Source organism: Medicago sativa, chromosome 8 (genome assembly GCF_051527215.1).
Source record: "Medicago sativa cultivar Bolivia chromosome 8, Bolivia_mono, whole genome shotgun sequence".
NCBI classification, from domain to species: Eukaryota; Viridiplantae; Streptophyta; class Magnoliopsida; order Fabales; family Fabaceae; genus Medicago; species Medicago sativa.
The window spans coordinates 35,760,855-35,821,802 of NC_140756.1; the positions used below are offsets into that span (position 1 = coordinate 35,760,855).

General features: G+C 34.5%; 5 protein-coding genes, 1 long non-coding RNA gene and 1 pseudogene across 7 annotated transcripts; 2 read left to right on the top strand and 5 right to left on the bottom strand.

Annotated features, from left to right (window-relative positions):
• Nucleotides 1-20,503: 20,503 nt before the first annotated feature.
• LOC146898802 (importin subunit alpha-1a-like) lies at nt 20,504-23,349 on the bottom strand. The gene is made up of 9 exons (XM_085732100.1): nt 23,063-23,349; nt 22,800-22,899; nt 22,633-22,724; nt 22,389-22,520; nt 22,117-22,302; nt 21,865-22,028; nt 21,695-21,773; nt 21,072-21,200; nt 20,504-20,635 (listed from the first exon to the last, which is right to left on the bottom strand). The coding sequence occupies exons 2-9, from the start codon at nt 22,876-22,878 to the stop codon at nt 20,504-20,506; spliced, it is 993 nt and encodes a 330-aa protein (XP_085588226.1). The 5' UTR covers nt 22,879-22,899; nt 23,063-23,349.
• Nucleotides 23,350-25,880: 2,531 nt separating this feature from the next.
• LOC146898803 (uncharacterized) lies at nt 25,881-26,840 on the top strand. Its single transcript, XM_085736619.1, has one exon. It carries the CDS (start codon nt 25,881-25,883, stop codon nt 26,838-26,840), a length of 960 nt encoding a protein of 319 aa, XP_085592745.1.
• A 4,147-nt stretch (nt 26,841-30,987) lies between these two features.
• LOC146898804 (uncharacterized) lies at nt 30,988-31,848 on the bottom strand. Its single transcript, XR_015023535.1, has 2 exons — nt 31,387-31,848; nt 30,988-31,105 (listed from the first exon to the last, which is right to left on the bottom strand). It is a non-coding gene; the product is annotated as an uncharacterized LOC146898804 (long non-coding RNA).
• A 741-nt stretch (nt 31,849-32,589) lies between these two features.
• On the bottom strand, nt 32,590-37,684 carry LOC146898805 (proteinaceous RNase P 2-like). The gene is made up of 7 exons (XM_085732672.1): nt 37,523-37,684; nt 36,189-37,197; nt 35,738-35,839; nt 35,411-35,586; nt 34,055-34,175; nt 33,584-33,652; nt 32,590-33,216 (listed from the first exon to the last, which is right to left on the bottom strand). Exons 2-7 carry the CDS (start codon nt 37,125-37,127, stop codon nt 32,953-32,955), a joined length of 1,671 nt encoding a protein of 556 aa, XP_085588798.1. The 5' UTR covers nt 37,128-37,197; nt 37,523-37,684; the 3' UTR covers nt 32,590-32,952.
• Nucleotides 37,685-40,840: 3,156 nt separating this feature from the next.
• Nucleotides 40,841-42,462, bottom strand: LOC146898806 (uncharacterized). The gene is made up of 2 exons (XM_085733803.1): nt 42,046-42,462; nt 40,841-41,623 (listed from the first exon to the last, which is right to left on the bottom strand). Exons 1-2 carry the CDS (start codon nt 42,354-42,356, stop codon nt 41,137-41,139), a joined length of 798 nt encoding a protein of 265 aa, XP_085589929.1. The 5' UTR covers nt 42,357-42,462; the 3' UTR covers nt 40,841-41,136.
• Nucleotides 42,463-43,919: 1,457 nt separating this feature from the next.
• Nucleotides 43,920-48,301, bottom strand: LOC146898807 (metal tolerance protein 10-like). 2 transcript variants are annotated; one of them, XM_085732486.1, is made up of 6 exons: nt 48,080-48,301; nt 46,367-46,479; nt 45,782-46,027; nt 45,494-45,574; nt 45,146-45,376; nt 43,920-44,499 (listed from the first exon to the last, which is right to left on the bottom strand). In XM_085732486.1, exons 1-6 carry the CDS (start codon nt 48,264-48,266, stop codon nt 44,155-44,157), a joined length of 1,203 nt encoding a protein of 400 aa, XP_085588612.1. In that variant the 5' UTR covers nt 48,267-48,301; the 3' UTR covers nt 43,920-44,154. The 2 variants fall into 2 exon arrangements, with proteins under 2 accessions (XP_085588612.1, XP_085588613.1); XM_085732487.1 differs by having other exon boundaries at nt 46,897-48,301.
• A 6,357-nt stretch (nt 48,302-54,658) lies between these two features.
• Nucleotides 54,659-55,465, top strand: LOC146898808 (uncharacterized; annotated as a pseudogene).
• The last annotated feature ends 5,483 nt before the right edge of the window (nt 55,466-60,948 follow it).

Consider the following 60,948-nt stretch of genomic DNA (forward strand, 5'->3'; position numbering starts at 1 on the left):
TATATTCCCTTGTCGTTCAAGGTCAAGAAGGAGCAGGAATTTCTTCATTTGAAACAAGGTCAAATGTCGGTGACGGAGTTCACGAAGAAGTTTGAGGAATTATCTTATTACTCTACTCACCATGAGTATGCGGGAAATGATATGTGGAAAGTTAACCAATATAAGTATGCTTTGAGGGGTGAGTTATATGCGGTGGTCAGTCAGCAAAGGCTGACAAACTTTGATGAGATGGTGCATAACAGTTTGGAGGCTGAGAGAGGTTTTGATAAAGCTGTCAGAGAGGGTACCACGTCATTTGATAGAAGAAGAGGCAATTTTGTTGATAGGCATCATGATAAGTTGAAGCCAAGAGGGTCTCCTCAGAAGGGGTCTCCTCAGAAGGGAAGACAGATGGGTTCATCCAACTCTTTTGTTACTTGCAGTAAATGTGGAAGGACTCATGCTGGGCCATGCAAAATGGGAGATGATTCATGTTATGCTTGTGGCCAGAGAGGGCACTTTATGGTGGATTGTCCAACTAGAAGGAACAAGGGCAAAGGTGTAAGTACCGCAATGAACAGAGGAAGGGTGTACTCATTGGATGGCAAGAAGGCACAAGCTAATGAAGATTTAATTGGTGGTACGTGTTTTCTTGGCCGAAATCCTATTAATGTTTTATTTGATTGTGGAGCATCCAGTTCTTTCATTTCTTTCCAATGTGTTGAAGCTCTTCAGTTATCTGTTTCGTTATTAAATCCCCCTATGATGGTAACTACGGCCACCGACGGAGGAATTGTAGCGAATTATGTTTGCGAGAATTGTCCTATCACCGTATCTAGTAAGACTTATTATATAGACTTGGTGTGTCTTCCAATGAAGCAACTTGATGTGATATTAGGTATGGACTGGTTGTCGGCGAATCATGTATATATAGGGTGTGCAGAGAAGAGTATTTATATGCCAACTACTAACTCGGTGGAAGGAGTGGCTCTATCAGAATTATTAAAGCACACGTATCAGATGGCTCAGTTTATTTGTGCTCAAGATAAGGGTTTTTATGTCATGCTCACCGTGACTTCAGAAACAGATATACGTCCAAATGATATTCCGATTGTCAGTGAGTACCTGGATGTCTTTCCGGCCGATATCACAAATTTACCACCAGAAAGGGAAATTGAGTTTTCAATTGATCTGATTCCGGGAGCGGAGCCGGTGTCGGTAGCGCCTTATAGAATGTCTCCTTTGGAGCTTAAGGAACTAAAGTCTCAGCTTGAAGAGCTTATACAGAAGCATTTTATCAGACCTAGTGTATCTCCTTGGGGTGCACCGGTGTTGTTAGTCAAGAAGAAAGATGGTAGCATGAGACTGTGTATTGATTACCGCCAGTTGAACAAGGTAACCATCAAGAACAAGTATCCATTGCCAAGGATTGATGATCTACTTGATCAGCTTAAGGGAGCGTCCGTGTTCTCAAAGATTGACCTTAGATCTGGATATCATCAGATACGCATCAAATCTTCGGATGTGTCTAAAACGGCTTTCAGAACCCGTTACGGACACTATGAATTTTTAGTTATGCCTTTTGGTGTATCCAATGCTCCAGCAGTTTTTATGGATTATATGAACCGGATCTTCCAACCGTATTTGGATCAATTTGTCATTATTTTCATTGATGACATATTGATTTATTCTAAGAATCCACAGGAGCATGCTCAACATCTGAGAACAGTGTTGGATGTTCTCCGAGAGAAACAACTTTATGCAAAGTTTAGCAAGTGTGAGTTTTGGTTGTCAGAAGTTAAGTTCCTGGGTCACGTTATTTCTCAAGGAGGAGTAGCAGTTGATCAGTCGAAAGTAGAAGCTGTTCAAAATTGGACTAGACCAAAGAATGTTTCGGAGGTTCGAAGTTTTTTGGGATTAGCTGGTTATTATCGGCGATTCATCATGAAGTTTTCCCAAATCGCTTTGCCATTAACCCGACTCACAAGGAAGGATGTACCTTTTGTGTGGGATGAAGAATGTGAGAAGAGTTTTAGGACTCTGAAGAAGAAGTTGACACAGGCACCAATTTTAACCATACCTGACCCGGAGAAGAAATATGTTGTGTTTTGTGACGCATCGTCTAAGGGACTTGGTGGTGTACTTATGCAGGAAAATAATGTGATAGCTTATGCATCTAGACAACTCAAAACGCATGAATGAAATTACCCTACTCATGACTTAGAGTTGGCAGCCATAATTTTCGTTTTGAAGATATGGAGGCATCATTTGTATGGAGCACACTTTGAATTGTTTAGTGACCACAAGAGCCTAAAGTACTTGTTTGATCAAAGAGATTTGAATATGAGGCAACGACGTTGGATGGAATATTTAAAAGATTTTGACTTTGATTTGAAATATCATCCAAGAAAGGCCAATGTGGTGGAAGATGCTTTGAGTCGTAAGGCCTTAGCTCAAGCTGAAGTCTTAATGCACACTTGTAACATGTATGAGAAGGTTTGAGACCTTAATCTTGGAGTCACAGAAGATGATGATGGTATTTGGTTGCACAGATTGGAAGTTTCATGTGATTTACGGTCAAGAATTATGCAGGCTCAGATTGTTGACACAGAACTTCAGAGAAGGAGTGTTCACTCAGAATTCTCTATCGCTTCGGATGGAGCAATATTGTTTGAAGGAAGGTTATGTGATCCAAATGATCAAGAGCTTAGAAGATTGATTTTAGATGAAGCGCATAAGAGTAGTTTTTCAATTCATCCTGGTGCTACCAAGATGTATCAAGATTTAAAGAGGGAGTACTGGTGGCCAGGCATGAAAGCGGATATTGCTGAATTTGTAGCAAGGTGTATTGTTTGTCAACAAGTCAAAATAGAACATCAGAGACCAGCCGGTATGCTACAATCATTAGAGATTCCTCAGTGGAAATGGGAACACATTACTATGGACTTTGTAGGAGGTTTACCTCGTACTCAGAGAGGTCAAGACTCAATATGGGTGATTGTAGATAGGTTAACTAAGTCGGCTCATTTCTTACCAGTTAAATCTACCTACAAAGCATCTCAGTATGCTGAATTGTTCATCTCAGAAATCGTCAAGCTACACGGGGTTCCGGTGAGTATTGTGTCGGATAGAGATCCTATCTTCACTTCGCACTTTTGGAAGGCTTTTCAAAGGGCCTTAGGAACTCGTTTGATGTTGAGCACGTCGCATCATCCGCAAACGGATGGACAGTCAGAGAGGACTATCCAAACTTTAGAAGACATGTTACGTGCTTGTGTTGTAGAAGAAGGAGGGAGTTGGAATCATCACTTGCCTCTGATAGAATTTTCCTACAACAATAGTTACCATTCGAGTATCGGAATGGCACCATATGAAGCGTTGTATGGTAGGAAATGCAGAACCCCTCTATGTTGGGCGGAGGTTGGAGATAAGAGCATAATTGGACCAGAGATTATTCAAGAAACGACTTTGAAGATCAAGTCAATACAAGAGAAGATGAAAATAGCTCAGAGTCGTCAGAAAAGTTATGCGGACAATAGGCGAAGACCTTTAGAGTTTGAAGAAGGTGATCATGTGTTCCTGAAGGTTACACCTAAACTGGGTTTGAGAGGTGTTTTCAGAACCAAGAAGCTGTGTCCTAGATATGTAGGACCGTTTATGATACTCAAGCGTATCGGACCGGTGGCTTACCAATTGGCCTTACCTCCAGCCATGTCGGGATTGCATGATGTATTTCATGTATCGCAATTAAAGAAATACATTCCGGATCCTTTCCAACCTGTTGAGTTAGATCCTATAGAATTGAGATCGGATTTGACTTTTCAGCCAGAACCAGAAAGAATAATAGATCGTGATGTCAAATCTCTCAGGAACAAAGAGATTCCTATAGTGAAAGTGATATGAAAGGGTTCGCCAGATGGTGAGGCTACGTGGGAGCTTGAATCGGAGATGTTAGGTCAATATCCACACTTGTTTTCAGGTATATTCTAAATTTCGAGGACGAAATTTTTTTAAGGGGGGTAGAATGTAACATCCCGCTTAATAGGTGTAACGCCCTCCTTTTTATTTAATTATTTTTATTAAATTAGAGTTTATTTATGTGATTTATTTAAATATGTTATATGTTGGTATTTACTAGTATAATATATATATTATTTGGTGTAGAAATATATTTGTTAAATTGGTGTAGAAATATATTTAATTTAGAAATAAAATTAGATTCGAAAATAAAATAAATATACGAGGCGTTAGTATTTTTTTTGTGTGTGGCATTATTCTATTATTTATTAGAATATGAGAATTATTAGTGTAAGTAGAATTGGAGGTTATAATAGAAAGAAGAATAAGTTATTGAGCCTAAATAGATTTAGGAAGAGTGATTAGTATTATAAATAAGGAAGCTTGGGTTAGAAAGAGTTTTTACGTTAAACCGCTTTTTGGAAAAGAGGAGAAGAAGAGAGAAGAGAAGAAAGAGGAGAACTCAGAGAGAGAACCCTAGGAACGAAGAACGCTGCTTTTGATTTCAGAAAATAAATCTAAGGTAAGGGTGAGACTATCTTTCACTAATATTAAGTCTGTAGATCATTAGATTGCATCTAACGTATTTTAGGATAAGTTTTGTAAGATTATGAGAATTAGGGTTGAGTGAGAATTGATGATTAGGTGATGAAAAACCGTTGAATTGAAGTAAGGGGGAGACTCTACTCATCATAAGGGTTGTATAATCATGTGGGTAGTGAAGACTTGTTAATTTTCGTTGTTTTCTTATTCCTTTGATGAATGTATGATTAAATTTGTGTTCTTTTACGTTGCCGTAATTATATGTTTGATTCATTGGGATAATATGTTATTTGTGCTTAAAACTGTTTGTATTTATTTGATGTTCTGTTTCTAAAATTTGTTTGAACCTATAGTTATTGCTTTGGTATGAGTGTAAATTCGTATTTTATAAATCCACTGCAAATTGGATGAAATCTAATAACTCTATCGTTAAGTACTCGGCCTAATAATTTGAATAGAAATTTTGAATCATGTTTTGTTCGGTTCACCATTCAACCATTGATGGGGCAATTTCCTTATGTTTTCATTCATCTTTATGTTTGCTTGCTAACTCCATTTTCTATACGCATGTGTGTATATATATAAGATATATATATGAATTGAAAAATAAGGATAATCTTTGTGCCTTTGTCGATTTCATTAATTGAAAATTGCAACTCCATCATTATGTTTGCTTGCTCTCTCTATCGGTATTGCTTAAGACTAAATATAAGATTGTGCTCTTAAAATTATAGAAGTGATCCACATGTTTTTCTTAATTAAGTTAATTTAAAGATTGTATGTGCCGTGTTCAATTCCAGCTCTTTCCTTATTTTTACCATTGCCGTGCTATTTTAGTTCACATTGCCTTCATGGTTCTTTTGATTAATATATGATGATGAATGTTTAATGATATTTAATGATGTATTATTTTAAAGAAGAGTTATATAAAGATGTGTTATTTGAAGTTGTGTGATTTAAAGATGTGTTATATAAGAGTTGTTATATGCTGCACTTGTTGCTGTTGTTGACCATTAATGTCATAAAATTGTAAGAGTGTCGGTCTAAGTTGTGAAGTCGTAAGAAGTTGTCCAAATTATTGGAATCATATAAGTTGTTTAAGAAGTTCAAGTTATAAGATTTTGAGTCCATTGCATTTAGAGTTGCGATGTTGCATAGTCAGCGATGGGGGCTTAATGCCTGACAGGTCCTTTATGACCTTAGCGATGGGGGCTTAATGCCTGACAGGTCCTTTATGACCTTAGCGATGGGGGCTTAATGCCCGACAGGTCCAAATATGACCTTAGCGAAGGGGGCTTAATGCCCTGGTGGTACCACATGCGTAATGAAGTTGTCTAAGTTGTTGTTGAAGTTGTCTAAGTTGTTGTTAAAGTTGTCTAAGTTGTTGTTGAAGTTGTCTAAGTTGTTGTTGAAGTTGTCTAAGTTGTTGCATTTAGAGTTGTGTCGTTGCATAGTCAGTGATGGCGGCTTAATGCCTGACAGGTCCCTTATGACCTTAGCGATGGGGGCTTAATGCCCGACAGGTCCAAATATGACCTTAGCGATGGGGGCTTAATGCCCGACAGGTCCAAATATGACCTTAGCGAAGGGGGCTTAATGCCCTGGTGGTACCACATGCATATTGAAGATGTCTAAGATAATTTGAGAAGTAGCAGTTGCATCGAAGTTGTTAAGATGTTAAGATGTCAAGTTGTCAAGTTGTTAAGATGTCAAGTTGATAAGTTATTAATGAAGTGCTATGATGAATGAAGACGAATGATTATATTTGATGTTAGATGTTGATGCTTATAAATAATGTTTGATGAAATGTGGTGACGTTTGTGATTAATATTGATGCTATGTGATGATTGTTGGTGACTATTATATGATGTATATGTTGTTAAATGTAGTTTATGAGTTACCTGCTTAATATTATTGTTTGAGAAATCTCACCCCTTCTGCTTGAAAATGTTGCTCTTCGTATGGGTAACTTGCAGGTAATCAAGATTAGGCGTGGTCGTGAGTGGACTCCTCACAGTGCGTCTTTAGGTGCTCTGATACGTAACGGAATGGGAGTTTTGACATTGTTTCTATTCCTTACGTATTGTTTTAAGAGATTTATAATGAAGTTGTTGGATTTGAACTAATTATTATGTTTTAGTCTATTTATGAGACTTTTATGATGAGGCCTTCGTGCCAAAGACTATTTATGATGTTGAAATATTTCCGCTGCGAGATTTAAAAGATTATGTTCTTATATTTTTGAAGGATAAATTATTATTTATTCCATTTACGATTTTTAAGAAATGTGACATTCCGTTTTATGATGAAAAACTCTGATTTTATTTAAGAAATTTTTACGTTGGGAAAACGGGGTGTTACAATTGGTATCAGAGCCTGGTTGGTCTGTCCGGCCAAGTAGATGAGTAGTTGTGTCGTGTCGTCATGTTTTCTAGTTAGTAGTTATGTTTTTTTTATGTGATCATGTTTAACTGACTAACTTGATGTGGTTTTTGTGTTTTGTTTGAAGAAGTAATGACTAAATTTATTTTCTCTTGTGCCTTGAATTTCGAGGACGAAATTCTTTTAAGTTGGGGAGAGTTGTAACGCCCTCCTTTTTATTTAATTATTTTTATTAAATTAGAGTTTATTTATGTGATTTATTTAAATATGTTATATGTTGGTATTTACTAGTATAATATATATATTATTTGGTGTAGAAATATATTTGTTAAATTGGTGTAGAAATATATTTAATTTAGAAATAAAATTAGATTCGAAAATAAAATAAATATACGAGGCGTTAGTATTTTTTTTGTGTGTGGCATTATTCTATTATTTATTAGAATATGAGAATTATTAGTGTAAGTAGAATTGGAGGTTATAATAGAAAGAAGAATAAGTTATTGAGCCTAAATAGATTTAGGAAGAGTGATTAGTATTATAAATAAGGAAGCTTGGGTTAGAAAGAGTTTTTACGTTAAACCGCTTTTTGGAAAAGAGGAGAAGAAGAGAGAAGAGAAGAAAGAGGAGAACTCAGAGAGAGAACCCTAGGAACGAAGAACGCTGCTTTTGATTTCAGAAAATAAATCTAAGGTAAGGGTGAGACTATCTTTCACTAATATTAAGTCTGTAGATCATTAGATTGCATCTAACGTATTTTAGGATAAGTTTTGTAAGATTATGAGAATTAGGGTTGAGTGAGAATTGATGATTAGGTGATGAAAAACCGTTGAATTGAAGTAAGGGGGAGACTCTACTCATCATAAGGGTTGTATAATCATGTGGGTAGTGAAGACTTGTTAATTTTCGTTGTTTTCTTATTCCTTTGATGAATGTATGATTAAATTTGTGTTCTTTTACGTTGCCGTAATTATATGTTTGATTCATTGGGATAATATGTTATTTGTGCTTAAAACTGTTTGTATTTATTTGAGGTTCTGTTTCTAAAATTTGTTTGAACCTATAGTTATTGCTTTGGTATGAGTGTAAATTCGTATTTTATAAATCCACTGCAAATTGGATGAAATCTAATAACTCTATCGTTAAGTACTCGGCCTAATAATTTGAATAGAAATTTTGAATCATGTTTTGTTCGGTTCACCATTCAACCATTGATGGGGCAATTTCCTTATGTTTTCATTCATCTTTATGTTTGCTTGCTAACTCCATTTTCTATACGCATGTGTGTATATATATAAGATATATATATGAATTGAAAAATAAGGATAATCTTTGTGCCTTTGTCGATTTCATTAATTGAAAATTGCAACTCCATCATTATGTTTGCTTGCTCTCTCTGTCGGTATTGCTTAAGACTAAATATAAGATTGTGCTCTTAAAATTATAGAAGTGATCCACATGTTTTTCTTAATTAAGTTAATTTAAAGATTGTATGTGCCGTGTTCAATTCCAGCTCTTTCCTTATTTTTACCATTTCCGTGCTATTTTAGTTCACATTGCCTTCATGGTTCTTTTGATTAATATATGATGATGAATGTTTAATGATATTTAATGATGTATTATTTTAAAGAAGAGTTATATAAAGATGTGTTATTTGAAGTTGTGTGATTTAAAGATGTGTTATATAAGAGTTGTTATATGCTGCACTTGTTGCTGTTGTTGACCATTAATGTCATAAAATTGTAAGAGTGTCGGTCTAAGTTGTGAAGTCGTAAGAAGTTGTCCAAATTATTGGAATCATATAAGTTGTTTAAGAAGTTCAAGTTATAAGATTTTGAGTCCATTGCATTTAGAGTTGCGATGTTGCATAGTCAGCGATGGGGGCTTAATGCCTGACAGGTCCTTTATGACCTTAGCGATGGGGGCTTAATGCCTGAAAGGTCCTTTATGACCTTAGCGATGGGGGCTTAATGCCCGACAGGTCCAAATATGACCTTAGCGAAGGGGGCTTAATGCCCTGGTGGTACCGCATGCGTAATGAAGTTGTCTAAGTTGTTGTTGAAGTTGTCTAAGTTGTTGTTAAAGTTGTCTAAGTTGTTGTTGAAGTTGTCTAAGTTGTTGTTGAAGTTGTCTAAGTTGTTGCATTTAGAGTTGTGTCGTTGCATAGTCAGTGATGGCGGCTTAATGCCTGACAGGTCCCTTATGACCTTAGCGATGGGGGCTTAATGCCCGACAGGTCCAAATATGACTTTAGCGATGGGGGCTTAATGCCCGACAGGTCCAAATATGACCTTAGCGAAGGGGGCTTAATGCCCTGGTGGTACCACATGCATATTGAAGATGTCTAAGATGATTTGAGAAGTAGCAGTTGCATCGAAGTTGTTAAGATGTTAAGATGTCAAGTTGTCAAGTTGTTAAGATGTCAAGTTGATAAGTTATTAATGAAGTGCTATGATGAATGAAGACGAATGATTATATTTGATGTTAGATGTTGATGCTTATAAATAATGTTTGATGAAATGTGGTGACGTTTGTGATTAATATTGATGCTATGTGATGATTGTTGGTGACTATTATATGATGTATATGTTGTTAAATGTAGTTTATGAGTTACCTGCTTAATATTATTGTTTGAGAAATCTCACCCCTTCTGCTTGAAAATGTTGCTCTTCGTATGGGTAACTTGCAGGTAATCAAGATTAGGCGTGGTCGTGAGTGGACTCCTCACAGTGCGTCTTTAGGTGCTCTGATACGTAACGGAATGGGAGTTTTGACATTGTTTCTATTCCTTACGTATTGTTTTAAGAGATTTATAATGAAGTTGTTGGATTTGAACTAATTATTATGTTTTAGTCTATTTATGAGACTTTTATGATGAGGCCTTCGTGCCAAAGACTATTTATGATGTTGAAATATTTCCGCTGCGAGATTTAAAAGATTATGTTCTTATATTTTTGAAGGATAAATTATTATTTATTCCATTTACGATTTTTAAGAAATGTGACATTCCGTTTTATGATGAAAAACTCTGATTTTATTTAAGAAATTTTTACGTTGGGAAAACGGGGTGTTACAATTGGTATCAGAGCCTGGTTGGTCCGTCCGGCCAAGTAGATGAGTAGTTGTGTCGTGTCGTCATGTTTTCTAGTTAGTAGTTATGTTTTTTTTATGTGATCATGTTTAACTGACTAACTTGATGTGGTTTTTGTGTTTTGTTTGAAGAAGTAATGACTAAATTTATTTTCTCTTGTGCCTTGAATTTCGAGGACGAAATTCTTTTAAGTTGGGGAGAGTTGTAACGCCCTCCTTTTTATTTAATTATTTTTATTAAATTAGAGTTTATTTATGTGATTTATTTAAATATGTTATATGTTGGTATTTACTAGTATAATATATATATTATTTGGTGTAGAAATATATTTGTTAAATTGGTGTAGAAATATATTTAATTTAGAAATAAAATTAGATTCGAAAATAAAATAAATATACGAGGCGTTAGTATTTTTTTTGTGTGTGGCATTATTCTATTATTTATTAGAATATGAGAATTATTAGTGTAAGTAGAATTGGAGGTTATAATAGAAAGAAGAATAAGTTATTGAGCCTAAATAGATTTAGGAAGAGTGATTAGTATTATAAATAAGGAAGCTTGGGTTAGAAAGAGTTTTTACGTTAAACCGCTTTTTGGAAAAGAGGAGAAGAAGAGAGAAGAGAAGAAAGAGGAGAACTCAGAGAGAGAACCCTAGGAACGAAGAACGCTGCTTTTGATTTCAGAAAATAAATCTAAGGTAAGGGTGAGACTATCTTTCACTAATATTAAGTCTGTAGATCATTAGATTGCATCTAACGTATTTTAGGATAAGTTTTGTAAGATTATGAGAATTAGGGTTGAGTGAGAATTGATGATTAGGTGATGAAAAACCGTTGAATTGAAGTAAGGGGGAGACTCTACTCATCATAAGGGTTGTATAATCATGTGGGTAGTGAAGACTTGTTAATTTTCGTTGTTTTCTTATTCCTTTGATGAATGTATGATTAAATTTGTGTTCTTTTACGTTGCCGTAATTATATGTTTGATTCATTGGGATAATATGTTATTTGTGCTTAAAACTGTTTGTATTTATTTGAGGTTCTGTTTCTAAAATTTGTTTGAACCTATAGTTATTGCTTTGGTATGAGTGTAAATTCGTATTTTATAAATCCACTGCAAATTGGATGAAATCTAATAACTCTATCGTTAAGTACTCGGCCTAATAATTTGAATAGAAATTTTGAATCATGTTTTGTTCGGTTCACCATTCAACCATTGATGGGGCAATTTCCTTATGTTTTCATTCATCTTTATGTTTGCTTGCTAACTCCATTTTCTATACGCATGTGTGTATATATATAAGATATATATATGAATTGAAAAATAAGGATAATCTTTGTGCCTTTGTCGATTTCATTAATTGAAAATTGCAACTCCATCATTATGTTTGCTTGCTCTCTCTGTCGGTATTGCTTAAGACTAAATATAAGATTGTGCTCTTAAAATTATAGAAGTGATCCACATGTTTTTCTTAATTAAGTTAATTTAAAGATTGTATGTGCCGTGTTCAATTCCAGCTCTTTCCTTATTTTTACCATTTCCGTGCTATTTTAGTTCACATTGCCTTCATGGTTCTTTTGATTAATATATGATGATGAATGTTTAATGATATTTAATGATGTATTATTTTAAAGAAGAGTTATATAAAGATGTGTTATTTGAAGTTGTGTGATTTAAAGATGTGTTATATAAGAGTTGTTATATGCTGCACTTGTTGCTGTTGTTGACCATTAATGTCATAAAATTGTAAGAGTGTCGGTCTAAGTTGTGAAGTCGTAAGAAGTTGTCCAAATTATTGGAATCATATAAGTTGTTTAAGAAGTTCAAGTTATAAGATTTTGAGTCCATTGCATTTAGAGTTGCGATGTTGCATAGTCAGCGATGGGGGCTTAATGCCTGACAGGTCCTTTATGACCTTAGCGATGGGGGCTTAATGCCTGACAGGTCCTTTATGACCTTAGCGATGGGGGCTTAATGCCCGACAGGTCCAAATATGACCTTAGCGAAGGGGGCTTAATGCCCTGGTGGTACCACATGCGTAATGAAGTTGTCTAAGTTGTTGTTGAAGTTGTCTAAGTTGTTGTTGAAGTTGTCTAAGTTGTTGTTGAAGTTGTCTAAGTTGTTGCATTTAGAGTTGTGTCGTTGCATAGTCAGTGATGGCGGCTTAATGCCTGACAGGTCCCTTGTGACCTTAGCGATGGGGGCTTAATGCCCGACAGGTCCAAATATGACCTTAGCGATGGGGGCTTAATGCCCGACAGGTCCAAATATGACCTTAGCGAAGGGGGCTTAATGCCCTGGTGGTACCACATGCATATTGAAGATGTCTAAGATGATTTGAGAAGTAGCAGTTGCATCGAAGTTGTTAAGATGTTAAGATGTCAAGTTGTCAAGTTGTTAAGATGTCAAGTTGATAAGTTATTAATGAAGTGCTATGATGAATGAAGACGAATGATTATATTTGATGTTAGATGTTGATGCTTATAAATAATGTTTGATGAAATGTGGTGACGTTTGTGATTAATATTGATGCTATGTGATGATTGTTGGTGACTATTATATGATGTATATGTTGTTAAATGTAGTTTATGAGTTACCTGCTTAATATTATTGTTTGAGAAATCTCACCCCTTCTGCTTGAAAATGTTGCTCTTCGTATGGGTAACTTGCAGGTAATCAAGATTAGGCGTGGTCGTGAGTGGACTCCTCACAGTGCGTCTTTAGGTGCTCTGATACGTAACGGAATGGGAGTTTTGACATTGTTTCTATTCCTTACGTATTGTTTTAAGAGATTTATAATGAAGTTGTTGGATTTGAACTAATTATTATGTTTTAGTCTATTTATGAGACTTTTATGATGAGGCCTTCGTGCCAAAGACTATTTATGATGTTGAAATATTTCCGCTGCGAGATTTAAAAGATTATGTTCTTATATTTTTGAAGGATAAATTATTATTTATTCCATTTACGATTTTTAAGAAATGTGACATTCCGTTTTATGATGAAAAACTCTGATTTTATTTAAGAAATTTTTACGTTGGGAAAACGGGGTGTTACAATTGGTATCAGAGCCTGGTTGGTCCGTCCGGCCAAGTAGATGAGTAGTTGTGTCGTGTCGTCATGTTTTCTAGTTAGTAGTTATGTTTTTTTTATGTGATCATGTTTAACTGACTAACTTGATGTGGTTTTTGTGTTTTGTTTGAAGAAGTAATGACTAAATTTATTTTCTCTTGTGCCTTGAATTTCGAGGACGAAATTCTTTTAAGTTGGGGAGAGTTGTAACGCCCTCCTTTTTATTTAATTATTTTTATTAAATTAGAGTTTATTTATGTGATTTATTTAAATATGTTATATGTTGGTATTTACTAGTATAATATATATATTATTTGGTGTAGAAATATATTTAATTTAGAAATAAAATTAGATTCGAAAATAAAATAAATATACGAGGCGTTAGTATTTTTTTTGTGTGTGGCATTATTCTATTATTTATTAGAATATGAGAATTATTAGTGTAAGTAGAATTGGAGGTTATAATAGAAAGAAGAATAAGTTATTGAGCCTAAATAGATTTAGGAAGAGTGATTAGTATTATAAATAAGGAAGCTTGGGTTAGAAAGAGTTTTTACGTTAAACCGCTTTTTGGAAAAGAGGAGAAGAAGAGAGAAGAGAAGAAAGAGGAGAACTCAGAGAGAGAACCCTAGGAACGAAGAACGCTGCTTTTGATTTCAGAAAATAAATCTAAGGTAAGGGTGAGACTATCTTTCACTAATATTAAGTCTGTAGATCATTAGATTGCATCTAACGTATTTTAGGATAAGTTTTGTAAGATTATGAGAATTAGGGTTGAGTGAGAATTGATGATTAGGTGATGAAAAACCGTTGAATTGAAGTAAGGGGGAGACTCTACTCATCATAAGGGTTGTATAATCATGTGGGTAGTGAAGACTCGTTAATTTTCGTTGTTTTCTTATTCCTTTGATGAATGTATGATTAAATTTGTGTTCTTTTACGTTGCCGTAATTATATGTTTGATTCATTGGGATAATATGTTATTTGTGCTTAAAACTGTTTGTATTTATTTGAGGTTCTGTTTCTAAAATTTGTTTGAACCTATAGTTATTGCTTTGGTATGAGTGTAAATTCGTATTTTATAAATCCACTGCAAATTGGATGAAATCTAATAACTCTATCGTTAAGTACTCGGCCTAATAATTTGAATAGAAATTTTGAATCATGTTTTGTTCGGTTCACCATTCAACCATTGATGGGGCAATTTCCTTATGTTTTCATTCATCTTTATGTTTGCTTGCTAACTCCATTTTCTATACGCATGTGTGTATATATATAAGATATATATATGAATTGAAAAATAAGGATAATCTTTGTGCCTTTGTCGATTTCATTAATTGAAAATTGCAACTCCATCATTATGTTTGCTTGCTCTCTCTGTCGGTATTGCTTAAGACTAAATATAAGATTGTGCTCTTAAAATTATAGAAGTGATCCACATGTTTTTCTTAATTAAGTTAATTTAAAGATTGTATGTGCCGTGTTCAATTCCAGCTCTTTCCTTATTTTTACCATTGCCGTGCTATTTTAGTTCACATTGCCTTCATGGTTCTTTTGATTAATATATGATGATGAATGTTTAATGATATTTAATGATGTATTATTTTAAAGAAGAGTTATATAAAGATGTGTTATTTGAAGTTGTGTGATTTAAAGATGTGTTATATAAGAGTTGTTATATGCTGCACTTGTTGCTGTTGTTGACCATTAATGTCATAAAATTGTAAGAGTGTCGGTCTAAGTTGTGAAGTCGTAAGAAGTTGTCCAAATTATTGGAATCATATAAGTTGTTTAAGAAGTTCAAGTTATAAGATTTTGAGTCCATTGCATTTAGAGTTGCGATGTTGCATAGTCAGCGATGGGGGCTTAATGCCTGACAGGTCCTTTATGACCTTAGCGATGGGGGCTTAATGCCTGACAGGTCCTTTATGACCTTAGCGATGGGGGCTTAATGCCCGACAGGTCCAAATATGACCTTAGCGAAGGGGGCTTAATGCCCTGGTGGTACCACATGCGTAATGAAGTTGTCTAAGTTGTTGTTGAAGTTGTCTAAGTTGTTGTTAAAGTTGTCTAAGTTGTTGTTGAAGTTGTCTAAGTTGTTGTTGAAGTTGTCTAAGTTGTTGCATTTAGAGTTGTGTCGTTGCATAGTCAGTGATGGCGGCTTAATGCCTGACAGGTCCCTTATGACCTTAGCGATGGGGGCTTAATGCCCGACAGGTCCAAATATGACCTTAGCGATGGGGGCTTAATGCCCGACAGGTCCAAATATGACCTTAGCGAAGGGGGCTTAATGCCCTGGTGGTACCACATGCATATTGAAGATGTCTAAGATGATTTGAGAAGTAGCAGTTGCATCGAAGTTGTTAAGATGTTAAGATGTCAAGTTGTTAAGATGTCAAGTTGATAAGTTATTAATGAAGTGCTATGATGAATGAAGACGAATGATTATATTTGATGTTAGATGTTGATGCTTATAAATAATGTTTGATGAAATGTGGTGACGTTTGTGATTAATATTGATGCTATGTGATGATTGTTGGTGACTATTATATGATGTATATGTTGTTAAATGTAGTTTATGAGTTACCTGCTTAATATTATTGTTTGAGAAATCTCACCCCTTCTACTTGAAAATGTTGCTCTTCGTATGGGTAACTTGCAGGTAATCAAGATTAGGCGTGGTCGTGAGTGGACTCCTCACAGTGCGTCTTTAGGTGCTCTGATACGTAACGGAATGGGAGTTTTGACATTGTTTCTATTCCTTACGTATTGTTTTAAGAGATTTATAATGAAGTTGTTGGATTTGAACTAATTATTATATTTTAGTCTATTTATGAGACTTTTATGATGAGGCCTTCGTGCCAAAGACTATTTATGATGTTGAAATATTTCCGCTGCGAGATTTAAAAGATTATGTTCTTATATTTTTGAAGGATAAATTATTATTTATTCCATTTACGATTTTTAAGAAATGTGACATTCCGTTTTATGATGAAAAACTCTGATTTTATTTAAGAAATTTTTACGTTGGGAAAACGGGGTGTTACAATAGGACCTGATAACGATGCAATGTGTGCGTTTAAGGAGAGGGGCATTTTTGGAATTTCACATGAGGAAGATATTTATATGATTTTGGGACTTTTACCTTCATAATATTTTCTCCACTCTCTCTCTAGGTTTTCTATCTTTCTCTTTTGCTCTTCCTTCTCTCTAAGATTATTCCCACTACTCATCACCCAAACTTGAATCACCACTCAATCATCTTCCAAACCTTCACTAGACTAGAGATTATGCTTAGTTTGTTGGCAAGGGAGTTGGTACAAGCTTCACCAAAGATTTCTCATATCTAGGGTTTGTGGATAAATTGTTGTCAAGAGCTTGATCTTGTGTGAGTCTACTTATAATCATCCAAAGGTGAGTTCTTAGATAGATCCCTTCCATGGGTTGTGTGTTGCTTGTGAAAGAGTAGTTGTTTTGTTAGGGTTTATGCATATAAATTATTTGCCTTTTCATGTGATGCTTGTTTTGCTTATGGATACTTGCTCTAAGACTGTTTTTACAGGTTTAAAATGTTCCTAAGGGTCATATTATGCTTTGGGATACTTGTATATGAGGTCTTTTGATCAAAAACACCATTTTGGGTGATTCTGGACTGCCAAAGTTCGCCTAGCGAGTAGGTTGCTCGCCACGGCGAGCTCGAATGGCCGCATGGGGGTTGTTGCTCGCCTTCAGCTCGCAGCTGCGAGTAAGGCAGCTCGCCTCACGAGCTCTTGTACTCGCCTAGGCGAGTAAGTCAGTGCAGCACTGCACTGTTTGCTCGCCTCTTGCCTTTGGTCGTTCTTCGAGCTGTTTTCCTTGGACAGTCTTTTTATAAGTGAACCCCTCATAACAATGTCCTAAAGCAAAGGCTTTCAAGTGTTTTCTTGAGAATAAAAGAGTGAAGCAAGTATTCGTTGGTGATGGCAAAGCATGACATGAGGGAAAGCTAAGTCTTGAATGGGTAGCAAGTTATACACTATGATAAAGGGAGAGAACTTAGAGCCTCGATCTACATATCGAGAATTAGATAGTTAAGTTTTGAGGTTGGTGAATAAGAAGAATAACGAATAGTTAATTATTCACGAGTAAGATAAGACAAGAATCATACGTATAAGATTATTAAGAAGTGAAGTGTCGTGTCTTTTGTATACCTTCCAAGGATGGGTACAAAAGGTTCTCCAAGGGGGAATGGGGTAAGCCGTGAGGGACCCGCACGTTCACTAAGGGAGTCCGGTACGCCTTGTTAGGCATTATTACCGGTAGTAAAGGATTAACTTCCGGGGCTGCTCCTCCTGGAACTAATCCGTAAAACGAACTCAGATATTCTTGATTGTTCAACGCTAACTTCTAACCTAATGTTTAAACATGTATTATGCTTGCGTATGAATTAAGATATGATTTAATATGTACAAGCTTAGAATCAAGTAAAGAAGTATGACGAAGACGAGATAGGTTTTACTTAGTCGTTCGACTTAGAGATGTGTCATGAAAGGTAGTTCTTGATACTTAGTGCGTATCTTGATATAGCGATCTTAGACTTTTCCCTTGATCGCCATGACATGAATAGAGCAGCAAGACCTTTAGTAAGATTATAAGGATCTACGACGGACCTAGCATGCACTACCGTCTAGCCAAGAAAGACCACACACGTATAATCAACCGGCAGGTTGTATATTAGACACGTGATGACCATAGAATTTTTCCCCAAGGTTATCACTAGCCTAGGTTAGATAGAACTCACTGAGGCATTATGTCTCATCCAACTCCTTATTTGTTCAGGTTCACAGGTTGCTCAAAGAAAAGGTAAGGAAAAAGCTTTGGATTGATCGAGTTTGCGGAAATCAAAGTGGAGTTGAATTAAGGATGCATATGTTATATTATTTAAGTTACGTTGTTAGACTTCGTATCTAGAATTATGAAGCAAAAACTTTGGTGTGTAATAATGTAACATATGACTCGGAATCTTTGTATCTTAACTCTCGACTTAAAGTCGTTTCTGTATTGTATAATTATTGTATCCAATATCACTTTATAACGCTCATTTGATTATTCTAGATAATTTCAAATATGGGTGTTACAGATTGTGTCCATGATTAATGGTTTTTCATTTATTTGTTAGGACTTATTAGGGTTAAATTAACTAGGTTGCTATGTTATGCATGTATGTATTATGTAGAGTTGATCTACATTGTTTGAATTTGATGGTGTAGATTCTCCTCTCCAAAACAAAATATTTTCAATAAAGAGACATGAATCAAACTTACCATTGAACCAATTTATTATTGGGATAATTGATTGTGTGTATTTTTTATACCAACGTTAATTTCTTACTATTTGGATAATTCATGTTAGATTTTTTTTTAAAATAAAAAAATTCATGGTTTATCATTTTTCATTTTTAGACTCGGGTTGGTACTTTAATCAATCACACGTAATCCTTCATGCTATATGGTTTCATTTTTGTACACAGGTTTGGTGGTTTCCGCCCGCGATTAATGTACGCAGGTTCGCTAGACTTCAATCATAATCCTCCTTTTAACAATTGACATGAGTTACCGTTACAATTATTTAAAATTAGATTTTATTTCCACAATATTTTTTTTAATAAAATCATATTTTCGGTTAGCTTTAATTTTCCCTTTCATACGCACATATCAGAGGATTGAGTTTTTGGGTGAAAAAATAAATAGAGTGTTAGATCTATTTTTATAGTAACACAAAGAAGAAGGGGACAAAAAGTCTAAACCTTCTAGGTGAACACAAAATGACAAAAATAAAAATAAGACTTCTTTAATTGTAATGTTCCCTTTTTTTCCCTAGAATTTTAAGGTATTATTGATCTACCCATTCTGGTCCTTAATATAAGAAACAAAACCAAAAATCATCAAAACCAATATAATCATTAAATTTTTTTTTTTGAAGAAGCTAAATTAGCCCACCCAAATTGACACCAGAGAAAATTGAACCTGAGTGCGACCTTGAGGAGGAGCACACTCCTAGATCCCAAGCCAATACCACTAGGCCAACACCAATATAATCATTAATACACCCACTAAGATTAAAAATAAAATCATTAAATGAAGGATAAAAATATCTTTTAAGCAAATAGGGCCACAAATTTTTTTAAAAAATTTTCTTATAATAAGGACCCACAAGAAATATTTTGAAAAAATATGTTATTTAATATATACAAAATAATTTTTGGAAAAACATTTCCCGTGCAGGGCACGGGTCTCAAACTAGTAGAATATATAGAGTAAAAAAACAAAACAAAAGTGGTGATTGCCCTTGTTTGTCTAAAACTGAAACAATGCGAAGTAGAGAGAAAGCGAATAGAGATGGAGAAGGCACCGGCGATAAAGGGAGCTTCGTTAGGTCATTCACACTCCTTCATATCCTAATATCATTATTTGCTTTATCTAAAACTGTTTGTGATTTTTGGTAGACTAAAATTTAGTTGAGTTGTGTTCCGAGATTCGCTAGGGTTAGGGCAAAATTCATAAAGGGTTTAAAGGTATACTTATATATCGTCCACCAAAAGTGGTCGTTAGGTTGGAAGCTGGAGTTGAATCCTGCCTTTGTGAGATATAAGTCAAATCAATGAAACGAAATTCTTCTTATATATCTTTTTTAAAAAAAAGAACGAAACCAAATTCTAATACAAATTTAGTGCACTCAATTTGTGGTATGCCCCTCACTCTAGCTATGTAATGTTCAATGTGACGGGGCAGTGTGTATTTTGGGAGCTAATGTTGTGGTGGGAGGTGTTCTGAAATGTTCGACACATCATTTTCTACCAGACTGACACCAGATACCGGACCGACCCCCCCTTGCTGCGACATACTTTTACCCATCAAAATATCACTAGACCAGGCACCACGAAGTCAGTGTGTCATATTCATCTACCAAACCAATATTTCTTGAGAATTTTAACAGCCTTCTCATAAATTTGTACGTAGTCATGACTACGCAAGTTTTCAATCTTTTTCAATCCATCAACATCCTCTATCATCTGAGCATACAAATTGACATCTCCCTTGTTACCAAATCTTTTCTCTGCTTCTTCAACCTTCAGAAATTTCTCAAAACCTTTTTCCAATCCATCAACATCCTCTATCATCTGAGCATACAATTTGACATCTCCCATGTTACCAAAGCTTTTCTCCGCTTCTCCAACTTGCAGAATATTCTCAAGACCTTCTAGACAGACAATAACAATTCTTGGATCAGGGCAAACCAGCAAATCACAGAGAGGCTTAATGCAACCCTGGCTCACCAAGTACCTTGTAATAAAAACAACATTTGGTAAGTTAAAATGTAAACTCTCAATGTTGCCAGCATGAAGCAGAGCCAGAATATAACAAATAAAAAAAACTTCACCTACTTGATTTGCTCGTGGGTACCGCTAGTTGTAGCATTAGTGAGTGCCCATGCAGCTTCTTTTTTAATGTCAAACTCAGCATTTTGAAGAAGATTAACTAGGGGAGCAATCAGACCAGCTTCAATTACAGCCTGCATCATACATATAAGGTAGAGTTCAGAGAGTTTTTTTTTCCATAAATAAGCCAACTATAAATAACATACTTGACAGTAAAATGCAAACACTCAAGCATAACAATACATTCCATTCAGTAGATGTATTTACAATAAAATTGAAAATAAGGGTTTACAATCACCTAAAAATCCAAAATAATACTCTGATTGGTGTAACCTGAGAACTAAGTATATCATCAACATGCGTAAAAAAAAAATATCATCAAGAGTACAATGGTTATTATTGCACCACATCTCCATGTTAAACAACATGTGGCTTCATTTTATATGCATGCGATACCAAAATATCAAACTTGAAGAAAAACATAAGCAATAAAGAAAGTAACATTGTACTTTATCAAGCATGATATTTAACACCATTTGAGTATCAAAATAATGGGATTTATTAGCTTACCTGTATCTGCTCTCTGTTTCCAGCTGTAATGTTTGACACAGTCCAGCAAATTTTTTTCTTGATACTTTCCTTGTGATTACTGGTCAACAGGCTCAAAAGGCATGGGAGTGAACCATGATTGATAATAGCCTGACAAAAAGAGTCCCACCAAATCAGGTGATTCTCACAGGTGACACATGAGAGGACATAATACAAGGGGTGAGAAGAGACTAGATTCATGGTAATAAATAGTAGTGAATCACCAGAAGTGACTATCAAGTTATAACTTCTCGTTCTTCCAAAGACGAACTCCCCAATCTTCTCAAAAAACAAAACTGATTCCTAGGCTAATATTTCTAAAATTCTCAATCAAGCTTCAACAACCACCCACTATAGCATTTTGGTCTTTTCTCTTAATCAAATTAGACTTACAAAACTTACCCATCAATATTTTCAGGTTATAATATGTCAAATTTTAATTTTATTTCCAAAATAACTAACACAACACCAATTCAGCACTTTTTTATTTCCAAAATAACTAACACAACACCAATTCAGCACTTTTTTCAATAAAAGGTAAATTTAATTAGAAATACATTAGATAGCAGCTAATTATAACAGTACACAATCCATTATGACATTACCTGAGTCTGCATATTGTTTCCACATACAATATTTCCCACTGTGTGAACTGCAGGAATCAGCACTGAAGGAGATGGGTGCCTTCAAAAACATGCACATACATTTAGAGCCAAAATAACCAATAATTGCAATAGAATATTGGCTGACCAGGGATATAAGAATTTGTACTTACAGAAGGAGCTGCACCAGTCTGCCACATACACCTGCCTCGATCACCGCTTGGATATTGTCACATGTTCCATCAGAAAGAAATGAGAGTGCCAAACATGCATCGGTCAGGACGACTTCATCTTCGGAAAAAACCAAACGCTTGAGAGCGGGAAGCGCTGGCCTCACCTGTTAACCAAAATTCTAGTATTAATACACAGATAAAGGTCGTCTCACAAATTTAGTTTAGTTTGAATTTAACAAAAACAACAACTACCTGCTCAAGTGGGGGTCGTGGCTTGCCCCTGCAAAAGTTTGACAGCGTCCAAGTGGCATTTCTCAGCATAGAAAGCTCTGCTTGCTCATTCAACTGGGATAACAGTGGGATCAGGGCACCATGACTGAGAACAAGATCACGGCACCTAGGGGAATCACCGGCAATGTTTCCCAATGCCCACCCAGCCTACAATTTCAGAGTTTTAGTGTCAGCAAAAGAAGAAAAAAGAACAATCCCGGTTCTACTGCTATTACATTTTAGTATAAACATACCTGGCCTCGAACATCGTCACTTGGTGAACTAAGAAGCTTGACAAACATTGGTACTGCCCCATGATCAACTACCACCTTGGTGTTCTCAGAAGTTCCAGCTGCTAAGTTTGTGAGTGCCCAAGCAGCCTCAAACTAAACAAACAAAGTCACACGAACAGACAACCAATCAAAACAACAAGATTTCAACAACACCACATTGCATAAATTTCCCAAAGTTTAAAAAAGAAAATGACAAGTTTGAAACCTGAAGTTGAGGAAAATCCTCCCTGTCAAGAAATTGAACAAAACGGGGAACAACACCAGATTGAATAACTTCATCGATCGGACGTTTGTGTTCTACACAACAAACATCAAGAATCAAAGCAATATAAGGATAATGCATTAAAAACATTAAATAAAATCAACAGTTACCAACGGAAAGACGCTTCCGAAATTCCGTAGTTGCTTCGAGTTGTTGGCTGTTATCATCAGACCAGATATCAGCAACCATTGTGGAAGACTCTCTTCTTAACTGCAACAAGAACAACAAGAAATCCAAAATCAAATGAAATCATTGTTTTCATAACTGAACCTAACATTAAAAAAAAAAAAACAATCAAATCCAAACACATGAACGTGACTCAGAGATTGAATCACGCCCAAGAATCACAATCAAACCCTAAAGTGATGGTTACCTTTTTCTTGAGAATGGAGGAAGAGTGTTGAGGTTGAAGAAGAACTTCACGTCGTTTCTTGAAGAGACGGTAGTGATTGGCGGCGCCAATCGAATGATTTGGGAATTGATGTGCGAAACCCTAGTTTACTATTGAGAGAGAGTGAGTGTGAGAATGAAAAATAGGGGTTATGGTTGGAGGTTTAAATAGGTTTCGGTGTGGCGGTAGGATATCTTTCAACTCTCGAATTTGATTCCTTCCAACTACTCCCTCCCTCAGCCCATATTACATGCACAGTTGACTCTGTCACACTTGTCAATGCACAATTTTGAACTTAAACATCTTTAATAATCTATTAGAAAAAATTATGAAAATTTGATATTTTGAAAATATTCGTCGAGACGAATCCAACAACATCTTATATGCTATATTTTGTCTTTATATATTAGTAGAAAAATAGGGTCAAAGCATTTTATGTGAATACTACACATTTTAAAACTAGGTCATTTTTTTTTATTTTTTTTTGAAACTAAAGGAGATATTATTAAGAAATTAAGGGTTTCGCACCCCGTCAAAAATCTTTCATTTTTGCTGGTTTTGCTGGTGGTTTCGTTTTTTGTTTCAGTAGGTGTAGGGCTCAGCGTGAGTTAACTCACGCTAGTTGTATGGGCTGCGTGAGTTAACTTGCGCATGAAGATAACACTAGCGTGAGTTAACTCACGCTACTGTGTTGCCCAGATTTTGAATTTTTGCGCCACTTTTTTTACTTGTTTTGCTTGCCGCACAAGTTATTTATTTATTTTTTGTTTGTTATTTTTTTATTGAGTAGGCATTGAGTGACATGGTTAAAAATGTGGCGGAGGATGCCGTTGAACCGAAACCGAGCAAAAACAAAGCTTCTGGCGTAGGCGTAGGTTCCGGCGTAGCTTCCGGCGATGTCAAACCAAGCAATGATGTTAAGTTTAAAGTGAAAATTCCTTTTCAAGCTCACATTGTTCACAACCAAGCAAAACCGGAACCTACCGGTAACTTTGAAGAAAAGCCTAAACCGGTACCGGTGTTCGTGTTATTCAAGTAAACACTGGGTCTTTTTTTACAACAAATGAAAGATGGAAAGATCATGAAGAATAACTTGGTTGGGTTCGTCGACAATCGGCAAAGGGCCGGATTTACTATTTCTATAGATAAATCTAGTACAATAACGCCATACATGACGATGTAATGTGAGAGGAGTGGTGAATACAAGCCACCTAAGACGAGGAAGAAACCAAAGCTTGAAGGCACGGGCACAAGGAAGTGTAATTGTCCGTTTAGGTTGAAATGCTTCTTTGATAAAAAAAAAAAAAGATTGGTGGATTGCAATGCTTTGTGGAATTCACAACCATGACTTGACGCAAAAGTTATACAGCCACATTCTTGCGGGTCGACTAAAAGCGGGGGAGAAGCAAAGAGTTATCGACATGACAAAGAGATTGGCAAAGAAACAAAGAAAGTGTGACACTCATCAAGCAAGTGTATAATGCACGAACTAGATGGCGCAAGGGGCAAAGAAAGAACAAGTCGGAGTTGCAATACTTGATTTCAAAGTTGGAGAAGCATAAATATGTCTATTTCACAAGAGCAAATAACGAGGAAACCACTCTTGAAGATTTATTCTTTGCTCATCAGGATTCAATTGATATGCTTAACACTTTTCCCACCGTTTTGGTCATGGACTCCACCTACAAAACCAATACCTACCGAATGCCGTTATTTGAGATTGTTGGTGTCACCTCTACCAAAATGACCTATTCGATTGCGTTTGCATTTCTTTCCTTTGAAAAAGAGAATAACTTCATTTGGACACTTGAGATGTTGGTTGGTCTTTTGACATCAAAACACAACATGCCTAAGGTGATTGTCATCGATAGGGACCCCACTTTGATGAAAGCCGTTGCCGAAGTTCTCCCTAAAACGGACCATGTACTTTTCTATTTTCACATTGAGAAGAATGTCAAATCTAGGTGCATCACAGATTGTAGAGTCAATGCCAAGACTTCGAAAGCAAAAGTTGTTGGCAAAGATGCAAAAGAACCGGATGATGACAAGCATTGTGAGCTTGTTAAGAAAATAATGATGGCTTGGAGAGATGTGGTTAACTCTCCTATGGAGGATTCATTTGCAATTGCATGGTTGACATTCAAAGATGAGGTATGCGAACCGTTTCCATTGTTTGTTAAATATGTTGATGAAACCGTTTTTCCCCTTAAGAAGCATTTTGTAAGGGAATGAACGAATAAATATTTGCATCTAGGGTGTAGGACCACCAACATTGTTGAATCGGCTCATGTACAATTGAAAAGATACTTGAGGAGTAGTGTGGGAGATTTGGCATCATGTTGGGATGAAATTGATAAAATGTTGAAAAACCAATTCAGTGAGATACAAGGGAGTTTTGGGAGGAGAATAACCGTCATGGTCACAAATTCAAAAAAAAACAAGTTATTCTCAGAGTTGGAGGGGTATGTCTCTAAGGCCACTTTGGGTTTCATCGATGAAGAATTTGAAAGGTCTAGAAGATTCGGATTTGCTAAAGAAGATTGTGATTGTGTGCAAATGACAACGTTCAGGTTGCCTTGTGCTTGTATTATTGCCGAGAAGAGAAAGAAAAAATTGCCTATTCTTTTCGATGAAATACACCCTCATTGGCGAAGGTTAAGTGTAATTGGAGAAGAGGTTGATGCCAATTTTTCCGTTATGGAGGAATGGAACGCCATTCAAGAACGTGTCAGGAGGGCCCCTTACAAGATGAAACTCTTCATCAAAGAAAAGTTGTGACCTAGGATTTCCAGCGGACACAATGTTGAAGCCACCTCCGACAAAAGTGGCCACCAAGGGAGCACCTAAAAGGGTGAAGTCTACACCGAAAACGAGGTCCACGCGTCGAATTCCCTCTAGGTGGGAGACTATTGATGCTCAAAATCCCGATAGTCAATGCTCACATGCCAAGAGTAATGTTCAAAAGAGTAAAGGTTCACGTCTTGGCACTTGCTCCCGCTCACAAGCTTCGACTCCTACTTCAAAACCAAAACCTTATTTGCAAATACCATACATTTCACAAATTCCACATCTCATGAGACCTTGGGTTGAAGACATTGTGAATGTTAGAGGGGATGATAATTGTGGTTTCCGGGTCGTAGCTAGGCACATGGGATTGAATGAGGAAGATCATGTTTTGGTTCGTCATGCACTTATTAATGAGTTGAAAAATCACAAGAGTGACTACTTGCCGATATATGCTACCGAGAGCCGTTACAAACTTATCTTGGATGGTTTACACCCTCCAACAAGTAAAAGTGGTATTGCACCTCCAGAGAAATGGTTGACCACTCCGCATATGGGTCACATTATTGCTAGTTGCTACAATAGAGCAGCTGTTCTATTGACTTTGTCCGAAATGGGTGGTTCATGTGAGACATATTTTCCAATCCGGAGTGCTCCACCACTTAAGCCACATTCCAACATAATGTTCCTTTGCTTAATTCCGGACCACTTTCTACAAGTGAAGTTGAAAGAAAATTGTCCGCTACCACCTCCTTGTAAGGAGTGGATGACTCACAAGATTAGTGAGGCGGAGCAATGGCTTTTTGAGTTTTTGGATAGACAAGCCGACTTCGATGAACTCATGTCTAAGGAGCCGAAGCCGCCAAAGAAACCAACAAATGAGCACAATCCTATTACTTGTGACACTCCAACTCCGAAAAATCAAAGCAAGATTTTGAAGTCATGGATGAAGACGAAGATTACGCACTATCACTAGTCTAGTTAGATAGGTTATGACACTTTTGGGTCGGTCAGTGTTCGTCCTATTTTTTGGTGGTATTACACCCCGACATATTTTTTGGTGGCCGATTGTGTAATTTGAATATTTATGGCCAATATGTAACTAATATTATATATTATATAAATATATGAAATGAATTATTTTTTTGGTGGCCGGTTATGTCACCAATTATTGCTCGCATTGCTTTGTCTCTAATCATTCACACCGTCCTATTTTTTAATGAATTTGTGTTTATGTAATTTAACGATGAATTTCGGTAATTTTGACCGTTTATGTGAGATTATGTAATTTTATAAATTTATGGACAAATTGGTGTAATTTGGATCGTTTACGTGTCATTACGTGTGTTTAAGTGATTACAGGTCATTGCCGGCGAATTTGTGAAATTTGGACCGTTTGGACCGTTATGTTTGATTACGTGATTGCGAGAAAAACGATGTTATTGTGTAATTTTGTTCGATTATGTCGTATTATCCGATAATCTTGTTAAACTGGCGTAATTCGTTTAAGTTATGAATGTGGCGTGATTACGGGTCATTTTTAACTTTACAATTACCTGTTCAGTTTTGCACTGCATTAAATGCAGTTTCTGCTTTCTGCTATGAACGTGAGTTAGCTCACGCTAGTACAAATGACAACATGAGTTAACTTGCGTTGCAATTAACACTAGCGCATGTTAATTCACGCAACGTGTGTTAACTTACGTTGCCATTTGTACTAGCGCGACTTATGCATGGGGGTATATTCGTCTTTTCACTTGGTAATGAGCGAAACGATTTATGTAAAGAGCAGAATTCAAAAAAAAAAAAAATATTGATCAAAATCTAAATCCAAAATGGGTTGAGCCCAAATTGCACAAGGAATGGCTTCTATCCACACCCTATTATTTTTTAGCGTTGCTTTATTGACTCCCACAATGCACAAATCACATCGGAGATAACTTCCGAACTGTTATGAATATTATAATTGAATGTCTAGTTATCAATTGGGTTATTGAGTTATATTTTTAGCACATGCATATTACTGTGTTTCTTTTTTAATTCATTGTATTTCTTTATAAATAAAGTTCGCATGTAATCTTTTTTTTTTTGGTACAAAAAGAGGGCAAAGCCCAATAGAAAAGAAACTACGAAGTTAACCGGACATTCCTAGGCATGCAAGCCCCGGAAATATCATCAAACATGAGCTTTTGAAGCTCAGTAGGAGGAGTCTCCAAAATGATCAAATTCAAATGATTCACAGAAATGCTAAAATTAGCAAGCCAATCGGCACTTCTATTTCCTTCGCGCCAAGTTTGATTGATTTGCACATGCCAATCCATTCTCAACAGCTTTCTGATACGATGAACTAAAATAGGGATATTCCCATTAAACTTGAACTTGTCAGAAATCATGTTGATCAATATCTTCGAGTCACTTTCCACTATAAGATGATCAAAATGTTCCCTCCAAGCCATCTCTATACCCAAATACAACCCCCACATCTCAGCATGTAAGGCATCACAAGCTCCAATCTTCTTAGTGTAGCCTTTAATCCATTTACCATCTGCATCACGAAAAATACCACCACAGCCGAAAATATGACCCAGATCCTTGCAGGCACCGTCGCTGTTGAGCTTGATCCAACCTTCCTGAGGTCGTTTCCATCCTATGTATATAGTGTCCTTCACCTTAGGCCCTCTATGAAGCTTCTCCATGTTGTAGTCTTCAATATCGCTAATGAATCTCTGGATTAAGATATTTGGATTATTCGGCCTTTGGAAATCAGCTTCAAAGATAGTTATGTTCCTCCATTTCCACAAATACCAGCACGTAGTCATGAAGGTGGTTTGCCATCTAGATGTGCTTGTCCAACCATTTTCCTCTTTAGGTTATTGAAAAATGAATCCCTACAGTCAAAAGAAAAGAAGTTAGTTATAAAATCAGAGGGAACAATATGGAGCCATACCTGAGTTGCATGAATGCAGTCACAAAGCACATGAAGGACAGTTTCATCATCATTCCCACAACATGGTCAAGTAGGAGAGATCCCAACACCCCATCTACTTCTTCGCAAATTAGTAAGGATTCGCCCATGAATAGCCAGCCAAATAAAAGTTTGAACGCGATGTGGGCCGTGCCATTTCCAAAGAATCTTCCAGTCACCCTCCAACGTTGGACAATTATGATGTTGTAGAGAATAAGCACTTTGAACTGTAAACTGGTAGGTATTGGTTCCACTCCACCCAATAGTATCAGGACCATCCTCATCTGTAGGAGCTGGACGAGCAAGAACCCTACTAACAGTGTCATATGGCAAGTTGTTCATAAGGAAATCAATATCCCACTCTTCTGAAGGAGTAAGAACATCTCTAACAGTAAGAGTAGTATCTATGTAGTCCTGATTGCTTATGGATAAGTAAGAGTAGTATCTATGTAGTCCTGATTGCTTATGGATAAAAGTGATCCATTATTAGGAGACCATTTATCTAACCAAAAATTAGTACTACGACCATCTCCAATTTTCCAAACCACATGACTCTTAAAATCATCCCAAATACCTCCCAAAGCTTTCCAAAGGGGTGAATCATAAGGCTGCACACTAATATGGGCAGTGAGATCTTTCCCACGCTCGTATTTTCTACGAAGGACTCTACACCAAAGGTTGTTCGGATTGTTAATCAGGTTCCAGAGAATTTTCATGAGAAAAGCCTTATGGATAGAAGTTCACATGTAATCTAATTGGAGATCAAAGAGTATAATATAATTATCTGTCTTTCTCTTTTCTTCTATACTTCTCTCTATTCATGTTCTTATTCAAATAGATTCATTTTTTTGTCATTTTTAAAGGGAAGATAACTCTCGAATGTTGTTTTTCTAGATAAAGAGCAAATAGGAGAAGCAACCATCATAATTTTTACTTGAGGTAGGTTTGGCTAACATATGAGCTGCCTTATTCTTTCTACAACTAGTCCTTGCACCCGTGCTGCCGCACGGTCATACAAATTGCATATGTGTAAATCCTAAAAGCAAATTTTAATAGTAAGTATCAAACCTTGAAAGTACATCTTAGTGATCACACCTCTCTCTGTTGTTATGGTTAAAATATGAAAATAAAACTGTATTAGTCTAAGAAAATAATGTGTTCTCTATGTTTAATCTTATATGCTATATGTGTGGGATATATGAACTTCTTTTTGAGAAAACATATCAACCAATTTACGGACCTTCCTTAAAAAAAAAAACCAATATATGGACCGAAAATGTATACCCAAACACAAAAAATAAGGAAAGGAAAGTAAAAGGATAACCACATCACCTTAACAAAGCAAAAAAGCATAAATGATCATGGTCGTAGAGTTGGGCAATCATGCATATATAAGATAAGTTGGGGCCATATTTTATTGAAAAAATTAAAACGTTCATTTTTAGAGTTTCCAATCTAATGAACGGAACTTTTTTTGGATATCATAATCATTTTAATCTTCTTATCATGTTAGGACTGACTTTTCCTAAATTTTCTGACAATTTGATTAGTGTTTACGTTTTTTTTTTTATTTTATGTGGACATATGGATTTAATTATTTAATAATTGTAGCATACATATTTTTCTTTGAGGTATATAGTACTAATTGTCAAGTAAGTCTTTGTTTTCTCCTTTCATTTTGTGTGACATGCAGAATGGGAAGTTCCTTTTTTTTCAATAGTGGAGGAAACTATTCAATTTGATAATTAATTAATTCTTTAATTCTTCAAAGATAATTGGAAAGTCAAGTTGTTAATTAATAGTGTAATTTTTTTTTAGATGTACAAATTCAAAGATATATAAATATATAGAAGATAGAGAGATAGATGTGTAACTTGGATCATATCCTTTAACCTTCTCTATATATTGTTTTTAGAGGCACTATTCTTTATTCATCTCAATTTTATCTATCTTTATCTTAATTACACATACACAATGTTTATCTCTATCATTATACTTGGAGTAATATGTTTATTATTATTTTTATACGAAAAAATGGTAGACACTTGTCTTCACCTTTATAAAAAAACAGTATTATTTATAAATATATTACCAATTTGTATTAATTAATAGCCAAAAAATAAAGAGTAAAAAAGAGAAGAAAAACTATAACACCAAATTGAAGAGGAATCATCCAATAGTTTCATGGAGAAAGTGACGATAAACAACCATTTTTAATAAGCTTCTTCCTCACCATCAATGATGCAACAAAATAAAAAATAGAAGCATCATTTATCCTAATTCACAAAAAAATCAAAAATCCACATACACATTAAGGAATAAAAAAAAAATATATAAAATAAAGTTTGAAAAATAGACTAATAAACATTTGAAGCTTAACTATTTGATCAATCTAAGAGTAACTTGACTCCCTATCAATTATCATATCATAGAAACCAGTTAATAATCAAGAGATAAGAGAAAAATTGTACCTACACTAATGAATAAATCGTCATATAATTAATACCAAGAAATATTGAAAAATGGATTCAAATTCAAATCCAACACCAAAACTCACTGGTTTCTAGCTTTCATCTTTTGCAGCGAATCAAGACTACTACCACCACATAGTATTATTAGAATTGTGAATATTGTTATTTCCTTTCATATTTGAAGCTCTATGTCTCCTCATGTAGCCACCTAAAGCTTGTCCTATTGCAAACTCCAATCCACAAATAGAACACTCTTGTTTTAGACTTTGATAATCAAAAGATGAAGAGTAAAAGTGAGTGGAAAAACAACAATACAAAATTGAAGATAAACTATCCAATTGTTACTTGAAAGTGATGATGAACAAAACCCAAAATATGATGCACAAAATCACATATTTATTCACAATGTTTTCAATGTAGAAACTAAAAATATTGAGATCATATTAGTGGTTGTATATATAATGAGTGAGTGTATGGTCATAATTAAAAAATGAGTTACGGAATAAAAAAAAAAAAACAGTTCAAAGGTTGTGATAGAAATGAATCCATCCATCCATAATCCATAATAAACATGTAAAAAATGTGTGAAGGAGGTATAACGTAAAATGAAACAAAAAGCATAACATCAAATTAAAAGTTAATTGTGCCTTGTATTACTTGACCTTGTGTATTCTTTTTAATTGTTGATATCAACTGCTGTATTAATTCATTGTTGGTTTGTTCATGATATGCTATTCATTCATTTCAATCATAATGTATTAGTGGAAGCGATATTATAACACTAAAATAGCTATTGGTCAAGTGGTTAAAGTGCTTGGATGGAGGCTATGGGTTGCGAGTTCAACTCCCTGCAGAGACTTTTTTCAGAAAGATTTTTTAAACCTCTCAAAAAAAAAGGCAGGATTAGGTTTAGGTTTAGGGTTTCATAATGAGCATGCATATTATATATTAAGATTTACATGACGAACAAAAGCACTAATAAATTATCATGATTTCATCTTTACAATTTTGACGATCGAACTCCAAGTTCTTCAAGGTAATTGATTTGAATGGTTTGCTTTGGCAATAACTTACAATCGATCTCGAAGATGATGTTTCAGAAGCAATGTGTCGTATTTTTTTGACGATCGAACTCCAAGTTCTTCAAGGTAATTGATTTGAATGGTTTGCTTTGGCAATAACTTACAATCGATCTCGAAGATGATGTTTCAGAAGCAATGTGTCGTATTTTTTAAAATATTCTCATTTCGAGTTATCCAAATGTTGCCAGTTAGGGTAACCACATCATCTGACTCTCAAAATTTTCATCATATTACTCATTACCTTGCAAGGATTATTCATAAGGGAATGCAATAGTAAATAAAAACTACCAACATTGTAACTAACAAGTACATAACAGTTGAAATAGGCCTCGGTTTAAAAAAACACCAATGCCTTTTTCCAGACAAAATGAATTAAATCATAAATTATGCCAAATGATAATCTAAATAAGCCTTTGATTCAAATGGTTTAAAATCATGTAAAGTGTAGAGAGCTCAATCGACACTAGACAGGTAACGGCTGTTCACATCATGAACCATCTTTACAGCCACTGCCCACCAGCAACCCTGAAAGCTGTCAAAATTGAAAGATCGTGCCAATGGAAAGAATTATCAGGAAGGATCAGATCTCTCTTTTCTTTTACCAGTCATGGAAGTACTGTTATTCTCAATGACTTCGAAATCTAAGCTAAGGACTTCATCTGCTATTTTTTGTGGCTGGTCGATATGAATATGATTATTTCCAGAAGTATCCACACCATTAGAAACAGTAGTAGCATCATCAGCACTTGCCCGTGTAATGCACAGCCAAGGTTTTGAAGACTCGTTGCTAGTGTCCACTGCCAAAGGCACATGCCATGATCCTTTTTCCGATTCCTGCAACACAGTTTCAGATTTAGTCCAAGGACTGAATTGAGAAATAGTTTTTTTTTTTTTTTTTTTTTTTTTTAAAATGAGTTCTGAATTTAGGACTTTCATGTTTGGTAGGACATCTTAAGAGTAATGCTAATGCTCTAGAACCCTTGTTTGCTAGCAATTACCTAATTGAATTTCTAAATAGACCCTTTACCAATTCGAGTCGTTTCTTCATAGGAATTCTTAAAAGAGAAATGCTAGAAGAAATATATTTTTAACACACTTTTTCCACCACATCCATTTCGATTTGTAGAAATTCATGAGACCCACAGAAAGAACAGTAGAATGAAAGCACTAAACAAATATCATGGCACATACAAAATATTACCTGGATTACCAACGAATATGGTGGTGGCATCTGAAGTTTCAAGTTCCCCTTAACAAAAGTGTAGTGAACCTGTAGATAAAGAAAACAAACATGTTACCAAAAATACAGGCACAATGTAAAAATCTTATATCGCCAAATCAGACTTTGTATGATACATGGTTCAACTTTGAAGGCTCTATCAATGGGAAACAATTGACACTACCTCAGACAACAATGTCATGAAATTATAGAAATTATTTATGGTGTTTCTACAACTTAAAACAGATCAAAAAATTTTCTCCCAATAACCAATTTCAAAAGAAGGTAGATGAGGTAAAGTGCTCAGACCAAGTTGTAATACAGCAGATAGGGGACGTAAACAAAAATCTGAAAACTTAAATTATCAAGGAAGAATTTTCTCAGAGTCGTGAGCAGGCAGCAACTCCTTGCTGATGCTAGAATAAGCTATCTTAGAAATAAGAAATATATTACCTGATGTCTTTCTTTCCACTGGTTGAAAAAGTTGCTTCCTAGGAGTTCAAATATGTGATCTCGCATTTCATCATTTGTCACAAGCAAACATCTGAGTTTTACAGTAGCATAGAGCCAATACCTGAAACCCAAAAGATAAATTAAGTGCATAAAATCCAAATGAAACATAGAAGGTGATAAAATTGAATAATGTAAACAGAGGTTTTACATAATAGTGATTGAAAGATGCAAAACAAAATGTTGACCAATGTAAAAAGGAATAGCGTATAATGAAATTGCATCAAAGCGATGAATTAGTTAGAGGTGAATTTAACTATACATACAAATTATTTAGACCAAATAATTAGCACGATCTGAAATAAAAATATATTAATAGCACAATTAAAAATAAAAACTACAACATTAAGAAAACTACTTCTTAGACTTTTTGACTATGCCTAACTCAATTCCAAATGCTACCTCAAGGGGTGAGAATTGTTTGAGCCTTACAAGGACCATTTCTGTCATACCACTAGTTGACATGGGATATCAACGCACCCTCTTATCCCAAAGACTGGAGCTCGGAAGTGTATAGTTTTTAGGATTGGACATCTAGGATTTGTCCAACATCTGATATAGTACTGACTCTAATGCCATCTTAGAATTTTGGAGTAGGTCTAACTCAACCTCAAGCCAACACAAGGGACTAAGATTGTCCATGCCTCACGAGCACTATTTTGCATGTATCTCTAATCAATGTGAGATCTTGACATAATAGCATAAGGCACGAACATGGTACCCGTAGATATTGTCCATGACAAAATCAAGATATCAGAAATTGGTTGCAAAATTATGCAAGTGGAATGTGGAACTTCTGATTGTCAAGACAATATCCATGAACATTATCCATATTATCCCCAGAGCTAACCTTCTTCAGAGAACCAATGCTCTCTGTCTTTGCCCCTAACAAACTCAATGACTCCACTTGATATTTTTCTTTCTCTCTCCACTCAGCATCCTTAACTTCCCTTACACAATTCATTTTCCTGTTTCTCTCCTCTTACTCTCGCTATGTGGATATTCCTATTCTGTTCTCTATTTCTGTTAAAATAAACCCCCCACACTATGGGGACAACAGATGTGCTAACTGTCCCTTTGAGCCCACCATCTCAACAATGGTCCTATCTAAAACCAAATATAATTTACATCGCAACCAAGCAGTATTTTAGTGCCATCCCTTAATCCGAAGTGAAGTCCAAATATTAAGGCATTAAATTTTCTATTACAGTAAAGAAATGTTCAAACATTTCAAGAAGCAATAATGTTTTCCTAAGATAAGGACATAATCAAAACTTAAAAGTAAATTTTGCAATTTACCAATCATCATTCGATCCATTTGGAGTTGTATATAGCACACCGTTTTTCATCCACTCCTCTACCAGTTTTCGGCTGGAAGGATTTTCCATCAGCCCTTTCACGCGCTTGTTGTGTAAGACAACCAGCGGCCATTTTTTCCCACTCCGATTGTACAATTCTTTCACAACATCATCAAGCTACATTATTATATAATCAACATGCAGATATAATCAGCGGCATGAACTGTTAAGTTTACTAATCAACCAAGAGCAAGAACTTGCATAATTTCAATTGACAGTAAAGGAATAAGAAAAAGGACCCAGTAAGGCACTAACATAGGTATATTACCTGATTAGTGCTAAATCCACCGTCAGCAAAATTTTGCTGATAGAGCCCAACATTTGCACCATCCACTATGGCTTCATAACAGCCATGTTTCTCAAGCCATCCCTAGTAGTAGCCAAAAAGAGGACAGAATCATCAAAACAAAGTTACAATTATAACTTTTAAAGAATGTTAACAATGCTCTCTCTCTCTATTACTGCTCCATTCTGTAAAAAAGTTGACACACTCTATAAAAGTTGGTGTATTTTTGCAAAACGATCATAGTAAAAATAGTGTTAACATTTCTTTGGATAGAAGAAAAACAATGTTAATTGATATGAAGCAATGTCACCCGCGTATGTTTGAAAAAGGGGAATGCGTACCAATACATTATGGAATCTGCATGTTATTAGTTTTTAAAGATAAACAATCTTGGTACAATTTGAATTTATTTTGCGGCTAGTATTTCACTCACCTGAAATTCACTAAAATTCGCCTTGACCTCACGCTCCACAGCCAATGCAGCAACAGATGAAGCAAATTTCTCCATCTCCTCATCATCAATATCCACACACACCAATTGCTCACCACATCCACAACAAATCCCATCATCATCAACACTCATTCTGGACACAACCCAATCCCCTTTTCCAACCCACCCTAAACCATGCCACCCTCCTCCATTCCTCAAAACTGCCTCCCTAACCCTCGTCACATCCAAATCCTCCTCACTAACCTCACGTGCCTCGCTGCTCTGAAACCACTCCTCAATAACCGTCGCCGTCGATTCCTCTACACACCTCACACCACTCCTTAGCTTGTGGAGATACATGTAAACCCTATCAGCCCTACCCTTCTTTGCACTAACCTTCAAAAGTGCTACAATTTCCGCTTCTTCCAAACTAACCCCAACACTATTCATATGTTCCTCAACTTCATAGGCTTTATCAGCATCAAGTAATTCACAGAAGCAGAACAATGCAGGATCGTAAGTCCGTAGCCTAGGGGCAACATTGTAATTACCAATATTCTTTACCAATTCGAATGCACGGTCACCATCGCCATTAGCTGCAGCGAGTCTCGCGACAGTGGCAACAGTGGCTTCGTTAGGGGTGATGTTTAGGGAGGACATGTGGTTGAATATGCGAAAACCATAATCTAAGGCGAGTTGTTTAAGGGAAGGGTCTGTGACGGCGTTGGAACAGAGGTAGAGTAGTGCGTTGAGGTGGTGTTGGTTGACACGGGTGTTGTTTGAAACAGCATCATCAAATAGAGAGACTGCGCCGCGAAAGTCCTTTGATTTGGAACATGAATTGAGCTCGAATTGGAATTTGTTCTCTGGGGTTTGATTGGTTTTCCTCTTCTTGGTTGTTGTCATTTTTGTTGTGGCGTTTAAACGTTTTGCTGTGTCCATTGATGGCGTGTATTTATGTATGGGATCGACGCTTCTATTTTCCACTAAATTCAAATTTTAGTATCCCTACCTGTTGGAGCACAAAGACATTTCAACACAAAAATCAGATATTAATGTGAAACCATTTATAACTCATTATTCACTGATTTGTTATCCATAACTATTGCAGCAACCATTAATTGTTGTTTGTTCCATAATATTTAGTTTTTGGTAGTTGATTAATTCATGTATAAACCAAATTGAAAAATGAGTTGACCCAATATGATTAACCTTTCAATACTGATTCAATCAATCATAAGTAACTAAGTAAGAACCAATTAACCCAACTAATAACCTGAAATTCTTTGTAAGTTGATATGAATGAAGTAAAAGTAAAAGAGAATCGATCGAATTACCTGAAGGAGTCGGGAGAGAGAGAGAGAGAGAGAGAGAGAGAGAGAGTGAATCCTCCGGCGGCGGTGGTTCACTTTTGAATCCAATGGAGAGTTTTTGCGTAACTGAGCGTAGTGATGCACTTTGGATTTTGGAACGGTTAAGACTTAAAAGAGTAGCGGCGTGTGTGCAAACAATTGTAAACCAGTTTATATATAATAAAAATAATAATAATTGATTATTTTTAAGATTTTGTAACAAATTGATTTTAAGTTATTTCGGTTTAAGTTTAAGGTTTGTAACATATTGGTCCTTTAAGTTATTTTGGTCACACATAAGTCCTTTTAAGTTTGAGATTTGTAACAGATTGATCCTTTAAGATGATGTGGCAGAAGGACTAAATCGAAAACGTTTACAAATTTAAAGGACTTATGTGTGACCAAAATAACTTAAAACCAATCTGTTACAAACCTCAAACTTAAAGAACCCTGGTGTAATTTAACCTATATTATATTAATATTTATGTAAGTTGTTTGGTTCAATTTGTGGTTTTATTTTAGATGCTAAATGGAAGAAAGGGTTAAAACAATTTTTTCTTGTTTTATTTTCTTAACGATGAGTCGTTGATTCAGTTGAACAATTTAATATCTGTTTTTTGGGACGAGATGAGATTTTGAATTCGACAATATTAGTTGGCCCATTTGCCTAATTTGCGAAAAAGTGAGGCGGTGAGATGAAATTTCCTTTTTCCATTATTTTATTTTATAAATCAAAACCAATTTTCTAAATTTCTTCTTGTATTTGCTTAATTGTGTAGAGAGCAGGAATTCATTCAATCAAATTTCGTTGATTATGTAACCAAATTTTTTTCTCTTTGATTTCAGTCCCATGTTAACAATGATTTACATCTCTTATCTTTGAAAGGGATGCAATATAGTCAAACCTTGCTTCGCACCTTTAATAATGGTTTACATCCCTTTTCTTTGAAAGGGATGCAAAAACTTGCTTCGTCTCCTAATGAAAAAGGAAAAAAAAAGCTTGTCTCATGGTTTTTTAAAGGTTTCATCTATCCTTAAAATTTACAAAATTCGAGTAAGGAAGATAGATTAACATTTGGTTTATTAGTAGTTAATCCATAAATTGACATTGTTCTTTCAAAAGTTTTTATTTGAAAATTTTTAGCCATTTTGAAGGCAAAGTAAAACAAAATAAAACGAGACTCTAAATTAAACTAATTTGAAAAAAAAAATTACCAAGATTTTCAACAAGTATTCGGCAAAGGCTCCAAAAACTTGACACACCAACAAGTGTACGTCTACGTCATTGTGATAAAAAGTCTAAAAAGAACATCGTATCCATAGAGATGTGAATCTTAAGGTTACTTTTTTCTCCTAAGTATGCAATTAAAAATTATTTTAAACTTTTTAAAAGATCGACGATTGTATTTTCGTTGAAAACATGCAATTGATGAAAGTGCATTGAAATCACCAGAGTTCAACACTAAAATGCACATCTCTAAATCTTATTCCTTTCTAATGCCTCGAAAATTCATTACCTAATTAAGCCATTAAGCCTAATTACTCATTTTATCCTAAAACTTCAGAGACTACTCCTACGCTTTGAAACCTTTATCTAGCCTTATGTTTTCAGCATCCTCTTTCGCTCGATTAAAGTGGTTGCCTACTACTTTGGCTAGATTAGGTTTTGAGTTCACTTAACAAAAGAAAAGAGTAGGATTATGGAAAGTTTTGTCATATGACTACTTTCCTTGATCCCAGGACAAGAAGAAGCTACTCACTCATCATAGTGAGGAGCTTCATAATCAAAATAAAGAAAACAAGTAAATAAAAATAACAAAACTTTTATTAAAAACAAGCGCACAATTACAAAATTTCAATGATGAATATGGTGAGAAATCAAGACTAGGCTTGTCCTATTTATAGCCTAAGCCCTATGATTTCGTGCACCTTCAGATAGTACAAAACGTTAAGAATGGTTTTAACACAAAATCGTCTAAATTCCTACAAAGAAAAATTATTAATTGAAACTACAAGACTACAGTCGTAACAACCTTTGTAGTTCTAATTAACTAGTGGAATGTTGATTTTTTCGTTTTTCTGTTGTGCTTAACTATATATGCTTACTTTATCGTATTTGGTTACAAATTTCTTGGAGTGTACCACAATAAAATAAATATTAATTTATATAGTTCCCAGTGGAATTTTCCTTATTATAATGGAATTTAACTAATTTTGTTTAATAAAAAATTTAACAATAATATTATACAAAATATAAAATTATAATTGGAAATATTTAAATGAACCGTCTAACTGGAAGATAAATAAAAATCCATCCACAAATCATATATCCTAAGTATAGAATAAATAATAATACCTTTCAAAATATTAATAATAGTAATAAATAATTAAAAACTGAGGTGCCAAGTCACGATCACCAAATTTCTTAGCAGTAAGAAGATTTGTAACAAACACAAAGCAATGAACACTCATTAAAAATGTAAGTTAGAAGTATAAAGAAGGAACTTGTTTTCCAACCAAGTGCTATTTTCTCCTTAAGCATCTCTTCATTCCTTCAACACAAAATAGTCATCCAATATCATTCAAGTCAAAAAGATCAATCTAAATAAATTCCATGTAACCCCCTAAAAAGGAAGTGGAGAAGAAAAGGACTCCTATACATAGAAGTTTGTCAACCCTTTGAATTTTCAAAGTGAAGGAACTGCCATGAAACCAAGGAAAGAGTGTAGTAAGGGGCAAGAAACGTGCAGACTTTACAACAATAACAACAGTCCTTTTTAGGCAGTAAAACCTAACAAGAGATACAACATTTAAGACGAAAACTAACAAACCATTCTCTGTTATAACTATAACAGATGTTGAAAAAAATGTTGATACCACCATAGCTTATACAATCAATGAAGCTTCAATACATACATAGACACAAGCACAAACACGCAGACACCTAAATGAGCTGTCTAAAATGTGTTATTCAGGTGTTGGTGTACGATGCGTGTCAATCATGGGACACACCTAAAACAAGCGATGATGCCCGTGCTTCATACTACACAATTGCCAGATAACTTAGTGCGTGCTAATTTAATTACTGTCACTTGTCTGAATAGAACATATATGGAGTAGTTATAGTTAATCACCAGTGAAAAAAAAAACATGTCAACAAGATATTTGCATCTGACCAACACTGGTCCAAGAAAATTGGAAGCCAATATTATTAGATTGTTTTCATATATAATTGAGATCTGTTGTAAAAGTATATATCCATACTTATAAGACAAAGACACAGAAACAAAAGACAAGATTCAATTCTGTAAGAGAATTAAAGTTAATTTCTAAATAGTAAAATTCTGAGTATAGCATATAAATCTACCTCATATATGTATAAAACACATCAAACATATGAAATTTCTCCATCTCTATCTGTATAGCATATAGAATGAGTAACTTAAACTCTTCTTCATCCATCCCTATCTATATACACTCTTGTCTATTGAGAGAAACATTTCAAATTCACACTATTGACCAAATTCATTACATCTAACCTATTATAATCTATACTATACATTGTCAACCGAAAAAAACAGTTCACTAAGTGGCGACGACTATGAACATGTAGCCAAACCATCTGGTGGTAACAACTGTCTTTCTTCATCCAATGTGTGCTTAACTGCTTGATATAATTCTATCCATGAACATGAACTAGAATCCAAAGGACCCCATGAAAATGTCGGATTTGGACTTGCAGGGCAAGCAGTAACCAAATCCAAAACCGAAACCGGTTTCATCATCTTCTGTGGAAAGTTGAATGCTAAATTATCAACTTTGTGTTCATAAATCTTACCGTTCCGATCCAATTTATACCGAGAAGTACCTTGAAATTCACCTTTAGCTTCCCATGGAACCCTAGGCACACCCCTCAAGTTCCACCTGATCAATATCACATTCTCTGAAGGCTGCCATATTCTGTATACATCCAAACCAATCTCACGAAACAAAATTCTACCATGAAACCTCAATGCCCAAAAGATCAACTTGTACTTTTCAATACCAGTAAATGTGTTCAAAGGGTCCAAAAATGTTACATCATCCCTGAAAAATTATCAAACTCAACATTAAAATTCCAACTCTTTTTGCACAAAATAAAAACCCAATTTTTTTCCACTCAAAATTAACTTTTTTTATCCATACAAAGTGGCAATGAGTTTTAAACTCACATACACCACTTCACTGCGAGTGGTTCGAACCTAGGTGAAGGTGTCCAACCTAACTATATCGGCATTTGCCAGTTGAGCTAGGCCTTACAGATTAATCAGAATTAACTAAATTCGAATTAAAAACCATATATTCACATCCAAAGGGTCCATAAATATTAATTACATCATCCTTAAAATTACCAAACCCAACATTAAAAACTCAATTTTTTTTTCACCTAGAAATAACACAATTCAAATTAAAAACCATATATTTACATCAAAAGCAAGAAACTTTACATACCCAGATGAGAAAATTACCTATAAATATCATAATTAAGGTCTTTAACAAAGATCAAAGGCATATCCTCACGAAGGGTTCTAACAGCAACACCAAGATTGAGATAAAACTCATCCTTCTGATGCTGATTCTGTTTATCTTGAGTAGCTAATGGTGAATTCACCTGAGCAACCTGTGCAGTGAAACTTTGGACTAAAGGAGAAGAAGAAGAAGAAGAGAAGAATAAAGAGCATTGAGAAATGGGTTTTGAAGAAGAAAGTGTTTGGTGTTTGAATCTTGATTTGGATTGAGGTAAAAGAGAAAGATTGAGATTGCAAAGAGGAAAAGCCATTGAATTTTGAATGGTTTATTTTTTGTTGAAGAGATTGAAGAGAGAGAGAATAAGAGAGAACGTGTGTGTAATTTGAGGATGTTGTTTAAGCATGATGAGTGGTGTTGAATGTAGCCATGAAATCAATTAAAATATGTATTTGGCTTCTTTCTTTGAATATTTTCTTGTTCTCACGTGGGCACGTATGTTACATGTTTTGTTTACTTCGTCACACTTGCACATGTCATTATTGATTTTAATATAAACATTTAATTTAATTTCAATGGTAATGTACTTCATCCCTACGAAAGAAAGACTTCAATAATTAAATCTGAAAATTGAATTTGTACCCATTATTATTTTTTGATAAAATTCATTAGACATTTAAGTTCAATTATTTGGTTTTATTAACATTCTGTAAATCAATTTTATAAAAGTTTGTATTAGGTTGAGTCAAAAATTTAAAAAATTGTATTAGATGAAGTCATGTGGTATTTAAAAAGTTATGTGGATTCAGTAGGATAATCAAAGTGTTTTTGAACTTGATGCACTAATTAAATCAAGAGTTTCTATCATTTAAAAAAATTTGAGGTATTCTTTTATACAAGTTTTAAATTTCCATAATTTATTTATTTATAAAATGTATTTAAAGGTTTTGTTTGAGTTTTTAGACATGTTTTGGGTGATAAAATATTTTACTTTCCAGTTCAATTGAGAAGAGGTCTTAGTAATTTCTAGTTCAATTGAAAAGTAAGCAAAGTCTACCAATTGAACTCGATTCTACTTGTTGATTCGTTCTAGTGAGAGTTCATTAGTTCAATCACTTAGTTTCCTAATATATTATTTATACATATTTTTATTTCTCGCATTTCTCCCTCTATCAACCCCTTATTAATTTTAGAGAACATATTATTTCCATTAACAATAGGGGTCAACCCAAGGATCAAATTCAAGCCTCAAAATTTCATGTTAAAAAAATTCTCAAAAAATTCAATTTAGTTAATACAATAACTTGAGTATACATGTTAGTTGGTTAGGATGAGAGAGGGACTTATATCCTCCTTGATCTAGGTTCAAATGTTAGATTTAGCAAAATTTGATATTTTAGAGTGACAATGCATATGCTTTAAATCTATAGTTGATTAAAAATGTTAAGTGAAGACAACGAAAGGAGTAAACAATTCATACTCTAGTTATATTAAGATTTTGAGTAAAGATAAATTTAAACAGCATTGCTATAGCTCGCGACACATTTCATCCGGACATAATCATGAGACGTTTCCAACATATAAATTTGCTCCTCCCACAATACAAGGGAGGGTATTCTTGTAATTAAGAAAAAATGCAATTAGTGCAAATTAACCTGTTGGGAAACATTCGCTGTAAATTTTGTCGGGAGATTTAGCAATTTTCAAATTTAAATCCACTATTTATCGCCATAGTTTTAGTTTAATAATGAGTCAAATGAAGGTAATAAAAGTGTAAAAGATTAACATGTCTTTACATAAGGATTTTGGGGAACAAGTCCCTCAAATTGCTCAACTGATCGGAACATAACTTATTTGATAACAATAAGGACTATTGTAACAGGCCAAAGAGATAACAATGCAACTATAGAAGACCAATATAGTCATCTTGTTACCAAGGTTTTTACATATCAAGCATTGAATCTGTATAATGTCATCTTTAAGAAGGATCCATCTCTTCGACACATTTATAGAAAATGTAACCAATATTGTAATATTGTCTCATTTAAAAGAAAGCAACAATAACTTAATTTACAATAACAAAAAAGAAAAGAGATAATCAATGTGTTACATTATACCATCATCTTGTGTTCAGGCCTGTGAGTATATTCAAAATCAATGTGCACAAAAGCTCTTTCAACTTCAGGAAGTTGCTCAAGTTTCTCTTGAAGTGTCTCACCAATATTGTGTGCCTGATTTAAAGGCATGTCTTCTGGCAAAACAATGTCCACTTCAACAAAATAATGAGCCCCAAATGTGTATGCTCTCACAGTATCTATGTGCTTAACCTCTTCATGGTGATTCCATATTAGATATGTCAACTTTCCTAGAAAATCAGGTGGTGCTGTCCTTCCAATAAGAGATGATACATTCTCAATCACTGTCTTCACCCATGTATTAATTGTGTACAGTGCAATCTACATTCGATATTCACAATATCATAGTCATTAGATCAATCATGAAGTTGGCTAGCAGTAACAAATAACGAATAAACCATCAATTTTGTTCATGAACTTGCACACTCTCTCTTACTTCGTCCTCAAGTAAACAAAAAGAACAAGTAGTCGCTAATGTCTTGGGACACCTATTTCGTTAGTCTATGCTATTATATAATGATACACAATGTTACAGACTTATAGCACAAATTTGACAAAATGAGACATAAATGACAATCGTTAGAGACTACATGAGGGATAAAGTAGGAGAGAGTGTGCGTCTACAGACAAAATGATTCCCTTCAAAAATCAACTGCCTTATCTAAGCCGATGGTCGAGATTGTTTAAAATTGATTTAGTGATTGTGCAATCTGAGCCATACGATTAAAAATAATGGACGGGATTGATTATTGCGTGTTTTTGCAAGGAATCCGTGTCCCAGACAATTACTAGTTTACTCGAACAAAAAAAAAATCACACAACACAACAACCAATCTTCAAGAATTTAACGTTCCACAATCCAAATAATTGAAATCTAAGACCCTTGAGGAATTATGTGCAAGTCAAATTAGAGATTGCTAAATTAGAGATTGGTAACTATAAAATTTAGTGGTAGTAATGAACTCACAATAATAGCTCCCAATGGATCGATCCACCAATAGAACTTGACAGCCAACACAGCAGCAGCTAATCCAACTGAATTGGTAATAACATCAAAACAGTGGTCTTGTGCATAGGCTTTTACAATCTCGTTTGTAAACCTTCGACAGTATACCATTAAAATGAACTTCACAACGGTCACAGATACCATGATCGCGATCATCCATCTCAACTCACTATGATTCATTTCAGGTTTAGTCTATAAGACAGAATGAAACAAGCATTTAAACAGACAAGATTACAAGTAAGGTTCAGAAAATATAAACAAAAGCTTTGATTACTCATTCATAGTGAAACAAGTACTAATCTCAATTACCTTTGCAATAATTTGCCTGCCAGACTCGATCAAAATCTGCAATCCCAAGGTTGCCATCACTGATGCAAAAACAATGATACCCTGCATAACTAGTTTTTGTCAATATATAGGTATCTCTTTCAATGTCATCAAATGCAGATCGCAGAAAACTGGTTTATTCAAATTCTGTAACGTTGCAGTGCTATAGCGTTACAATAGTCGTTATTTGACATTGCAATGAGCCAATGACTATCATTTTCACTCATTCAATCACCAAACACTCTTGGAGGTTAAAAAATGAAGACTTACCACTGGCTGCATCCGTTTTTTTCCAATTGGATAGTGAAAATGGTTTGGTGTTTTCATGGCATTGGCAGTGAACCACAATATGAACCCCGACAAAAGATCCAAGAGAGAATCCAGGGTGGAAGCAATCACAGCTAATGATCTGCTCTCAATTGATGCATATACCTTTGCTGCAAATAGTACCAAGTTAACTGCATTTGACACATTAACTGCTAGCCTCTCACTTTTTGCTAGCTGCTTCATTTCATCCTGAGAATCATAGAGCTCACATATTAGTGATTCTGGTCAGCATAAAATCGACAATTTTTCAATAATAGCATACGAAAATCTTGACAAATTACTCAATAACATGTGTTTGTGATTATCAAGTTCAGATGCATGCTATTTTATGTGGTTTTTTAAACTTAGTCAGTTACATTTATAAACTATGGTACAAAACCGCGACCATAATGTAAATGTTTTAGAGGTCTCTGATGAAATCACAACTGAAATTGCTTCGGCATTGGCAACATTTGTTACAAAATAAGGAGCCTGTTTCAGTCGTGTTATTGGTGCCACGTTGGTAACAAGCGCGACAAAATAATCTACCTCGGTAAGACTTCCTGGAAAAAGTCCTGTTTCAGTCATAGTATCCATGTCATTATAGCCCTCAAGGAGCCTCTCCTGTTGTTTATAGTATTCTGCAACCTTGCGTTGCTTCTCTGAAATCAAAGACAACCAAAAAAACTCAAAAAGAAAACCATTTCACAAAGATAAGATTGAATTAAAGTAAAGCATATAGTAAAATAAACATGTTGAATAAAAATCTCATATATCAGTGACACATTTAAAATCCAGTTGGTTCAGAAGCTAGATCCAAGTATTATCTACAATTGTGCAGTTCCATTGAGCAAAAAAAAAATCATGTTGATTACAAATTCTTTTCTCAGAACCTCAAATTACTAACAAGAGATGTTAAAACTATTAAAATAACAGTTAGTAATAAAATATTTTAAGAAATTAAACCAAACAAAAAGTATGACAGTAGATAATCTCATTTTCAAGTAGGTACTAAAGGAGTTTAAAGCACATTTGCTATTATAAAAAGCAGATGGTCCAAAATTCTATAAGTGGACAACCTTTTGCATATTGCATATACTTTAAGAAAAGATAAAGGGTATTATAGAGGCTGATCTTCAAAGGGATTATGCTCCAATTTCCTAACTCAACATATCATACTTAATTAGTGGTAAAAAGACACATTCAAATTATGAATCACACCTTTTGCTATGAAGTACAAACACTGGACACGACACGGACACAGACACAGATAATAATTTGATGTAATCATGTGTCAGTATCGGATGCCGACACATGTCTGATACCGGAACATACTTAATTTGTGTCTGTTTTGTTATTGTTGATTATTGAATTAAAATGAAACTTATGGTATATTCTGTTACTCACAAAGGATATCTTTAGAACCCAACTAAAACTAATACAATCAAAATTCCAAACATAAACGGAAAAAACAACACACACAACACAAATATTCTCACCATCACCAAGAAGACTGCAAAAAAAAAAAAAAAAAAAAATAAACCAACCACTAAAAAATTATTCAACAATATGAAACTAACCCAACACTCATGAAAGATGTTTTTTAATTACTTCGGTGACTATAGTATATCATATATGAGTACATGGTTCATATAGGCACGTAATTGGTGAAAAGGTGATACCACCAACCAACACAATCAAAACAAGAATAAAATAGGGAACACAAAAACTCTTCCTACAAATCACATACACAAAAGTAGACACCGACACCGGACACGATAATGATGGTGAAAAATATACATTATTGATGGTCATTAACACTAATACACCTTCGGTATGAAGTGTTGTTTGGTCACTCTTACTATAAAAAATATTATTTCTAGTACAACAAAAAGTACTAGAAACAACATAAAACTCGTAATTAAAACATTAACAGAAACAAAATCGAAAAATGAACTGAGAGTGTATTAATATTTGAAAGTAATGCAACGACATCTTCAACTACATGCAACTATTGTGGTTGTGATTAGTGACATAAAACTTTTTATTTAGACTATGAAGTGTTGTTCAACAAAAGAGATGAAAGAGAAGAAAACAAGTTGAGACCTATGAACGACACTAACACGTGGACACTAGTAATAATTTCTGAAAACGACAAAATTGAATGTAATCACACAGTGTCCATGTCAGACACCGACACAAGGACACATCTTCAGAAGAAGAAAACGGAGAAAGAAAGAAAGGAGGGATTACTATACTTACTGTTACCGGGTTTGCGAACAAGGCCACTGAAAGTGAAGGAACGTGGTTGACGGTTATGATGATGGTGATGATGATGATCATGGTGATGATGTGGTAACTTAAACTCCTTCACATTCAGTTTCCATGATGATGATGAAGGTTCAACTCTCACACTTTCTCCGGTGTCGCTGCGGTCACTCTCCGACATGTTTTACAGGTTATATAATATAAAACGTAGTAACTACCTTTCGTTCTGAATCACTTATATAGAGAACAAGAAGAAGAAGCAACGGATGAAAAAAAAACCAGATTTTGAAATTGAACCGTCCGGTCTGGAGTGAACCAGTCATTCTGGTTCGGTCAAAATTCTGTAGACCATATCGTTTCAAAAGATTGACCTGTGTTGAATAATAAATGTTAGAGTAATGATATTTTGACATCCATTTGATGACAACTTTGTTGACAACCTTGTTTTTCTCACTTCTTATTGGTCAAAAACAATGGAGAGAGAAAAAGTAAGAGAGAGGATAACAATATCACGTGAGTATGAGAGAGAAAGTTGTCCAAAAGTTGTCAAAACGTGGTTGTCAAAATATCATTTCTCTAAATGTTATTAAAGGATTTAAAGTTATTACTTATTACCCAATTTCTTTTTTCTTTTTGAAAAATGATAACTAATGTCTCTAGGACACTAGTTAAAGAGATTAAAGATATAAATGAATATTCATGGTTGAGGATAATGTGATATTTTTTTGACAAAAACAAAACGATATTCATTCATTCAAATTGACACAAAGTACATCATTCAACACCGCTAAAACATAAATGATGAATATGCGAACAAACTCACAACAACTAAGTTAATAGCATATAACGACATAATACCTACAAAAATATATGATAAAATTAAAGTGACCGGAATACTCATGCCTCCGGATCTGCATCGTTGAAGCCTAAATCTTTGATTGAATAATCGATCTTTTCAATATGAATCAACTGAGCACCGCAATAAAACGAGAAATCAAACAACGTTGCACAAGACGACAAACAACACACCACCACCACACTCGGGTGACGAAATCAGGAAGAAAAAAAAAACTAGATCTATGTGAAAAATTAGTTATTTAGATTGAAAATAAAGAGAAAAAGATGAGTGATTTCTGGTCAAAAATTGACCCAAAACCACCCCCTCAATGAAGAATCTGGAAAAGAAAACCTAGAAAGGAAAAACTAAGGTCGGCTTGTTGGAGAGAGATGATTCTGACCAAAAATTGTTTTTTTTAATGTGATATTATTATTTGTTTTGGATAAATATGAAATATGTACCTTATCTATATCCGTGCGAATATCTGTTTAGTGGATAATTCATGGATTTTGAGATATCCGCAGGTTTATACAGAAACAACAAAGATCATGCATTTTCTTTTCTTTTTAGCTGAAATTTAAAAACAAAAGTTCAACATGCATTTTTTTTCTTTTTAGCAAAACATAATATTCATACATTACAATAACAACAAAGATCATTGACTCAACAAAAACATAAATAAATTTCCTTACATTTAATCTATATCTATAATTTTGCATTGTAATAAAAAAAAACTATATCTATATTATATATAAAGAAAATATCATATTTTGGCTCTTTTGGAATGATTTTTCTCTTTATCAAAATTACCCTCAACTTTCAATACAAATAACAAATATAATAAATAGAAAAACATAAATTTAAATATTAAAATAAAAGTGTTTTTTTTTGAAAGAAAATATTAAAATAAAAGTGTAACAACCACGATATGAATATATATATATATATATATATATATATATATATATATATGTATGTATGTTTAGTTTTTTCCCTTTATCTTTAAAAAAATGTAACAAACTAGATGTGTATATTCATACTTACTTTTTCATTATCTGAATTATACCCTTAAACAACTTTTTTAATAATAAAATTGTTGTTCATGTCATTAAAAAAAATAAGAATTTAGATTAGATTTTTTTATTATATTGTTGGTGTTATTGAAATAGATAATCATGATTAATTTGATTTGTTATAATTTGAAAGCAAAAACATTTATATTTTTACTTTTAATCAAAATTTCATAAATAAAACACCGTTCATAATTTTCAAACGTTAGCGCATTAAAAAAAGCGGAAAGACGTGAGTGCCAGTCATTTCGCTAGTAAAAATAAAGTTCTTTGATTTAACAAAAGCATAAATAAAGCTCATCATATTGAAGAAAAACAAAGCTTATTGCTTCAACAATCCCAACCACTTTTACTTCCTTTTAAAGGAGTGTAATACAGATTTGAAAAGTCATGTAATAATTAATAACACTCATAGTACCGAGGTTTTTTGCTTTGGAAGTTGAAAAGTATTAAGGTTATTTGTGTAATTTACTCTGTTTAATAGCGGGTACGGATATCCGTAGACGCGGATACCATTAAATCCGCATATGTATCCATTAATTATCGACTAGTTAAAATATCCGTTTATTTTATTCATGGATATCTATTAAGGTATCTTCTCTGTGTTTGTGATGGATTTTATCTGCAATCCACGAGTGCATATTTTTTCGCCATCCTTAAAAGAGACTAACATTGTAAATTATTTTGGAACTTACGTAGTCAAACATTTAAAAATGTGAATAACTCTTTTGAATGAAAAATTTTCTACTTTGGTTTTCTTTAACTAGTGTATGGTGACACTAGTTAATATAACCCTTGTTTTTACACCTTCTAATTTTTGGGGGTCAAATAGTCTACTAATTAGATTTACGCACTTTTAAAGTATGATGAATTGAGAAATTAGAAGTTCGAACTTCAATCACCGTAAATAATGTTTATGACAACTACAAACTAAGTTCTCCTGGAGAGAGCAATATGCATGGACGGTGAGTAGGGATGCAGCTTCGTGGACCGCTCGTCGGCTATTGACTTCTCGAGTATGCAAGGCATTTTTTCTTCAATAAAAAAAGTTTTCTTCAATTATTATTAAAGTAAAAGGATGATTGTTGATTAGTGTCAGAAAATAGTTAAAAATCATGTACATTTTAGACACTTTGATTACTTATTCTGCAAGTTACTTCTTGAAAAGCTCAATAATAATGAACAATTGTCAATTTCTGCTTTTTATGTCTTACCCTGAACTTTTGTGTAGGAAATTGCTTGTGAAGGCATTTAGGAAGCAAGGAAACAAAGAAAAATGCAAAGGTAGGCTCGCCATGGTGAGGAAGAAGCGAGCCAAGTCAAAGAGCATCAAATTCAAGATTATCAAGGCTCGCCACAACGAGACAAAGCGAAGAAATAGCGACAAGGCTCACAACAACGAGCAGGAAGTGAGAACAAGGCAACTTAAGTTAGAGAGCTTCCATTTTGAGAAGTCCCTTGCGTGACCAAGCGAGGTCATGGCGAGCTAGCTCGCCATGGCGAGCCTACAATGAGTCAAGTCAGAGAGTCAGGAATCCAGAGAAGCAGCGCGTCGCCACAGCGATCCGGGCCCTCGCCATGGTGAGCAAAGGCGGTTTCAGGCCACTTGCTTACGTGGCAGAAATCCACTTGTGAAGAAAGCTTCGCTTGCCATAGTGAGCATCACTTCGCTCGACGAGCAGTCACTTATCAGAAAGACTATAAAAGTCATTCTTTCATTTCCAGTCACTAATTATCTTCTGTTTTAGAGTGAGACATTGACGAATTGGAAGGAGAAACTTAAGACAAGAGTGTTAAGAAGTGGAATCAACAAGGTTCATTGAGAAATCACAAATCTTGCTATGTATTTTACTTATTTCTTCCAATTTTGCAAAGCTACCATGACAATGAGTAGCTAAATCTCATTTGTTGGGATTAAATGTAACAAAACAAACACAATATGTATTCCTTATGATCTTTGCAATATATGATTCTAATGTTATTTGATATTGATTTTATCCTTGTTATTCATGCTTAACTTATGATTTAAATTGTTATTGAAAAGTACTTTTTGAATCAAGATCTAGGAAAAACATCTATTAAACCCTAAATACTAGAAATGGTTTTAGGTTTTGATAACCACATCTTGTATCAAGTCTTAATGCGATTGTATTGCTTAATAGGCTGAGAAATTATCGATTAAACAATAAGCTTGAACTCACGACATTATTTAGACATAAACGATGTTCATCGAGTGATACATGGTAATATAGAGTGATAGCTAGAATCTATATGCCTGATTATGAGAATATATGCGACGTTTGGTTAGTGAAGTCTAATCCCTGCAGTTTTAAGTCTCTGTTCAACTCAGTTTATTTTACCGCATTATAGTTTGAATAGTTTTTCGCAACAAACAATCTTATAAACCCTTAACTTAGAATGATAATCATAGTACTTTTGATACTACATCAAAATGTCCTCTAAAACGGCGCCATTTTGATGTAGTATCAAAAGTAAGTATATTTAAGTATCATTTTCACAGGGCCTAGTGCGATATTATAAGTCGTTCAACAATTCAACAATTATATACGTACACTATTACTTTAAGGACATTTTTCGAACACTTCATTTTTTTCCTTTTTATATCTTCAAATCACTCTCTATATATAACACAACTCAAATCTTTATGTTCATTATTGTGAAATGTTTAAAGATAATATTGTGAATTGTTTAAAGATAATAAATAAGAATTATTAGCATTAATGTAATGTTTCTATTAAATAAAAATACGTAAAAATCCGTTAAATTTTTTAATAATAACGTTCCGGATTTTGATCTAAGAAAATTGGGGCCTAATTCATTTTCATCTTTTCAAAAACACTAGTATCTTTTTTCAATCATTAATAATAAATTCTTTACAAAATTCTATATAAAATTCTTAACATAGTTTAACTACTCTTAACTATATCTTCAAATTATTTTTAAAATCACAATTCAATAAAAAAAAACTCAACGTTGTCCCCGTACGCGCTTCAAGCAAAATACGAAAGCATATACCATCTCTTCTTGGTATCTAAAATGTTAGTGTAAGGGGTCAACTTCCATAAACCACAAACCATTCAAATCAAACGAAATATACGATACAATATTACAAAATAAATTGTACAAGACATAAGCTGCCAAAAGGAAAAGAAATACTCACAAATCATTCTTCTTTTAGTTTATGTTTAAGTTCTTATGCAACGCTATTATGTAAATACTTTAAATATGGAGCGTATCCATATTAGATATGTATCACGTATCAAATACCAATATTCCGTGGATACTTATGAAGACATACTCAAGAAGTATCATAAGTTTTTAACTTTAAAAAAATATTTGATCGAATACTTATAGGATACATCACGGATACACACAGATACTTGTTGTGAGAATTTGGTTGTTATGCTAATAATTCAACTCTAGGTATGAATCAACAGAGTGCATTGATAAACCATATTTAAAATGTATGTTTTTTGTGGATGATGGGAGTGAGGGAGAGGGAGGGAGAGGGAGGGAGAGAGAGAGAGAGAGCAATATATTAAATAAAATTTATTTTAAGTTCTTTTAAAAACACTTTTGTTGATATCAGGGCCGTTCCTGTTAAATTGGAGGTCTGGCTCTCTTAGCAAAAAGAGGCCCCTAAAAAAATATAATTTTTTAAAAAGAGAAAAAAAAAACTATAATATTTTATTTATTTTATATTTTTAGAGAGTAATTATAAATATTTGTTGTTAGAACTTTGCAATTTTATAGAACAAAGGTCATTAGACCTCAAATAGAAGGAGAAAAACATTATTTTTAGAGAATAAAGAATGTTGAAGACATATAGACCTCAAATTAATTAAAACTAGGCCAAAAAAGACCCTATCATGTTGGAAAAAATACAATTAAAAGAATATAAAGAAAAATACAATTAAAAGAATATAAAGATTTGCCATCCCTGAGAGTTGAACCATAGACACAAAGCATAATACTACCATGCTTAACCACTAGATGCTTAACCACTGGGCCGCGCCTTCGGAACTTCTAATGCTACAATGTTATGTGTATATATGAATATTTTCAGAATTCTGCTCTTCCCTCGGCACAAAACACTCGCGCCCTGCAGTCATACCCAAAATACCCCTGCTTTACTTAAGTAACGCTGTGCTACTTAAGTAACGCTGCGCAGCTTAACTCACGTAGCGTGAGTTAAGTAACACAGAGTTACTGTTTTAATACAAAATCCATCAGTCCAAGCACCATTTTCTTTCACTCCACCTTCAAAAACCCAAAAAGTGCGAATTTTTGGGTCAAAATCCTCATCCAAAATCATTGCAAATCATCAGGAAGCAAGTTTCTACGATCATCAAGCACCAAATATCAGGTATTGTATCATCAAAACTCATCTCATTTTGCTGGTTTTTGTGCTTGGTTCGTCTGTTTTTCGTAGGCAGTAGGGCTTGGCGCGCAAGTTAACTTGCGCAAGTGTTAAAGGATGCATGACTTAAGTCACACAGGAGTTAATGTGTTGCGTGACTTAAGTCACGCCACTGTACAATCCTGTTTATTTTTTGCACCACTTTTGTTCTTGGTTAGCTTGTCCCACAAGTAATTTATTTATTCTTCCTTTGTTATTTTTATATTCAATAGGTATATAGTGAGATGGTTGACAATGTCGCGGGTGATGACGTTGAACCAAAACCGGCCAAAAATGAAGCTTCTGGCGATGTCAAACCAACCGTTAATGTGAAACCATTTAAAGTCAATATTTCATTTCAAGCTCGCATTGGTAAAATTGAAGAACCTAAACCGGTACCTATCGGTGTTGTTTGCAAAGGTCGTGACACTGCCTCATTTTTTACAACAAATGCAAGATGAAGAGAGCGACATGAGTTACATGATTGGGTTCGTCGACAAGGGGTAAGGGCCGGATTTAGTGTTTGTATAGATAAATCCGTTATAAAAAGGCCGTACTTGACGATGCAATGTGAAAGGAGTGGGATATACAAGCCACCTAAGACGAGGAAGAAACTGAACCTTGAAGGCATCGGCTCAAGGAAATGTAATTCTCCGTTTAGGTTGAAAGGTTTCTTTGATAAGGATACAAATGATTGGTGGCTTGCAATGCTTTGTGGAATGCACAACCATGACTTTGATGAAAAGTTATCCGGACACCTTATTGCGGGTAGACTTAGTGCAAAGGAGAAGAAAAAAGTTATCGACATGACAAAGAGCTTGACGGTGCCTCAGAATATTCTCACCAATTTGAAGCAAAATAACAAAGAAAGTGTGACAACTATCAAGCAAGTGTACAATGTGCGAACAAGATGGCGCAAGGGGGAAAGAGGTAACATGACGGAGTTGCAATACTTGATTTTGAAGTTGGTGGAGCATAAATATGTCTACTACACAAGATGAAATAGTGAGCAAACCACTCTTGAAGACATGTTTTTTGCTCATCCAGAGTAAATTAAATTGCTCAACACTTTCCCGACCGTTTTGGTCATGGACTCCACTTACAAGACCAACAACTACTGAATGCCGTTGTTTGAGATAGTTGGTTGCACCTCTACAAAAATGACGTATTCCGTTGGTTTCGTCTTTCTTCACTTTGAACTAGAGGATAACTTTACTTGGGAACTTACGATGGTGAAAGGTCTTTTGTCCTCAAAAGACAACATGCCTAAGGTGATTGTCACCGACAGAGATGGTGCTTTAATGAAGGCCGCTGGCACAGTTTTCCCTGAAACATACACCATGCTTTGTTTTTTTTTCATATTGGGAAGAATGTAAGGGCTAAGTGCATCACACATTGTAAAGTTAACGATTGTTGATTTTTTTCATATTTTTTGGTGGCCGGTTATGTCACACCAATTATCGCTCGCATTAGGTTCTCTCTAATTATTCAACTATTTATGAATTTGTGTCCGTATTGTTGATTTTTAATGAATTTGTGTTTATGTAATTTAACGATGAATTTGGGTCATTTTGAACGTTTATGTGAGATTATGTAATTTTAGAAATTTATGGACAAATTTGTGTAATTTGGATCGTTTACATGTCATTAAGTGTGTTTAAGTGATTATGGGTCATTACCGGCGAATTTGTGAAATTTGGACCGTTTGGATCGTTATGTGTGATTACATGATTGTGAGAAAAACTACGTTTTTGTGTAATTTTGATTGATTATGTCGTATTATCTGATAATCTTGTTAAACTAGCGTAATTCGGTTCAATTATGAGTGTGTAAAGATTACGAATCATTAGTGACACAGTTTGCATTGAATGCATATCAGTACAACATTTAATGTTGTACTGATATATCAGTAGCGCGTGAGTTAACTCGCACATGTGTTAACACTATGCGTCAGTTAACTCACGCAGTGTTCTACACATGTGCAACTTAAGTGACGCAGCGTTAGTTAACTAACGCATAGTTTTACACTTGCGTTAGTTAACTAACGCAGGGGTATTTTGGTCAGTTTGGCTGGGTGCGAGCGAAAAGTGTAGGGGGAGAGCAGAATTCATATTTTTAGTACATCATATATTAAAAAAAAAATTGGGCCCCAAAGTTGGGGAGGCCCGGCTCTATAGAGCCGTTTGCATCTCCCCAGGAATGGCCCTGGTTGATATTCTAACGTATGGATGAAAATAAATCATTACTAATTTTTTTAAAGAAAAATCATTACTCTTATTTACACAAACTCTAATGTGTTTTTTTTAATGGAATTCTATAACGCCTCTTGATCTCTCTCACACACACACACACACACACACACACACACACACACACACACACACACACACATATATATATATATATATATATTCTCTCAAATATATATATATATATATATATATATATATATATATATATATATATATATCCATATATCCTTATTTATTAATTTTGTTACGTCTGCAGTAACTTAACCTAATTTTTTCCCGCTCATTTGCTTTATTAGGTTGGCAATTATTTAACCTAACAAATTCCATCTAAAAAAAATGCATTGCTCACCAATTTCATTCCTATCCGCTTGCCTTTTTTTTTGAAGAAAATATTTTCTACAATATCAATGATCACGTATGATCCTTCTATTTTATATATTTTTTTTTTGGTCAAGAATTTTACACTTTTTTTTTTGGATTTTTTTTTTAATTTCATGCCTGTTTTTTTGACATCCTTATTTATTAATACGTCTGGAGCAATTTAACCTAATTTTTTTCCGCTCATTTGCTTTATTAGGTTTGCAATTATTTAACCTAACAAATTCCATCTAAAAAAATGCATTGCACACCAATTTCATTCATATCCGCTTGCCTTTTTTTTTGAAGAAAATATTTTCTACCATATCAATGATCTTACGGGTTAAAGATTATTTATTAGTCTCTATTATAGTCGAGAAAACCCGTGCGACGCACGGGTCAAAAGTCTAGTGTATATATATATATATATATATATATATATATATATATATATATATATATATATTTGTAAATTGGGATCTTTATAATTATATATAAATAAAGAATAATCAGTTTTCGTGAGCTTTTACTCAGTTGGTAGGGGCATATAACTAAGCCAACACATAACTCCACTTTATATGTATCGGAGGAAAATCGATATTCAACCAGATCCGCCATACAAACTACCTAAAGGGCCTGACAAGTGACACAGTTTACAGTTTGAAGACAAACTAGCCATGACAACTAGAATGACTCTTTTTTCAACCTTCACTATCTTGTTATATATTGATGATCAGATTTAGGCAAGTGTACCAAATCGTTTGTCAAGTAATAAAGTGATAAGTAGAGTATTTGTTAGGGTTTTAGACATGTGTTGGCTGCATTTTGTTAAAACTTTAGTTCTAGCAAGATTTCAGACACAATGTCTTAACATGTGGGTACCAGATCATAGCGTGCCTTGTTCCGCTTCTTGGAGATTCGTTTTAAAATGTGAGGATTTTCATATAATATCTAGAGATTTATTTCACGTGAAGAGTTGACCAAGAAAGCGTGGTTCTAGAAGAAGAGAAAGACGGTTTATACTTAGCTTAGTTCTTAAGATTGTAGTTGCAACAATTAAGGAAACATCTGATCTGCTTCAGAATATATGTGCAGAAATATCGTTATTCAGCTGATCTTTAGCCGGATTTGTGCATCAAGCCCATTCAACAAGCAGGCTATATAAACAAAGACAGAAGACCTAATTGTTCACTGAAGTCGCAATTTACTAGAGAGTCTTTTAGGGTTTGAGTCTTAGTGATTTGTGAGCCACTCCAGTGTCATATTGATGCTAGAGCTGGACTGTTTTTGAGTTGTAATTTTGAATCACTCGTAAGCTTTGAAGCAATAGTGAATTCTATCTTTCACGGAGTATGCCTCCATTATCTTTTATTAATAGGACGATCACTGTGTTATGATTAAGAGGAAGTGAGTAGGGGATCTCATATCTAGGGCTGGTGAGAGTCTTAGGTAGAAATTGTACGAGTAGTGATTAAGTGAGAAGCTAGTAGACCATGGTTTTTATGTATGCTTTGAATTGATACTACTATAGTGAATTTCCTTCCTGGCTTGGTAGCCCCCAGACGTAAGTGATGTTTCACTGAACTGGGTTAACAAACACCTTGTGCCTTTTACTTCTTGTACATCTTTTATTGTTTGTTGACAAAGTTATTACGAAGTCCTAACATCATTCTTGACATCTGTTTGGACATCGTACCTAGCATCTTGTCTGAGTGCTGGAATTTTAGTATTGTATCCACAATGATTGATGTTTCAACTAGACAATTCACGTTATTTATTTGAGAACAATAAAACAATTAAATAAAAGATAAAATGGGTTTTGCAATTTAGTTTGTTTGCGCAGAGCAAGAGTTTAGGAGTAACTCGTTTTGATTGCAGAATGTTAGTGGCGGTTAGTATCTATTTATTTATTTGTTGGAATTAATTAATGGTCAAGCGTTATTCAAGTATTGGTTTTACATTTTTTATTCAAAAGACGAGTTTGTGGGGTTTAATTTCCTATCAGCTGTCGAGTTAAACCTACTGATCACACGAGTTTGTACATGTGGTACCTTTCTCTCTGAGAGGTTTGGTTTCATTCCCTTCCAGCTATTGAGTTGCAACCTTACACCAGAGTTTCTACACGGGTTAGTGCTTAGGGTGGACAATCCTGTAGGGAGATGAACCTTCATGCATAGAGGTATGTGGGGTTCTTACTCTATTATAGGTAATTGAAACAATGACTTAAATTAGGGTTACCTAAATTCTCAATGGTCCTAAGGGTTCTCTCGTCTATTGAATCTCAGAAGTTCATCTTACATACTCTTCCACTCGGTAGTTCTACAAATAGATAACCCTATCTTATTTACCATAGTAAGGATGAAAGGAGAACAAAGTTACTATGCTAATTTAATTCCTTGAAGTTACTACTGTTTCCCTAATTATCGTAATCATTATCTTAGTCACTTTCTGATTCAGTTATCTTTTCATCAATACTAGGTATGTTATTTCCTTATGTCCAGTTATCTGAGGGTTGGTTTGCATGCTAAAGAAATAAATAATTCACATAATAAAATTAAATCGGACTCATAAAGTATCTGAATAAAGAACTTAAATTAAATAATCCAACAAATCAAATAGAGGTTCATCTTAGAACCCTACTGATGGTCGGATAGGGCAAGTGTACCAAATCGTTTACCAAGTAATAAAGTGATAAATAGAGTATTGTATCCACAGGGATTGTCGTTTCGTCCAAACAATTCGTGTTACTTATTTTTGTAAGTTTGACGATATAAAAAATAAGGGTTAGATATCTTGCAATAGTTATCTATTTGCAACAGAGCAAGTTTACCTGTTTTGGTTGCAGAAATTTAAGCAGCGGTTAGGATTCTTCGAATCCCCTCTGTTTATATTGTTGGATAATAAATAACATTCATGTCGCGTTTATTTATCTTAGGTAGACTATACAGGTGATGAGGCCGTTGAGACGTTTCTAACCTAGTCAATCGTCAAGTTGCACCTGCTGATCGCACGGTGGTCCTTACGCACAGGGTCTTACTCTCCCAGTTGATTATAGGTCTATCCCTCCGATGGCTAACTGCACTTCCTGATCGCAGGGTGATCCTTACATGTGGGGTCTTGTTAATTCAAAGGTAATTGAAGTATAGACTTAAATTGACATTTTAGTTTTTCCCAAGGCAATGAAGGCAAATGTTAGATCAGCCCATCTATGAATCTTAGGACACTCATAGCACACCCTCTCTCTGCTCTTAGTAGTTCTACAAATGGGCAGCCCTATCTCATCTACCTTACCAAGGGTTTTAAGAGAATGGTTATATCTAGGTTTATTCCCTGGAGTGTCTTGTTTCCTTAATTACTAACCAATTACATCCTAGGTTCAACAGAGTTACTACCCAGTCTTAGTAATGTCACCTCCTAAGTACTTACTGCTAGGGTCAACTCGCTTTTGGTATCTTTCGCTAGTTACTAACTAATTACTTCCTAGACAGATAGTTACTAGTATCATGCTATAAATATCAAGATATAAGCAGCAAGATAGTTATACAAATGTTACGCCCTGTCATAATCTAAGTACCTAATCTAGGGTTACGTTCCTTTGAAACAAATAACTAAATAAAACTTAATAGCGAACAAAAAATAAATAAAATATAAACGACATTAAATAAATATCCAACAAAAATAAACAGAGGTTCATCTTAGAACTCTAACCTAAAAAGAATTAGTTACACATGGTAATTAAAAACAAATTACTAAAGATAAAAACATACCCTAGAAAATCAAGGAGAAGATAGAAACTCTTCTGAAGCCCCAAAGTTGCCTTCCTCTTAAACTACCATAGTTCTGAATGAGAAATTCTGAATGTGGAAGGATAGTATTTATAGTGAGAGTTTCTAACTAGGTTTGAGCTAAAAACGTGGGCTAAACCC

Bases quoted from the DNA above. Each gene is read 5' to 3' on its own strand.
- LOC146898805 (XM_085732672.1), bottom strand. From the start codon at position 37,127: ATGGACACAGCAAAACGTTTAAACGCCACAACAAAAATGACAACAACC. The intron at 35,587-35,737 runs GTAATATACCTA...ATAATAATGTAG, and splicing joins GTGGATTTAGCACTAATCAG to CTTGATGATGTTGTGAAAGA. The intron at 33,653-34,054 runs GTAATATATTTC...CTTTATCTACAG, and splicing joins AGTGGAAAGAAAGACATCAG to GTTCACTACACTTTTGTTAA.
- LOC146898806 (XM_085733803.1), bottom strand. From the start codon at position 42,356: ATGGCTTTTCCTCTTTGCAATCTCAATCTTTCTCTTTTACCTCAATCC. The intron at 41,624-42,045 runs GTAATTTTCTCA...ATAATTTTTCAG, and splicing joins CTTAATTATGATATTTATAG to GGATGATGTAACATTTTTGG.
- LOC146898802 (XM_085732100.1), bottom strand. From the start codon at position 22,878: ATGGTTGCTGATATCTGGTCTGATGATAACAGCCAACAACTCGAAGCA. The intron at 22,521-22,632 runs GTTTCAAACTTG...TTGTTTGTTTAG, and splicing joins AGGATTTTCCTCAACTTCAG to TTTGAGGCTGCTTGGGCACT. The intron at 20,636-21,071 runs GTAAGCTAATAA...TGTATGATGCAG, and splicing joins GAAACAGAGAGCAGATACAG to GCTGTAATTGAAGCTGGTCT.
- LOC146898803 (XM_085736619.1), top strand. From the start codon at position 25,881: ATGTTGAAGCCACCTCCGACAAAAGTGGCCACCAAGGGAGCACCTAAA.
- LOC146898807 (XM_085732486.1), bottom strand. From the start codon at position 48,266: ATGTCGGAGAGTGACCGCAGCGACACCGGAGAAAGTGTGAGAGTTGAA. The intron at 46,480-48,079 runs GTAAGTATAGTA...CTTTGATTTCAG, and splicing joins TGTTCGCAAACCCGGTAACA to AGAAGCAACGCAAGGTTGCA. The intron at 44,500-45,145 runs GTGAGTTCATTA...TATCGAATGTAG, and splicing joins ATCCATTGGGAGCTATTATT to ATTGCACTGTACACAATTAA.